The sequence below is a fragment of the Carassius carassius genome, chromosome 47 (assembly GCF_963082965.1).
Source record: "Carassius carassius chromosome 47, fCarCar2.1, whole genome shotgun sequence".
Classification (NCBI taxonomy): Eukaryota; Metazoa; Chordata; class Actinopteri; order Cypriniformes; family Cyprinidae; genus Carassius; species Carassius carassius.
Window position 1 is genome coordinate 4402881 of NC_081801.1, and position 72089 is coordinate 4474969.

General features: G+C 34.7%; 5 protein-coding genes and 1 pseudogene across 5 annotated transcripts; all 6 read right to left on the minus strand.

Moving 5' to 3' along the window:
- Positions 1-18497: 18497 nt before the first annotated feature.
- LOC132130272 (proteinase-activated receptor 3-like) lies at positions 18498-19379 on the minus strand. Its single transcript, XM_059541967.1, has one exon. The coding sequence runs from the start codon at positions 19377-19379 to the stop codon at positions 18498-18500; it is 882 nt and encodes a 293-aa protein (XP_059397950.1).
- Positions 19380-34001: 14622 nt separating this feature from the next.
- On the minus strand, positions 34002-34871 carry LOC132130273 (chemokine XC receptor 1-like). Its single transcript, XM_059541968.1, has one exon. It carries the CDS (start codon positions 34869-34871, stop codon positions 34002-34004), a length of 870 nt encoding a protein of 289 aa, XP_059397951.1.
- Positions 34872-37111: 2240 nt separating this feature from the next.
- LOC132130274 (uracil nucleotide/cysteinyl leukotriene receptor-like) lies at positions 37112-37916 on the minus strand. Its single transcript, XM_059541969.1, has 2 exons — positions 37213-37916; positions 37112-37127 (listed from the first exon to the last, which is right to left on the minus strand). The coding sequence occupies exons 1-2, from the start codon at positions 37914-37916 to the stop codon at positions 37112-37114; spliced, it is 720 nt and encodes a 239-aa protein (XP_059397952.1).
- A 6038-nt stretch (positions 37917-43954) lies between these two features.
- LOC132130275 (C-C chemokine receptor type 8-like) lies at positions 43955-44797 on the minus strand. Its single transcript, XM_059541970.1, has one exon. The coding sequence runs from the start codon at positions 44795-44797 to the stop codon at positions 43955-43957; it is 843 nt and encodes a 280-aa protein (XP_059397953.1).
- A 13591-nt stretch (positions 44798-58388) lies between these two features.
- On the minus strand, positions 58389-59216 carry LOC132130276 (C-C chemokine receptor type 5-like). Its single transcript, XM_059541971.1, has one exon. The coding sequence runs from the start codon at positions 59214-59216 to the stop codon at positions 58389-58391; it is 828 nt and encodes a 275-aa protein (XP_059397954.1).
- An 8421-nt stretch (positions 59217-67637) lies between these two features.
- On the minus strand, positions 67638-68484 carry LOC132130277 (hydroxycarboxylic acid receptor 2-like; annotated as a pseudogene).
- Between the last annotated feature and the right edge of the window lie 3605 nt (positions 68485-72089).

Here is a 72089-nt window from a genome sequence, read left to right on the forward strand (position 1 = left end):
TTCTGCGTGTCTGTGGAAATCAGGCGCGGACTGGACACCGGGAGAACCGGGACAATTCCCGGTGACCTGGCAGCCGATTTTGCCCCACTATTTAATATCATTATTGTATAATTGCCTGCCGAATGTACTAAAGCGATCATTTGCGAATCCGCCGTTTGATAATTAAATCTCTAATAAATCATGAATTGTTAGTCATGACTCGCGCGCTCTCCGCGCCTCCGCCAAACAGTTTGGATCAGACTCAGAGTAGGCTAATCAATGCGAGAGAGAGAGAGAGAGAGAGAGAGAGAGAGAGTAGAGAGAATGGAGAGAATAGAGAGAATAGAGTGGAGTGTGGAAGCGCACAGCTGGAGCAGAGAAGCAGAACTAGTGTTCAGGGTTTCAGGTCAGTTTCATCTGTAAAGATGCTTTTTTGTCTTTGTTTTTTTATTTATTTAATCCAGCAGCAGCACGTTGCTCATCAGTCATCACTCAAAATACTATATAAAGGACATCATTATTATCTGTTGTAATGTTACAGTAGTAATTTAGCTGAAAAACAGATCAGATTTTTTTTATAGGTTTAGGGGGAGCTACGGACAGACAACAACACAACCCTTACGAAAATTAATGTTTTAATATATTTCTATAAATCCAGAGAAAATAGTTACTATTGTTTAACTGTGATAACCAAAAATTTAAAATGATTTTACAAATTGAGTTATTTAAAAATAAACACAAATCCATTTGCAAAAAACAAAACAAAACAAGGTTATTGTATATAGGCTAAAAAAAGCATGGTCAATTTTTGTAAGGAAAACATGACTCGTGTACAGTATTAGGATTTTTCTATAAAGATATTGTAGTATTGTAGAGTATTGTATTGTAAAGTATAGTTTTGTTCAATCTTGAGTATTAAAGTCATGAGAGAGATGGATAACAGGGCAAAATAAAGAGACTGAAGAGAAAAATGGAAGTGAAGGTGCAGTTCAGGAGAGAACTTTTAATTATTTTGCATGTCCCCAAATTAAAGATTTAAACATTTGTTTTATGTCAGGTCCATACCAAAAATAGTTTTGTCCATGAATTTGTTTGTATGAGTTTGAATTTTCCAGTCTGAATTTTTTTCCCAGTCCGCCCCTCCTGTAAATTAATGGCAAAGACATGGTTTCATTTACTACACATAGGCCTACTGAAGCTCGCAGTGTTTTCAACCTCTGCCGCCTCAGTATAGGAGTACACGAGCACATAAATATAATTTCTAGAACTGCTCTGTGTCACTTCATGTGCATTTTACTTATTTTGAGAGAACTATCATCATATACAAAGAGACAGCAGTTTAAAAAAAACACCAATGTTTCAGGAGTTTAGTACACAGAATACGTCACATGCTTATTAGATAACTGTATTTCAGTTGATGTATATGCTTTTATTTATTATTCTTTAATTTTCAAATTTAGAAAAGTAATCAAAAAGTACTCAAAAGTAATTAGTTACATTACTTTAATAAAGTAATTGAAAAAGTTACACTACTATTACATTTTAAACAGGGTAACTTGTAATCTGTAATCTATTACATTTCCTCCACACATGAGACACTGAAACAGAGGACGACCAGTGAAGGCCAGTCCTGGTGAAAGCTTTGCTAATGGTGTGAATAAAATGTCCTTTATCAATAGACATAATAAAGAACTCAGAGAGAACATGACCTCACATACAGAGATATTGAGGTTGAAGATCTCAGATGCAACTCCCCTTCCTGTGAGGATGAACAGGAGAGCATGAGGAGAGCAAATATGAAATGGACACCTGACACATAGATTTCTACCATGCTTTTTAAAAAAAAAATCAAATTTTGTGAGGTTGGTGGATGATGTATGGTGCAGTTAATCATCATGTCCGGCACTTTCATCTTCTCACTCCAAAATTAATAATATTGTGATTGTGATCTAAAGACACAAACACAAATGTACAATGATTTTGGTTAACAGTCAAACTACACTGACATTAAATCAGAACCAGTTGAAATTAATTCTGCTTTTGTAACTTTCAAGTAAAGTAATAATTCTGTTCAATGGGGTAAAAAAAGTCTAATTTCATCCCATAACAAATCTAATCTCCCAATAACCCATAAAATATGATTTACACAAACAATTGTTTTGTTAAATATCACACATCACAATAAAAGCAAATGATTCAAATTAAAAGAGGAGTTTTTCACCTGACGAGTAAACGCTCCTTCTCTGAATGAATATAAATCTCATTACGGTTTTATAGTCGGCCCTCACAGCTGTCGTAAATACATGTGCATGATTTTAAACACAGTACATCAACTATGCAAAGAATAAGTTTAAACGGTCATTAGGATGTTTCTTAGCTTCAGAAGCCAAATTTAACATATTTAAGCCGCGTATGCAGAGGAACATAACTTGTTATATTTTACATAATTTATTTTAACAGTTACCATGAGCCATTTCTCAATACATAGGGAACTTTTTTAAAAACTCTTCACAGAGTGAGCATGACAGCAGATTTTTGGGGGCTTTGGTACAAAATTTCTTCTTTGAAATTACATGAATCTTTCATTTTCCTTTAACTCAATAGACTTACAGGCCAATTTGCACTTTCATATAGTTTTGAGAGAGTGTTTTGGTAGTTTTAGTGTTTGGTAGTTTTTATTATTATTATTATTATTATTATTTAAATGATCTAAGTATTGGGAAATGTTTCCTAGTGATTGTAAAAAAAAGTTAAAATGCCTTAATCCATTGGTGAGCAAGTGATGTAATTCTAAATTTCTTCATGTTCTGTTCTGATGAAGAAACAAACTAATCTACATCCTTGATAAAAATTTTGGCCAGACTATGCCTTTAATCAAAACAGCCATATCTTGGTTGGTCACTGCCCTTTTAGATTTTCATAATTTAGTCAATGTGAACTGAAGCACACAAACGCATTGAAAATTTGTTTAGTTAGCATTAGCCAGCTAGCAAGCAAAATAGCTAGTTTAGTATTTGCTTACATAAAACAAAAGCAATGTTGTGGTTAACATCATACTGACATTTCCATACATTTATTCTGTCGCTTTACAGGCAGTCATGTCTGAGGTTTGGGGTAGGATTATCATTTATATTATTACGGCTACAATGTTTGCATGATTTCATGATTGTTGTCCTGGAATTGAGTCATTTGACTCAAGCCATAAACTGCATTTTTAACCGATATGCACAGATGAGGTCATTGTCAGCCAATCAGTTATCAGTTTTTGGTGAAAAGAAACAGGAGAACTTTTCAGGTTCCAGGTTCTATTCAAGGATTTTACAAAATATTCATTTATAAAGTTTTTTTCTATTAAGTAAATATAAATATATATTTAATAACAGCCTACATGTAAAAGTTAATAAGTAAAAGTTAATACATTTTAAATGGTTATTGTAAGTAAATTAATAAATCAAAACAAACTTAACATCTTCCTCAATCTCATTTGTGTAAGAATTGTCATGTGTCAAATCTGCATTTTGGTGGATAATAGACTTTACGGTAATGCCTGGCTGTCGTGTTGTATAAAATGATGTTCTGCATTTTTAAAAATGCACACAAACTGCAGAGAGATCTGAAGAAAATGAAAAACTTTGATGAAGATATCATTGCTGTGCTTGATGATTCCAGACCCGGACAATCAGATAAAGATGATCCACTGAACAGCCATTTTAGCAGCACACTACTTTTATGCTTACCATTTACACCCAAATCTTATTTAATTTTCACAGAACGCAGCTTATAAATAGATTTTAGAAAATGAACTGTTTATCATCTATTCAGTAAGACTAAATAGAAAGTGTGCACCTCATTGTGTATGAACTTGAATCAAGCCCATCAGATGGTCCTGTGACTCAAGTGGTAGAGCATTGTGTTAGCAGCGCAAGGTTGTGGGTTTGATTCCCAGGGAACACATGTTAGGTAAAAAATGTTAGCCTGAATGCACTGTAAGTTGCTTTGAGTAAAAGCATCTGCTAAATGCATAAATATAAATGTCTGTTTTAAAAACAGTGGTTTAGAAAACTCACCCTTGATTTGTTTAATAAAAGCCTACTTTGAGATCATTTTGACAGACATGTTTATTGTGCATTTTGTGTTAATTGCTAAATTTAGTGTGGAAAAATAGAAGTGCAGCATTAATTTGCATGCCATGTATGTGGTTGCCATGACAACCTCATGTGCTTGCTGCTGCTCTATGTGAATGTGTGTGTGACTATCTAGATTTACTATAGCAAACCTAAAATGTGTTTAAAAGTACAACTGACCAACTCGACAATGCCCCCCACCCCAGATGAACCGTCAAGCTACGACTATAGATAAAACATCCTTCTTTTCATGTGGTTGATGTAAAACTTAGCAATGGGACAATTTTATGCATAGACTGAGTAAAGAATTAACAGAAAAATAAAATAAAATCCACAAACAGACAAATTGAGGTGGAAGAACTCCACTTCCTGTTCCTGTGATGATGAGCCATAGAACACAGGAGTGTTTAGGAAGACCAGACATGAAGCTGAAGATAAACATAGAAACATATCGTATTCCTATTAAGGTTGGCAAATGAATGAAGTCTGGTAAAGTTCTCCATCTCTTCCATGTCTACCTTCTCCAACCAGACGCACAAAGAACAAAGCTTGTGATCTATGGAAAGAAAAAACTCTAAATGTACAATGAAAGTCTTTTAAGAATATCTTAATTTCCTAAACAACTTAATTCTACTCATTTTAACTGTGATAATTTAAACTAGATAAAAAGTTTGTCAAGGCAAACTTTAAGTTGGCTTGAGAAAGCCTGACCAGAAAGTTTGAAAAGTTTGAAAAGTTTGAAAATGTGAAAAGTTTAAAAAGATTTAAAAGTTTAAGAAGTTTAAAAAATACAGTGATTAACATATTGCTAGCATAACAAGCAAGTGACTACCATGTCATTAGCATGATTAGCAAAGTTGCTAGCATGTTGCTAGCATGATTAGCAAGTGACTAGCATGTACTTAGCATGATTAGCAAGGTATCTAGCATGTCGCTAGCATAATTAGCAAGTGACTAGCCATGTCGCTAGCATGATTAGCATGTTGCTAGCATGTCTCTAGCATGATTAGCATGCGACTAACATGTTGCAAACATGATTTTAGCATGATTAGCATGTTGCTAGCAAGTTTCTAGCATGATTAGCATGTTGCTAGCATGTTTCTAACATGACTAGCATGCGACTAGCATGTTGTTAGCATGTTTCTAGCATGATTAGCATGCGACTAGCATGTTGCTAGCATGATTAGCATGTTGCTATCATGTTTCTAGCATGACTAGCATGCGACTAGCATGTTGCTAGCATGATTTTAGCATGATTAGCATGTTGCTAGCATGTTGCTAGCTTGTTTCTAGCATGACTAGCATGCGACTAGCAAGTTGCTAGTTTGATTAGCATGTTTTGCTAGCATTATTTTAGCATGAATAAAAATGTTGTTAGCATGTTTCTAGCATGACGAGCATGCGACTAGCATGTTGCTAGCATGATTTTAGTATGATTAGCATGTTGCTAGCATGTTTCTAGCTTGTTTCTAGCATGACTAGCATGCGACTAGCAAGTTGCTAGTTTGATTAGCATGTTTTGCTAGCATGATTTTAGCATGAATAAAAATGTTGTTAGCATGTTTCTAGCATGACTAGCATGCGACTAGCATGTTGCTAGCATGATTTTAGTATGATTAGCATGTTGCTAGCATGTTTCTAACATGATTAGCATGTTGCTAGCATGTTTCTAGCATGACTAGCATGCGACTAGCATGTTTCTAGCATGTTTCTAGCATGATTAGCATGTTGCTAGCATGTTTCTAGCATGACTAGCATGCGACTAGCATGTTGCTAGCATGATTTTAGCATTATGAGCATATTATTAGGATAGATAGATAGATAGATAGATAGATAGATAGAAATAGTCAGATAGATAGATAGATAGATAGATAGATAGATAGATAGACAGATGAGTTTGAATGAGTTTAAATTGATTAGCATCAAAGCTTGATTGAGTCTAATGGGATTTGGAGCTTGGGTCATCTGAACATCCTGTCAATGAAAGTCTATGGGATTTTTATGATTTGTAATATTAATTTTTAAGAAAACCGTAACTCAAACCAGTCTGAAAAGATATAGCACACCAAGTCAGAACAGTATGAAGGTCTGACCCGAGTTTGGAGTATGTAGCTTGAACGGTCTAGGAGGAGTTAGTGTCCAAAAATTTGAAGAAGAAGAAGAAGAAGAAGAAGAAGAAGCAGAAGAAGTTTAAATAGGATTTCAGTAAGTTGGCTTTCTCAAGCCAACTTAATAATGTTTCAAGTAGCTTTCACTTGAAGAGTGAAAGTTCAGTCTCTCTGGGTTGAAAGCATTTTTATTTCTCTCTCTCAGACTTTTTACAACAGTCAAACTCATCTCACTCATGAGAGCCGTTTCTTTACCTTTTGCAAGGGTTTGCTAACATGACGCTAACAGATAGGTCTTTGTCGATGGATTCCTGAATACTGTTTAAAATGAGCTCATCATAACCACACTATCATAATCATATCTATAACCCTGAAGTTAGGTTAAAGGCCACATCAGTGTTTAAATAGTTTGTGAATGGGTTTTCAAAAGAACTCAAATCAAACACTGATTTCACTGATTTTACATTAAAGTTTTACATTTAAAGGTTTTTTTTTTTTTTTTGCCAGACAAGACCAGCATTTTTTTTCTTTTTTTCTTTATAACTTTACAAACCTTTCATGGACCCCAGAATATTTTTTGTATGAATACTGAGCATGCAGTATGTCAAAAGAATGAACAGAGCCCCTGCTTTTAAACAAAGCAAAGCAGAACAAAAAATAAACAGAAAAAGTTTAATTTTAGCTTTGTGCATTCTTTTTTTTTTAATCAACACTTGAAATATGGGAACGTTTATATATATATATAACATTTCTAAACAAAAAGCTGAGAAAATTATATTTCTTTTTCATAGATGACATCTGGATCAGATTCAGAACGATAGCATTATTTATACATCCGTTTATTGTTTAATTTTTCAGACTTTCTGAAGCCAGGACCAGATTGGAGTATCAGTAAAGATATCATGTCATATGTTTTTTTTTTTTTTATGTAACCTGAAGACAGGCTCAGTAAACATTTCTTGTAGTGTATATTTTCAAAACAAATGCATCACTGAGATAAATCATATATTAGCTTTATTCTAAACAAAGATTGTGATGAAAAAGAATACAAAAATCTATTAATTATTCAAGGCATATTTGCTATATTAAAGGAACATATATAAAAGGAACATTTTATAGTTTCATTTAGTTTTGACACTTCTGGTTGAGTCCAGCAGAAACAGATCATATCTTTGTTGCACGCCCCCTTTAAAACATTTGTTTTAAAATGTCCATAAATCTAAAGCCTTGATCTAAATCTAGATCACATTTTTACCACCTGAATTCTTAAAATAGTCATAAGTGCTGGCCAGTCTTCAAAAGGTCCTTTTCTATTTTTCATAATGTACGTAGTCAGTGTCTTACACACAAATGCATTTTTAAAATTGTTAACCAATAAAGAAACGAGAGGTTGCTATTTTCCTACACTATTAAACAAATTTACCTACATGTTGTGGCTACTGACATAAGAGCCCGGATGGTGGGTCCTGGTTTTCATCAGTCACATTCATTAACCATGAACTGGATGATGATGATGCAAGAAAATATCATGATAACACTTTATTTTATGGTTACATCTATTAGTTGCTTATTACTAATAACTATGACTTTTCTCTCAATAAATTCTTAATTTTCTGCTAATTAATAATGAATTAGGTAGTTTAGGTATTATGGATGCAGAATAATGTCATGTAGAATAAGGCATTAATATGTGCTTAATTAGCACCAATACATGGCTAATATTCTGGTAATATACATGCTAATAAGCAACTAATAGATGTAACTTTAAAATAAAGTGTTACCAAAATTATTTCATCAGATGTGGAGAAAGGACAGTTTTCCAATTCGCTGCAGAGAAATAATTGGTTGTATAAAATTAGACAGAGTAAAACAAATGAAACTTAATGACCATAGAATATTAAAAGTATGTTCTTTCACATCAGTTAGCAAAATGTAACATATGTGTAATAAAGTTGTTACTTGAATGAGATAAAACATTCTTTTCTTCATGTGGTTTTCCTCCTCTCTGTCTCTCCCTCTCTCTCCTGGTCCTGACTGCTTCAGAGCTCTGAGAACAGCCCCATAGCAGAACAACTGAATAGAGAGCAAGAGTAGAAATTGCAAAAGCACTTTTACATATTTAAATTAGAACATGCAACTTGTAACATGCAGAAAAAGTGTGGCAGAATACAAGTGGGACACTTTGCTTAACAACTTTATTCAAATTAAAATTCTAGTTATTTAAAATAATGTTGCATGATGGTTGGTTTTAAAATGAGCAAAAAACTACAGCTTTGATTTGTCCCACATTTTCACTGATTAATAAAAACAGCCATAACTGCTGGTCAGTCTTCAAAACACCCTTTTTGATTTTCATAATGTAGTGTGAACTGAAGCACATAAATGCATTAACAATTTTAACTTCATGTTGTGGTTAATGACATTTTCATACATTTATTTTGTTGCTTGATCATCATGCTTGATGTTTGGGGTAGGATAATTTTTTTTAATATTATAATGACTATTATGCTCAATATTTACATGATTCTAAGGTCATTGCCCTGGAATTGAATCATTTGACTGAAGTCATTAGTTCCAGCTGCTGCAAATGTAGTTTACAGGGTTGTTGTTCTCCATATCACTCCTTTATTACAGGAAATGACACAATATGGGTAACACTTTAGTTAACTACATGGATATTACTGTAACTAACAATGAACAATACTTACTGCAATGTTAATTTCAACAGCAGCAATTGTATTTTTAATGCAAATGTTGTATATGCTAACAATAGTTGTGAAATGTGCTGTAAACAAAGGTGATTAATTTTAATGCTGTAAAAATATACTGCTAATTGTTAATTCATGTTAGCTAATGCATTAACTAGTGTTATTACATGGCTCTGTGGAGTACTTGGTTCTGATTGGTCAGTTGCGACATTCTGAAGTATGGTATTCCTTGATAACAACCGATAAAAGCTAATAACACAGGCTCATCCGGGTAACAGCAGTTGGCACTGTACTCTTGCTTGAACTATTTTTTTCTTGGTGGAAGCGTTGCGTTTGTTTAGCTAATAATAGTACCAAAATAATATTGTTATAAAAAACAATAAGTGAGCGAACCATTTATTCAACAGAGAAATTGAAGGCAATAGGCATGAAATATAAATTTAAACACCAGTGCAGTGACAAAACAAATTCAACTTATATACTCGTGAGCAACATGAGTAGTTGTCAAATACATGCCATTACACCCCAAACATGCTGCATACAAAACACTGAAAACAGATACACTTCTGACACACTGGTTTAGCTCAAAAACAACATCACCAGATGTGCACGATTTACCTTGCAGCACTTTCCACTTGCATGCTAAACTTTAGTAACCACATGGAAATATTACAGGCAAACATCCCATTAAAGAACTATACTCATGTTTGATGAACAATTACAAAAACTTTAACTTAGCATGAAAAGTACCTAGTTTCAGATGCCTATTCCTTGCATAACAATGGTGATTTTATTTTGTCCCAAGACAGAGGTCTTGTCCTTCCTGAGTACTTTTTGAATGTCAAACCATCCAACAAAGTTATCCCTTTGAAATAATATTCAGTTCATTTTGTCATTCGTGTTACTTGTAAATGTTATGTATGAATAGATACGTATAAACAGGCTGACAATGTTTTGTGTTTTATTAACAAAGTTCAGTAGTACGATCAGATAAGTAACATGTTAACACATTAACATGTGAATTAAGTTACTTATAAAAGCATTGAGAGTCCGCAGATATTGAGTTTTTAAATGACACAGCATACCATGTTTTATTAATTTTATATTATGAAAAATAATAGTTACACATTACACCTTTATATGGATATTTTTAAATCCCTAGATACCAAAAAAAGAAAAAAAAAAAGAAAAATGGCATTGTACAGTTTTCCACAAGATGACGGAACATAGTTGCATTCTAACCCTCTTGATAGTATTTGTACAGTTTCTTCTTGATGATCATTTTGCATATGTCTTACAGAATATGCTATCCTGTCACCAATAATGTGCCCATGCTCTATGTTTTTTATTATTTTTTTATTATTATTATCATTACTGTCTAATGCCAGAACAATGATGATATATACCACTCAGAACATTGAAAACACAATTTCCACCTCTGTGCCTTTATAGAAGAAGTAAGCAGAAGTGTTTGACCCATCAGTGTTGATGATCTCACTGCAGATGTTCATCTCTTCACTGTCTGCAGTAAAAAGAAGAGAACCGTAATCTATGAATGAGGTACAAGTGTAGGAAACCAGTATAATTCATGAGGCTCTGGTCAAGAAAACACTTTAAATAACACATTTGTAAAATAGTTATGTAGGAAAAGAACTAGAAGTTATAAAAGAGACAGATAGAGAGACAGAGAGAGAGAGAGTGAGAGAGAGAGAGAGAAACTTTCTGTATTAATTATTTGGTTATTTTACCTCAGTCTTGTGCTGAAGATGGAATGATGAGAAAAAATGGAATAAGATGGACTTATGCAATGCTCTTCTCTTCATCTGGTTTAATGAATAAGATACAACTGTTAGTAAACACTTATCAAACAATCATTCTGGCACTGTACAGAGTAAACCTAATCAAAATTACTTTAAATTTGACATAATTTTACTTGTGTCCTGTGCAGCTGACAACAAACACAGAGTTATTCAGAAATACTTTAAATAATTTAAATTACAAACATAGATCTAAAAGAATAGAAAAATACTTATCATAGAATCCCTTTTATTAAACTCTTGTCTTCCTTGTGTTGATAATACATTAAGATGCTTTACAAGTTCATTATATCTCACAAATCCTTCAGATTGGTCAGATGAGAAACTCACTCATATTCAGCAACCTCCCTTGATTGTTCTTTACTGATAAGGTGAAACTTCTTACTGGTGGACATGAGGAAATAATACTTTAACATTATCTTTGCAAAATACTGCTTTTTATGCAATTTTATCAATTGGTATTGCTATCAATGGACACGTATATCTGCATTTCCCACTTGTATACTGGAACAATCATCTCGGGTGTGCTGTCATTATATATATATTTAAATCAAAACAGCTGGCCAGTTTTCAGAACATGCTTCTCAAAATGTAGTCAGTGGATGTCAATCTTGCACATTCATAGGTTTTTGTTCCTAGTTTGTTTTGTTTATTAAACCACTTGCAATTTAGATCTTCATCTCCAATTGCCTTTGTTGCTCTGCATATTATAAACGGAAAGATGTAAATGTCTCATTTGTTAACAAAATTAACCAACTTCTCTTTTTTTGTTTCCCTGATCAACTCTTAAATTCTAAGAACCAGACTTCTATTAGGTGCTGTTTTGAGTTGACTACACATCATTTGTAGAATGCCTCCCGCATGTGAACTGATGCTCTCTTTTGCTTTGCTGTGTTAACATTTGTTTTGTGTACTACAATGAACACCAGTATTTTTTTTATCTCAAATTAACAAAGATAAATAAATGCAATAAAAATATATAGCTCATTGTTGGTTCATGTTATGTTGGTAACACTTTATAATAACTGCACACTATTAATAATTAATTAAGCATTAGTAAACAGATAAATGATAATTTAAAAAGCATTAATAGACATTAATAAGCAGTTTATAAATACAGATATAAATGCTTTATTCTTGATTTAAAAGCATATCTATAATGTGTTTAATAATTTTATTGTCATACTTTATTCAAGATCAATTTATCTTTTTCAGTGAAGTATAGCATTATTTACAAACCAGTTATTAAGGAGTTGCCAGTGATTCATAAGATCACAAGAAACTGTAAGTAAATGTAGTAAATTCAGGTAGTTATAAATCATTTAGTAGTGGTCAGTTAACTATTTATGTGAAGCTTTACAAGGCATAAATAGTCCTCACTTTAGATCAGCTCACAAAAATAGTTGACTAACAACTACATATGTTTTATAACTACCTGAATTAACCCTGAATTACAGTAGAAATACATGTTAATAAACCATTTATTAACACTTAGTAACTAATACTATATGTCTGAATAATAAGATATATGAATGCACATTTAAATAGTTTATTAATAATTTACTTACATTTTCTAAGTGATCTTATGAACCACTGACAACTCCTTAATAACTGGTGTGTAAATAATGTTATACTTCATTTAGAAATGATAAATTGATCATTAATAAAGTATGAAAAAACAATTATTAAATACATTATAGATATGCTTTTAAATCAGGTATAAAGCATTTATATCTGTATTTATAAACTGCTTATAAATGTCTATTAATGCTTTATAAATGATTAATTAACTGTTTACTGATGCTTAACTAATGATTAATAGCGTGCAGTTATTATAAAGGGTTACTGTTACATTAACTGTTATAAAGAAACAAGACATAATTGTACAAGGTTAGAAATATGACATTGTCACAAAACTATTTAGTAATGAGCTGTCACTGTTTATATATTATTATATGCAAATTATAATGCTAAAATGATTAACATACCTAAAACATAACCTAAAAATATATAATCTTAAATGAAAACCAGTCATTTTTTATATTTTTTAGATTACTCGAGACAAAACTGATTGAAGAAGTGCTGAAATTGCTTTGAGTAGAACCATACATATATAAACAATAAATTAGGTCAAACTGAATATGAAGAACAAACAAGAGCCAAAAATAAATATCCAGAACACAGTGCAGCAGATCAGTCTGTATCTGAGAGGTTTGCACTTCAGAAAGGTTACAGGATGAACCACTGCCAGGTAATACTCAACACACATCAGACACTGAAGCAGAGGACGACCAGTGACAATAAATGCTGTAAGACTTGGAAATGGAAACCATTTTGTCACTTGAGTGAACAAGTTGTTCAAAGAGTCAACAGAGAAAAAATACAAATAGAAATCCACAAGGATTGAGGTTGAAAAATTCCAATGCAATTCCTATCATGTTTCTGCAATGATAAGCCATATAACATAAGAGTCTGTAGGAAGACTGTATATGAAGCTCAGGTCAGAATGAAAATTTCTAATATACCTGTTTGCCAACGTGGAGATAATGTGATGTTGGCAGAGGAATAAAGTTCAGTGTAGTTCTTCATTACTTTTATGTTTATCTTCTCAAACAAGAACAATAAGAATATATATCTAAAGGCAAAATTACATATACATTTTAATGATTTTAGGAAATACCTAATTTTATCATTTACATTTACATTTATGCATTTGGCAGAAACTTTTATCCAAAGTGACCAAACATTACATTCAAGGTGCACATTTACATTTTGATGAAAGTTTAATGATACATTGATTAATTAACTTAAAATGTTACAGAAACTGAGACGGGAGAGTTTTCCGATTCTACGCAGATAAAGAACCGGTGGTAAAAATCCAGCCAGCATAAAAAAAACACAACCAACTGACCAGAGAAGAAGAAATAAGTGCTCTGTCACAATAAATATCAATGCAGTTATAGTTAATGGAGCATATGTGATAACCGTGTTCACAGTAATCATTAGAATGAGATAAAACGCTCTTCTCTTCATATGGTTTTCTTTAACTTTCTCTCTCCCTCTTCCTCTCTCTCCTGGTCCTGCCTGCTTAAGAGCTCTGAGAACAGCTAAACAGCAGAACATCTGAATGGAGAGGAAGAACAGAAATTGCGTAGAGAGGAGCAACATATATATATATTGAGTAAATATAAGAAAACGATGCATGTAGATTAAACAAGAACCAAGAGTGATTATCCAGGTCACAGAGCAGCAGATCAATCTGTATCTGAGAGGCTTGTACTTCAGAAAGGTTACAGGATGAACCACTGCTACAAAACGCTCAACACAGATCAGACACTGAAACAGAGGATATCCAGTGATGACGACTCCTAACATAAAGTTAGATAATGATACTAGACTTGGAAACCAAACTTTTGTGCAGATGCTTAGCAAAGAGTTCAAAGAGAAAATAAGCCCACAAACAGCGAGATTGAGAGTGAAGAACTCTGAAGCAACTCTACTTTCTGCTCCTGTGATGATAAGCCATATCACATAGGCATTTGTAAGAAGACCAAACAAGAAACTGAAGCCTAAAATATTAAAATCTAGGATGTCAATTGCATTAAATATAAATGTTGTGAGGTTGGAGGATGCTTCATCTACAGTGAAGTTCACTGCAGAGTTATTCATGTCTTCCTCTTCTATCTTCTCACTACAAAATAAATATTGCAATTGTAATCTAAAGAGAGAAGTGCAAATACCAAGGTTAATGTTAGTCAGAGTGTATGCACAGCAGTTAAATCACAACCACTTGTGAAGGTAAAATCATGCAGACTCAAACAGAATTGAAATTGCATTTCAAGATAAAATCCCTCAAAATTCTTAATTACGACACTACATTAGGTTTCAAGTAAATAAATTCAAGTAAGACACCTTCAATTAACATAACTGAGCTTAGTCACTTATTATACAATAACCAATTCATCTAACCTCCCCATATCTCCCAAAATATGACTTATAACAGCAATGTGATTGTTATATATCACACAGCACAACTTTGATCTGAATTGGAGTTTGTCACCTGAAGAGTGAATGCTCAGTCTCAATGCTCAAATTTCAAAGCTGTAACAAGTACTTGTGCATTATTATATATTCCCACCATCACACAGTACATCAGCTATGCAAACAATAAGTGAAAAAATGCATATTTTATTTTGTGGTACCATTTAATGGTAAATTTGAATGGAAACTCTAACCATCACACAGTACATCAGCCATGCAAACAATAAGTAGAAATAATTTATTTTTATAATACTCAATTTTGTGGTATCATTTAATGGTAACTTGTAAAGTAATGCATTCAAGCCACAGATGCAAAAGTACATCTTTCATCATGCACAGCTTATTTAATGTACAGGCCATTACCTTTGTGCAAACACTTAAAACACACAAAGAAATGTACTTATATGAAAATACATTCAAATCAATCATAAAACATTACACATTTAACATGCACAGAAAGTGCAACATGTCACATTACACAGATAATCAAATAACTTTTAGAAACTTCTAGGTTAAAAAAAAAATGGTGCAGTGATTGTTTTCACCAATAGCGCTGCAAGCTACACTGACTCTACTTAGTCGCTCATTACTACTTCATGAAGAATTTAACCTACATGGGAGAGCATAGTGTTATTAACATCAATGATTAAAAGATATGTTGCTTTCAAGGTTGTAACATCCAAACTATTTGTTAAATAATTGTACACAATTTTAAATGTCCCCAAAAGTTCAGCAGTCACAATGAAGTTCTAAAAAATTACAACTGCAACAATTACATTTAAAGAAAATGCATACTCTGTGTTTAAAATGAGTCAAAAATACTAAATATTAAGCCTAATCGTATAGTATAGTAAGAGTCATTTGCAAACATAAACATAAAACATTTAAAAAGTAAAAAATATCCCCTAGTCATTTCATTTCAGAAATCTGGTCAACTTATTCCATGTTTATCTTCTCAAATCAGAAGAACAAAGGAATGATTGCTGTTGTGATTTACGGTTAAAAGAGCCCACAAACAGAGAGATCGAAGATAAAGTCTGATGGAACTCAGTTCCTCTTCCTGTGATGATGAGCCACATCACATAGTAGTCTGTAGGAAAACCATAATGCAGTTATAGAATGCCAGTTTCATTAAATATAGATATTTTGAGGTTGGCGGATACTCCATGTATGGAGAAACTCACTGCAGCGTTAATCATGTCTTCCTCATCTAACAAGTAAACAAAAAAAGTAAACGAATATTGCCATCATGATCAGATGAGAAGTGCAAATAATTTTAAGGTTAATCACAACCAATTGTGAAGATAATATTTTAGGGTAAAATAAATACAAACTGCAACTGTAATAATTAAAACAATATATTAGGTTTAAAGTAAATTACTGTACAACAAATAAATCACCTTCAATGACAAAAACAGAACTCAGACCCTTTTTATACAATGACCAATCCATCCAATCTTCCCATAACTCATATGACTGATAACAACAAATACATAGTTATATAACCAGAGGTGTAAAAAGTACAAAAAACTTTTACTCAAGTGAAAGTATAAGTACTCAGTGAAAATCATATTTGAGTAAAAGTAAAAAATACAACTTTAAATTGTACTCAAGTATTAAAAAAGTAAAAGTGGGTCCAGTGGGTCCAGTAAACAACTGTGGGTCAGTCGACGGTGAATGATATTCAACAGGGCAAGACAAAGAGAGATAATCCAGGTACACAACAATAATCCAGGAAGGGGAAAACAGAGTCCAAAACAGCAAGACAAAAGGGTCATCTGAAAAGGCTCCCCCCCCCCCTTCCATTTTCCCTTCCCCCCACCCCCAACACAAACACATAAATACTCAGTACATATAAGATGATCTGTATTAACAAATTACACATAATAAAAACGTATTACTCATGTGGTGCAACATTATAGTTGCACAGCATTGTGTTTAAGTTTCAATCTTTCTGAAAATCCTGCATCGAATTGAGAGGTGTTCCTCTAACAAGTTCTCCGGTGAGAATGTATTCCTGTCTCTGGCCAGACCCTTTGGTCATTGGATCCTGACGAACCAAAAGTCTTCTGTGTTTTTACAACTTCAGAGTTGGTCTGGGCATTTAAGGGTAAGTGGCAAAATAATCTTTGGGATTCTGTAACCAGAAACTGCCCGCACAGTGTGTGTGAGTCTCTGTGCTCTGCATCCAGAACATAGAACACATGCAGCTGTGTGTCTCTCTGCTGTCAGGATTCATGTATGCATCTCTGACTTAAATTCATCTTTGAGCAATTTATGTTATGCATTTATCATTTCCAAATCGGATACTTATTGTTTGCAAAATTGGCATGATACATCTCATCTGACAAATAAAATTTTATATTTGATTTATTCTGAATTCTCCTGAAATAATTTAGCAGATGTGAAGAATTTGTTACCTCAAATCTGAGTCCAGGATAGGTCAAACTGAAGCTCCAATGAATGGAGCATGTGGCACATCATGTGGGACCTTTTGATTTGCTTACCGACATGGTCGGCAGCTGTTAATGCACAATCACTGTTTTATATCAACTAACTATAAGATTTCCATGTGTTGCCGGTTTCAGAGCAAATGCAAAACTGACATTTCATTCACTGACACTGTAACACATTTGTTTACTTGCTGGCAACCCACCAAAATAAAAGCTTGCTGATTTTAGGTTTTAAAATTTTTAAAATTAATTATTCATTATTTTTAAAAGTACCATAAAATTACTATTTTTATTTTATACTTATTTTTTTATATATAATAGTATTATCACACTGATTATTTTGTTTATTATTGGTACTGTCACTGCACTATGCACATCTAAAACACACCGTTTCCTTTTGTGGTTTAGCTAATGGGTGGTTCTTACAAAAAAACTTGCTGACAAATGGGTAAAAACTAGTTTAACTTGTAAATGCTTGTTTTGTGCATATTTCTCTCCTGGTCCACGTGTTTTTTTTTTGTTTGTTTTTTTGTTTTGTTTTTTTGTGGAGAAAGCAATATTATAAATTATAGACTCATATTTTAACCAGAAGCAATGGTTTGACATTAAAATGTCATAATGATTATTTTGATTTGAGTAGTGTGGATTACTTGTGATGTTTTTATAAGAAGCTTGGACTCTCATTCTGATGGCAGCCATTGGTAAACAAGTGATGTAATGTAAAATTTCTCCATATTTGTTCCAATGAAGATACAAACTCATTTACATCATGGACAGCCTGGGGGTGAGTACATTTTCAGCAAATATAATTTTTTTGGTGAACTATTCCTTTAAATGTTTAATTCAAACATGAAACGTGCACAAAAGGTGTGGTAGAAAAAAAGTCATTTTACAAGGATAATCAAATTACTAATCTTGGCAAAAAAAAAAAAAACTCAATTAAAGAATATGGGTAACACTAATGAGTTAGTATGAATACTTCTACAGCACTGATTAATCTGTCAACAATTACAATAATTGACAAACAACCAACAATTATATTTATTAACTAACATGAACAAAGATTCATAATTTTAATGCTGTAAAAATGTGATTTGTTATTATTTATCAAATAGATCATGAATAGCATATGCATGAAATATATCATGAATCAACCTATATACATCAATGTGAAATTACACTTGACTCACATTAACTCAGCAGAACAAATTATTCTTACATTAATGCCATCAGGAAACAAATAAATAATAATAATAAAATAAATAAATCAGCATACATGCTCCAAAATCTGTCTTTTGAACTCTGGAGAACAAAAGGAGGACAGTTTTCCAGTCCGGTACAGATAAAGTCCAGGCTGAACAAAACCAGCCAGCATAAAACAAATATAACTGAATGACCAAGCGATCTGAATATTCTGCTGTGTCGCAACAGAGTGGAATCCAGTGATAATAAACGGAACATATGTGATAAACAAGCTAGCAGTAGTAATTCGAATGACGTAAAACGCTTTTCTCTTCATGTGGTTTTCCTCTTCTCTCTCTCTCCTTCTCTCTCCTGGTCCTAACTGCTTCAGAGCTCTGATAACAGCCACAAGACAAAACAACTGGATGGGGAAGTAGATGACAAACTGCAGTGAGATGAACCATATATATATATATAAGGTAAATGACAGAAAACTGAACATGCAGAACAAACTATAGCCAAAAATATATATCCAGGCCAGAGTGCAGCAGATCACTCTATATCTGAGAGGTTTGTACTTCAGAAAGGTTACAGGATGAACCACTGCCAGGTAACGCTCAATACAGATCAGACACTGAAAAAGAGGATGACCAGTGACAGTAAATCCAACCAAAAAATGTGTTATTGCAGCAAGACTTCGAAATGTAAACCAATTTGAGACTAGACTGAACAAAGATTCCATTGAAAAAAAGATCCCACAAACTGACATATTGAGGTTGAAGAATTCTAATGCAATTCCACTTCCTGTTCCTGTGACGATGAGCCAGATCACATAAGAGTGTGTAGGAACACCACATAAGAAGTTGAAGGTCAACATCCAAATTTCCAATTTGTCTATTTGCCAAAACGATGATACTGTGAGGTTGGCAGTTAAATGAGGTTCAGTAACGTTCTTCATTAGTTCCATGTTTATCTTCTCCAAACAGAACCAGAATAACAAGGGAAAATGTTGCAGTTGTGACCCGTGGAAAGAGAAATATCTAAGTTTTCCAAGGAAAATCAATAGAGGAAGATGATCTTGAAGACAAAATTATACAGTACATTAATACACCATTTTAATAATTTTCACAATACCCCAATTATATCCAGAAAATATGTACATTCCAGTTTTTTATATCATGATATATAACAATAGTTAGTAATGTTTTAACATTCAGAGATTAAGTTCATATTATTTTCCCAGACCTCAATACAGTTTAACTTAACACATCCACCTAGCATGTTCATAACCCTTACCCTGTGCAATACATTACATAACCACAATGATTTGTTATATGAGACAAAGCCAGTGAATCAAAGTGAAAAGAGTTTGTCACCTGAAGAGTGAATGTTCAGTCTCTCTGGTTTGACATAAAGCTCACTGCTGTTATATATGGTCACTTCACAGCTGTCACAAGCCCACGTGTGAATGATTTTGCTTTGTAAACATAACATGCAAATAATTAAGTGAAAATCAGGAGGTTAAAAAACAGACAGTCGTGAGTAAACATGAACAGTTAAAACATTTTAATTAATTTTGGAAAACTAATTTGAATACAAATGAATACATTTAACAACTGAAACACAACTTAAGTTGTAAACAAAACTATAAGTATAAAAGATTAAGTACTGGTATAGGTCAAATATACTAAGACTATTCTTTCTATTTGTCAAAATAAGTATACTTAAGTACTTAACTTGTTCCTGACTGCTTCAGAGCTCTGAGAAAACCTAGTCAGCCACAAGACAAAACAACTAGATGCAGAAGAAGAGAAGGAACTGCAGTGTAAAGAACCATGTCTGTGCTATATTATACAGTGAGATGAACACAGAGAATAAAACAGGAGCCAAGAATAATTATCCAGGCCGCAGCGTAGTAGATGACTCTATATCTGAGAGGTTGTACTTCTGAAAGGTTACAGGATGAAACACTGCCAGGTAACACTCAACACTGATCAGACTCCAGGACTGCTAGTCCTATTAAAACAATAAATAAATAAATAATAATAATATTTTTTTGAGACTTAAAAAACAGAAATACAGTATAAAGATCAAATTCTCCATGCAGATACCAATCACACAAATAGACAGATTCAGTTTGAAGAATACAGATGCAACTCCACTTTCTCTTTCTGTGACAATGAGCCATAAAATATAGGAATGTATTGGAAGACCAACCAGGAAATGTCTCAGGTTACGAATGTAACCATGGTTCCCTGAGTAGGGAACGAGACATTGCGTCCTCCAGAGGTCGCTATGGGGAAAACCTCGTCGTGAAAAACCCATGTCTGAAGGATACATTGAAAAAACAACAACAAGTTGTACCGACGCCGCCATGCTAGGGGAGTGCAGGCCAGAATCATGGTGAACACTAAGTACCAACTCTACCATTTCCATGGGAGTTGCCCCTGGGATGTTAGATGGCTGTCCGTGACATTATCCCTTACAGCCAAAGGCCTAGGCTACATACCCAACTTACCTATTAAAGCTTCCTAAGCATCTCAGAGGTGCCGAACCACACAGGAGAGGCAAGCTCAAATTTACAAACCTCTGGCGAGGGGAGTATCATGTCCGGCTGGACATAATGCCAATGAGTGTTTAGTAAACACTGTAATTGAGCACCGCAAAGAAAACTAACAGAGGATTAGTACACACATGACCACCAGTTATTTGATACATATATAAGTATATTTAGAATGGATCATACTCACCAACCCTAATTCTTGTGCTGGAGCCCTGCTCAAGGGGTGACTCCCTTCAGTCCGGACCATCAGTAAGGTGGTTAGCATGAACATAGAACCAACCAAAACATCATAGGTTGAGCATAGGAGACTGTTATGCAAGAAATTCCCACCTAATCTTGGTCACGTGGGGAGCTGGTGGTTACAGGGGAATTAGGAAGGAAAAGATAAGGACTGATGTAAAAGCCCCCAAAGGGAACAAGTAGATACTTAAGTACTGCTCTGATTTGAACAAGTACGCTGATGCCTCGTCTGGATCACATCCCTTAGGACTTGCCTACCTCCCCGTGACCCACTATTCCTCTTACCCCTACCCGCCGGTGGGCGAGGAGTGACACTAGGCTTCTGTGCCCGTCTCTGATCCTCAGATCGAGACGGACCAGGACCCCTATGTTGTTTGAGCTCAGACCTGGACCTTCGTGGAATGAAGGATTTGAAGTCAGCTGTACGTGCCTTCGCCTCCCTGAACTTCTCGACTATCGTCTCAACGGAGATACCGTAAAGTTCGGAAGGCAAAACCGGAGGCGGAAGCCCCTTTCTTTCTTCCCGATGTCTGCCAGGTTCACCCACAGATGTCTCTCCATTATCACCGTGGCTGCCATAGACCTTCCCATGGCGAAGGGCAGCCTGCTTGGTAGCACAGAGAGAGAGACCTGTGGTGTGGTGTGGCGCAGCTCAATACCTGATCAGGAGAAAGGCCCTCGCTTTTATCCAGGTCTTTTAGCAGATCAGCCTGATACACTTGTAGCACCGCCATCAAGTATCATGAACCCTCTCTAAACTCCTCAGCCAGATCCACCTGTGATGCCCACAAGCTTATTCTCCTCTGTGTCTCAGCAGTGGCGGCTCCTGAACCGCGGGAAGCAGATGGCTGCCCCTCTTTCCTCGAAAAGAGAGACAAACGAGAGCGGAGCTGTTTCATTGAAAAATGCTCACAATGCACACAGATTGCCCCCTCAAGGACATCGCATGTGTTCTCTTCACCCAAACAAGCAAAGATTGTGTGTGTCATCGGGTGTCAAATAACACAGACATGGATGCACTCACTGTCTAAACACTTTGCTAGTAGTCGCCATGAGAAAGATTGGTCTTGCACGTTCAGATGCATGCTTCAACCAGAACAATTTATGAAGGTGAAGAAGAGAATGAAGTGTTCACCCAGCACCTATTTATCCATAGTTGCACCGGTAGTGGCGTCAGAGGCTATCGCCGGCCAACTTGTTGGTGTTTTTTCAATGTATGCTTCAGACACGGGTCACAATGAGGCGTTCCCCATAGCGACCCCTAGAGAACACAGTTCGAAGTTCCCTTGAAAAGGAACTAAAACCGCATGCAAACATTTCCAGAATGTCCACGAGCCCATGAGTTGTAGATCCTTAAGGTGTGGTGAAGTTCACTGTAGAGTTGTTCATTTCCTCCTTGTTTTCTCGAAATCTCACAAAATTTGTAATTAGTTGCAACAGTTATTTACTGGAAGACAGAAGAGTATTTGTTCCAAGCAAAAAGCAGAAACAAATTAACTTTTTTAAATGTAACTTTTTTTATTAGGCTTCTTTTTCCAGTTGCTCATAGCTCATATTTTAAATCCACATTATCAATTTTTTCCAATATTAAATTACTTTCATATCTAGGAGATGTTCATTGAAAATTATATATAAATTATATATAACACATATATCAAAATCATAAATTCTACACAATACTTTAACTTTTTTTTTTTTTTTGCAATTCCCAAAATGGCAACAAAATTATTTAACTTACTCACAATATTACTGAATGGAAAACAAATCAATCAATAAGGACAAGTTGGTCACCTGAAGAGTGTCCGGTCTCAGTCTCAGTCTCAGTCTGTGGGTGTAAATGATAGTCTGTGCTGTTTTTGTAGTCTCACTTTACAGCTGTCACAAGGATATATGTGCACAGCTTCATATATAGCACATCACATGATACAAAACATATGCAAACATATGAAGCATTCATGGAATTAAAAATGATTGATAGGTGTTTATTGAAATGGATTAAAACATTTGAATACAACTGAGAAACTGTGTGCATTTGTTTCTTTGGACCAACTTAACTACAGAAATGAAATTACATATACTGTATAAAGGACATAACATTCAAAGACTTTCAGTTGTCTATAATTTATATTGTCCGTGTTACCTCTATAGAGTCTTACCTCTAGCGAACAAAATAACATTAATAATAATAATTTATGTATTTTATTTAAAACAACCACATCTAATAAACACATAAGAAAAGGCTTAATGTTTATCTTAAAACATACACAAACATAAAATGACTGTATGGACAAATGTTATTTTTAAGTGGTGGGGTCAGTGGACCCATCTAAATAAAAGTGAATAAAGGAGAGTTACACTAACATATGCAAGGATCATGAACTCAAAAAAAAAAAGGTTCAGTTCAGCTGGATAAATCAATAATAATATGTTATGCTGTTAATACAACTGTAATTCAATCAGGACCACTTCCATCAAGTATATTTATGACAATTATATTGCATACAGTTAGTGTTGGCGGTATGGTTATCTGGGCAACACTCTGCACGCCTGTCCATGCAGCCATGCTTGGACAGAGCGGGGAGAGCAGCAAGAAAACCCCCCTGGGGTACAGAACAGAACCATTATATGCATAGATAATTACAATTCACAATTACATGAGTTGTAAATGAAATGTGATAGAGACTGCTTCCGATGAAGAGACTGTAAAGAAAGAACAAAGTTAGATCGGATTACAGTTTCACTTGGTGGAGTTGGGGTTGGACGAGGGAGTTAATTGCAAGCAGCGATGCGATGGAAGAGATGATGAAGAATGGGAATTTAAATAGACCGCATGTGATAGGTGTCAAGACTGGATCAGGAACAGCTGACTGTTGGCTGATGCAAGCGTGACTAACGTGGCCTGACTATATAGTCTAAAAAAGAAAGATTAGTTATTTGATTAGGTAATACATTTATTAGTATATCTACTTAGGAACAGAGGCAGGATAGATTTCCGGTCCTGGTGCAGATAAAAAAACAGGCTGAACAAAACCAAAATAAGATTCATAAGCTTTATTGGCAGGTATGTTTACATATATAAGGAATTTATAGAAGCTTCCACGGCACAAATATTACAAGACACTGATAAAAAAAAAAATGTGTGTGTAAAAATGTGTGTAAAAAAAAAATACACAATATACAAATAGACAATAGATGGTATTGGTTGTACAGGTATGTTATATAAAAATGCAAGGAAATGTGAATATCAAGTATGGTGTTTAAAACATATAGATGTACTGTATAAATAGCATTGTGAACATTAAAACAACCAACATTAAATAAGCCAAACAAGTGAGAAAAAGTGCATGTATAGTTCAACCAATTCGATGACGACTTCGAAAACTTCCAAATTGTTTAAAATTTTGACTACCATAAGCATCAGACATTCAGCCAAAGGCGTGGGTGTGATGTCTGAGGCTGAGACTAAGATCCAGTAGTGTTCATCCAGGCCACAGTGCAGCAGATCACTCTGTATCTGAGAGGTTTGTACTTCAGAAAGGTTACAGGATGAATCACTGCCAGGTATCACTCAATACACATCAGACACTGAAGCAGAGGATGGCCAGTGAGGCCTAGACCTAATAAAAAGTCTGTTAATGTTGTGAGATGAAATTTTTTTTTTTTAACTTTTTAGTTGCTGGATAAGTGTTTTTTCTCCAATAAAAATGCATTATGTGCTTACTGACATTGACTTTGTTTTATGTTGTATTTTGTTTAGATATACACAACAACAGAAAAAGGACAGGATTGGGGCAAACACTTTTTCACACTTTTTCATACAGACCAAAAGCTTGGACACACCTTCTCATTCAAAGAGTTTTCTTTATTTTCATGTCTATGAAAATTGTAGATTCACACTGAAGGCATTAAAAACTATGAATTAACACATGTGGAATTATATATGGAATTATATACTTATATATCTGCTAAATGAATAAATCTAAATGTAAAATATACATAACAAAAATGTGTGAAAAAACTGAAAATATGTCATATTCTAGGTTCTTCAAAGTAGCCACCTTTTGCTTTGATTACTGCTTTGCACACTCTTGGCATTCTCTTGATGAGCTTCAAGAGGTAGTCACCTGAAATGGTCTTCCAACAGTCTTGAAGGAGTTCAATATATATATATACTGTATATATATTGTGGTGAGTCTGCTGCCTCCCCCCGATTATCATCAGCACCCTGTCCCTTACATTACTTTGGAGAAAAGTGTCAAATTGATTGAGAAAAACTGTAAATGTAAAATAGCACTACTGCTATATATAAGGTAAAATTATTTCACTTGTTAAGATGGAACAATTAAAAGTTTTATAGAGAGCAAAAACAGAAGAGTTTATCAGGCCGGTGCAAATAAAGAATAGGCTGAACAAAACCAGCCAGCACATAACAAATAAATCCAAAAGAAAAAAGTTCCTTTATAAACTGTTGGCTGTGAATGAAAGAGAATCCTGATATAGTAAATGGAACATAAGTAAAAATCATGGTCACAGTAGTTATTAGAATGAGACAAAATGCTCTTCTCTTCATGTGGTTTTCCTCCTTTCTCTCTCTCTCTCTTTCTCCTGGTCCTGGCTGCTTCAGAGCCCAGAGAACAGTTACAAGACAAAACAACTGGATGAAGAGCAAGAGCACAAACTGAATCGAGTAGAACCACAAAAATATAATGATTTGTAAGATTACAGTAAACATACAACACAAGCAAGAGCCAAGAGTGATCATCCAAGCCCCAGTGCAGCAGATAACTCTATATCTGAGAGGTTTGTACTTACCTGGTACTTGTGCCAGGTAACACTCAACACACATCAGACCCTGAAACAGAGGACGACCAGCAATGCCTAGACCTAATAAAAACCATGTCAATGTTTTGAGGTGAGGAATCCAAAAACAACTATCAACTTTGCACACCAAACTATTCAAAAAGTTACCAATCTCTGAAACAGAGAGATTGAGGCTGAAGAATCCTGATGCAACTCCACTTCTTGTTCCTGTGATGATGAGCCATATAACATAAGCGTATACTGGGAAACCAAACAGTAAATTGATGCTGTAAATAAAAATGTCCAGTCTGTTCACTAACCGAAATGAATGAGTCATGGAGTTTGTAGATGCTTCAGATATGAAGTTTACTATAGAGTTATTCATCTTCTCTGTGTTTGTCTTCTCAGACAAAAAAAAAAAAAAAAACTCAAGAAATATATATAGAAAATAAAGCAACTGTGATCAAGAGGATGAGAAGTGAACAGTGAATTAGAATGCATGAAAAATGTATCAATATTTTCAAACAGTCTGCAATTCCACACAATTCTATTGATTGGAACATTTTGATATTAAATATAAAGCATTTACAGGTCATTATAATACAGGTAACTTTCATACATCACAGTGAGTCATTCTGTACTACAAAATACCCAAGCAACTGAATAACACGAGACAAATGCGGTAACACTTTATTTTATGGTATCTCAACTAGTTGGTTATCGGCATGCATATTAGTAGATTATTAGTCATTCATTAGTACTAATTAAGCACAAATTAATGCCTTATTCTACATGACCTTAATCTACATCTCTAATCATACCCAATACCTAAATTTAACAACTACCTTCCTAACTATGAATAAGCAGCAAATTAGGAATTTATGAGTAAAAATCGTAGTTACTGTAATAGTGAACAAGTGTTTCCTATTCTAAAGTGTTACCAAAAATGCAAACCAATATTAAATGACATGAAAACACAAAATGATCCTTGTAATTCAAAAAGTAGTGTTACTTACATAGTACACAATTTTTTTGTATTTCCCTTAAATTGCTTGAACATTCCTTTTTGTTTGTCACATATAACAAGTAGATCTCAACAGTCACCTGAAGACTGAATGTCTGCAAATCTCTGCACTGTTTTTTACTTCAGAGCTGTCACAAGAATATGTGCATGAACCAGATATGAAAATATGTCCATATATACAAATATTAGAAGCAAATATGAACTTCAAAATGATGGAAAGCCTTATCTTGACTTAACATTTATTACCAAGCAACATTTGAACAACATTTATGAACTGAAAATTAATTTCAATAACAAGGCTGAAAAAAAAGTTATTTAACTTGAGTCTGACAAACATCAGTCTTCTTTATCAGTCAGCAATGCCAGCAAATAACCATTACATTTAACCAGAATCTGAATGTAGAATGAGACAGTTTCATATAAAGCAGTATGCTGAACACTTACAATGCTTTATTTACATTCATGAAGTAAATTACCATTTTGACAACAACATAATGTCAGATCATACACTACAATACAATCAGGGAGCATTTAAAACATGGCTTGATTAGTACATCTCTTTAGAGAAGAATACACATTTTTACTCTATAAACGTTATCATATTTCACATTGAATTAAGACTGAATTTGTTTACCAAGCTGTATGTGAATAACATTTATCAACTGTGTGTGTACATGTTGTTATTGTTATATAATTTTATTTTGATGGGCTAAAAACAGTCTGTCAATTCAAATAGTCCTAAACAGTCAAAAATCTAAAACTGCCCTGTACAGGTGCAACACATTTAACACCTGCAGTCTGACAGTAAGTAATTATGTGGTACTGCATGCTCTGTTAAGTCTTTGTTGGGTGTACTATTTGATAGCAGTCTTTCATTTAAGTTCACATCTTTAGCATTTGTAAAACCTCATTTTCCTTTTTAAAAATATATCTTAATTACAATATACTCTCAAAGTTAATTCATACATTCATGAACTCAAGGCTTGATTACTGTAATGCTTTACTGGATGGTTGTCAATATGCATGCTTAATAAACCAACTCCAGCTGGTCATCGCGAACACAAAACGATTCTTTCAATTCAAATAAAGTCGTTTTGACTTACATAGCCTGTGTTTGCATGGAAATACAGATGGCTTTCACACTCTTACAGTTTTCACAAATTTTAATATCTATCACTACAACAATATGGTAGATCTCAATAGTCACCTGTAGAATGAATATTCACAAATCTCGGCACTGTGTTTTACTTCTCAGCTATCACAATATACGGTATGTGCATGAATCAGATATGAAAATATTAGTTATGTTACAATAGTTATTTATAAGTTAATCCAAATTTAAAAAATCTAGCCTTATGTGTCTGCAACTTAGTTCTAATTGAAAATTGCATGTTAAATTATTGTATAATTTAACATGCATTATTGTATAATATATTATAATATATATTAATGATAGCAAATGCCACTTTATGGGACCATTTGTAACCATCAAATTGGTTACTGTATATTGCATAGAAAGGTTTGTGGCTTCATTATTTCGTGAATAATACTTATCACTAGTAAAGAGTACAAAATTGTGAGTTTTATATTTTATCTCCAATTGAAGACTTGAGAAAAGCCTTGGCTGACTTATCTTGATTTGACCGCCAAGCAACATTTGAACATGATTTATCATCTGGACATTAAATTCAATAATAAGACTGGAATTCTTTTTTTTATATAATCTTTGTTTGACAAGCGAAAAACATCAGTTTTATTAAACATTTATAACACTGGCTTATGCAGGTGCAACACATTCATAACCTCTGATGCAAATTTGTTAGCGTGTCAGATCCACTGTAAGCTATATACAGTCTCTCTGTGTCATTTCATTTTACCTTCAATGAAATAAAATCTGTGGCAGTCCTCTAAATTAAAAAAGGCAATGTTGCAATGGTCCAGCAAATAACAATTTCATTTACCCAGAATAGAATTTATCTGAATGCAAAATGAGACAATCAAGGGTTTTATTCATGAGTAAATAAGTGAGGTGGACGATCTCTCTAAATAAACAACAATAAATGACAGGTTAATATTCACATGTGCAATATATGTGCATGGCTACAAATCACAGAAAACATCAGACACGCAAATATTTATTAAACTAAAAATTACTTCGAAAAAGACAGTCTTATCTAAATAGTTATATATAGAAAATGATATGTTGAATGCTTAAAACACTTTATTTACATTCAAACAGTAAGTGACAATTTTGACAATCATGTAATGATATAATCAGATAATGCTTTGAATACAATCACAGAAGACAATCAAGTGACTTTATTTATCTAGTTATACAGTAGTATTTCTCTTTGTTGAAGAACACAAATGTTTGCTCTATAATCATGTTTTCATATTTTGTTTTCATATTTTGTTTATCCGACATAGCTTGTTTATATTGACATGAAATTAAAATTCTTTAAAAAGCAACATTTCAATAACATTTATCAAATGAAAATTAACTTAAACTTGACAAAAATGAGTATTGTAATAAAATCTCTAAAAATATAGACAGTCATCTTGCACAACCACCACCGGTTGCTGTTGTTTCTCTCAATGACATATGCTCACGTTAACACGTTTTGATGTCTTAGAATCAATTTCCCTGCCAAAAGATGTTTAAAAAGGTTCAGTAACTGAAATGGGAAAGACTAAATAATGTTTTATAGAGAGCAAAGACAGGAGAGTTTTCCAACACGCTGCAGATAAAGAACAGGCTGAACAAAACCAGCCAGAGAAAATCAAATAAAACTAAAAAAAAAAGTTCCTTAATATAATGTTGGCTTACAATGACAAAGAATGTTGAAATAGAAAATGGTGCATACATAATAATCATGGTCACAGTAGTTATCAGAATGAGATGAAAAGCTCTTCTCTTCATGTGGTTTTCATCCTCTCTCTCTTCAGAGCTCTGGGAACAGCCAGAAGACAAAACAACTGGATGGAGAGGAACAGAAGGAACTGCAGTGAAAAGAACCACAGATATACAATGTAGTATGAGATTATAGTAAAAATGCAACATGTGCAAGATACGAGAGTGATTATCCAGGCCGTGGTGCAGCAGATTACTATATCTGAGAGGTTTGTACTTCAGAAAGGTTACAGGATGAACCACTGCCAGGTAACACTCAACACAGATCAGACACTGAAACAGAGGACGACCAGTGATGGCGAGTCCTAATAAAAACAAAGTTAATGTCTTGAGATGTGAAAACCAAATGAAACTAGCAAGTATAGAGAGCAAGCAATTCAGACAGTTAGAAATCTCACAAATAGCGAGATTGAGGTTGAAAAACTCTTGCGCAACTTTTCTTCCTTTTCCTGTGATGATGAGCCTTAAAACATAGGAGTTCATAGGAAGACCAAACAGCAAACTAATGCTATACAGAAGAATGTTAATTTTGTCCACTATCTAAAAGTAATCACGTTACTCCTCTCCTCATTAGGTTACACTGGCTACCAGTAGCCGCTCGCATCAAATTCAAGGTACTGATGCTAGCCTACAAGACGACCACTGCCACGGCACCAACTTACCTAAACTCACTGGTTAAATCTTATGTGCCCTCCAGAAGTTTGCGCTCTGCAAGTGAACGACGCCTTGTGGTGCCATCCCAAAGAAGTTAAATAATCACTCTCACTGACCTTTTCCTGGACTGTGCCGAGCTGGTGGAATGACCTCCCAATCTCTATTCAACAGCAACAGTCTTCACTTTCAAGAAGCATCTAAAGACTCATCTTTTTCGCCAGCACTTAACCAACTAACAATAGCACTTTTCCTTTTCTTGTCTTATCATTTATTAAAAAAAAAAATAAATAAATAAATAAAAAAACTTGGCTATGCGTTCTGTACAGACTAACTGAGACTTGTCATGGCACTTGTATACTGTTGTTGTTCTCTTGTTGACCTGACTGCTTCTATTGTTCTCATTTGTAAGTCGCTTTGGTTAAAGGCGTCTGCTAAATGATTAAATGTAATGTAAATGTAATCAGTCATGGAGTTTGTAGATGCTTCAGATGTGGAGAAGTTCATTGAGTTATTCATCTCCTTTGAGTTTGTTTTCTCTGTTCAAAAATTACATAGATTTACATAAGTAAACTTAAATACAGTGAAAATGTAATTCAGATTGCATGAAACACGTTTAAAGGTTCTTAAACAGTGTATAATTCAGCAGTTGTAAACAAGAGAACGTTTTAATATTGAATACTAAAATTTACAGGTCATTATTATATGTCACTTTTACACATTAAAGTAAGTCATTCTGTACAGCACAATAGCTAAGCAACTTAATAACACAAGACAAATGCAATCCAATATTAATAGACTTATGAAAATCAACAACATATACAGTAACAAGTAGATATCAACACTCACCTGAAGATGTGTATAAATCTGTGATGTAGACTGTAGACTGACTTCACAGTCACCATAGAATATGCATGAACCAGATATGAAAATATTAGAAGCAAATATGAGTGTAGACCGGAAAACTAATGCTGTGCAAACAGATGTTCACTGTTTCCACTGGACTGAGTTGTGGAGAATGTAAATGTTTCAGGTGAGGTGAAGTTCACTGTAGAGTTGTTCATTTCTGATTTTGTCTTCCCTGCTCAAAACCTAAGAAATATATAAATAAATATAACAGCTGTGACCAGTCAGAAGCAGTAAGTGAAAATTCAGACTGTTATAAAACAGCCTTAAAAAAAAATAAATAAATAAATAAATAAATAAATAAATAAATAAATAAATAAATAAATAAATAAATAAATAAATAAATAAATAAATAAATAAATAAATATATATATATATATATATATATATATAATCCTACCCAATACCTAAATTTAACAACTACATTACTAACCAGTAATAAGTAGCAAATTAGAATTTTATTGAGGGAAAAGTCGTAGTTAATAGTGAACAAGTGTTCCCTATTCTAAAGTGTTACTGAATTGGAATACAGAAACTAAATTTGGAAATTTGGATGATTTGTTAAATGCAGCAAAATCAATAACCTGTGATTCTTTAATTAACTTTAACTTTTATTTAAACGACAGAAAGAAAAAGAAAAGATTTATAAAATTTTCACTGACCAACTTAAATGTATTTTGTAATACCCACAGTGGCAGCTGGCACACCTAAAAATAGATGCTGAATTATTTTTTATAGTCTCAATAAAAAAATGTTTACTAAACTTGGGCTATTGTTGTTTACTTAGAATATATATATATTTTTAAATCAACCCTTTCACTCGTAAGTTACAAATATTTTAACTGACCCCTTGTTTCCAATGGCAACGCGTCATGATTGTCACGTGACACACCGCAGCCACTAACAGATGTATCGGTATTTGTTTTATTTAGTTTTTCATTTTTTATTAAAATATATACACAAACTTGCTTACCATGCCAACTATCTGCTATTCCGATTCTTCGTTTAAAAACCTTTATAAATTATCTTGATCTATAACGAGATGAGCGCTGCAGTTCAGAGTCCTGTCAGCCGGATTTTACGTAGGCCTACAGCACTTGAATTCCCCAGTTTCTCCCGAAATACATGAAAGTAAGTGGCTGTTGCACTGGACGAAGAATAGAGTAAACTTTATTGTTCTGCTATGTGTTTCTGGTATATGAATAAAACACATCGCCAAATTACATTTGATTAGATAGTTTTTGCTGCTTCCATAGACATCAGTGTGTATTTTACAAACTACCAATGTATTTTTTTACTAGTGATTATGTATATTTAAATGTATGAAACCTAAAATAAACATTATGTGGTTGAAAACACTGCATATTAATTGTGATATATGACAAGCGCTGAGCGCGTCCGTCTCCATCTCTGGCTCAGTGCCAGCCAACGCACGAAAGCTGTTTGAATCTGGCAGATCTGTGATGCCACTGAACATTCTAAATCATACTCTCAGGGGCACAAAAATAAGAATCCAATATATGGTGCAATAATGCTAAAAATGTTAAAATGTAATTTACATTTTAGATTATTTTTGTTAAAACATATCTACCGACATTCGGACTGCCAACCAATCAGCAAACAGCTAGCAATATGTCGCAGAGCTCCTTTCTTAATTTTTTTTTAGCAAAAAAACTCGGCTTGATGGACAGCCGGACACAAGGCCTAATGTTACACCTGATGAGGATGTTTCTCCCTCCCTGGGCCCAACATCAACAGACAGTGTTGCCAGATTGGAAATGTCCAAGTATCGTACCAGAAGTTCAAAATTATCGTATTTGGAAGAAAATTATTACATTTAACAATTAACTATAACTACATTTTGACACAGCCTGCAAATTACCACTAGAAGTAGGGTTGGATGGAAGCAGTGCGACAAAAATACTATCCCATAATTTTGCACAGTAATCTGACAATAAATGTGGCACACCCAGATTTCCATATGCACACCCAGAGTCTCTTTTCTGGCTACACTACTGCTGTAACACTCCAGAATGTTGGGAAAGAGGCAAAATAAAAGTTTTGAAAATTATATACATCTAGAATCCAACAAAAATAATATTCTGATACTCTATTAGTAAAAACAATGTAGTGTTGGCTTATATAGCCTACGTTCATACAGAAAATATCAAGTCGTTTGTTACCTGAATACTGAGTCTCTCTGGATTTATATAAATCTCTGTGCTGTCTTTTGTTTGTGACTGAATTCACAGCTGTCACCTAAATATATGTGCATGACTTCATCTGATACACATCACATAAAACATCAGATATGCAAATATCTAATTAGTAAATATTTAATTAGAAAAAACATCTGAATGAACTCATGTAGAAAATGATATGTTGAAAATTTGCAATACTTTATTTACCTTCACACACGACCATTTTGACAATCATAATGTGACAAAATGCAGAAAATAAAAACAGGGAGGGGCAAGAAAAATTACTTGATTGTCTAATGAATCATGTTTATTCTGTTTAGAAGAACTTCCAACCAGGAAAATTTTCCAACCCGGTTCAGATAAAGAACAGGCTGAACAAAACATGCCAGCACGTTACAAAAAAGGCCAAAAGAAAAAAGTTCCTGAATATAATGTTGTGTCAGAATTAAAGAGAATCCTGAGATAGTAAACGGAGCATAAATAATAATAATGCTCACAATAGTTATTGAAATAAGACGAAATGCTCTTCTCTTCATGGGGTTTTCCTCCCCTCTCTCTCTCCCTCTCTCTCCTGGTCCTGTCTGCTTCAGAGCTCTGAGAACAGCCACAAGGCAAAACAACTGGATGGAGAGGAAGAGAAGGAACTGCAGTGAGAAGAACACTTCAGAAATATAATCTGAGACTTTAGGACACATGCAGTAGAAACAGGAGCCAAGAGTGATTATCCAGACCACAGTGCAGCAGATCACTCTTTTTCTTAGAGTTTTGAATTTCAGAAAGGTTACAGGATGAACCACTGCCAGGTAACGCTCAACACAGATCAGACACTGAAACAGAGGACGACCAGTGACGACAAGTCCTATCAAAAACTCTGTTAATATTGTGAGGTATGAAAACCAAATAAATTTAACAAGTATACAAGACAAACTATTCAGACAGTTGACAATCTCACAAACAGAGAGATTGAGGATGAAGAACTCTGATGCAACTCCACTTCCTGTTCCTGTGATGATGAGCCATGCAATGTAGGAGTGTGTAGGAAGACCAACCAGGAAATTGATGCAGTGCATACAGATTTCCAGACTTTCTCCTAGCCCGATGAACTGAGTTGTGGAGTTTGTGGAAGATTCAGGCGAGGTGAAGTTCACTGAAGAATTGTTCATCTCCTCTGTTTTTGTCATCTCAGCTCAAAACCTCAAGAGATATTTAAATAAACATAGCTGTTGTGATCAATAGAAAACAAGAAGAGAACATTCAGAATATTAAACAAACCAATGTTACTTTTCAAACGGTGTGCAATTCTACAATATTCCAATATTAAATATTTAACATTTACAGCCAAGTCATTTTAATGCAAGTCGCTTCACATCCAAATAACATCAAATAAATGCAATCCAATCAACTCATTCAATAAGTTCTATATCAGTCGTGTTTTATTTAAAAATAGAACCATCACTTACATTCTCATAGACTTCTTCCAGTAAACACAACTAAAATATTTAAAATTAGTAAGCTGAAAGCACGAAGTTTAATAAAAAGTTGATCACCTGAAGAGTGAATGTCCAGCTTCTATGGCTTATATATAAATCTCAGTGCTGTGTTTTGTAGACTGAATTCACAGCTGCCACAAGAAAATATGTGAATGACTTCATCTGCTACACTATACATCACATAAAACATGCTTAAACTTATCTGCTCATAAACCTTATACAATACATAATATTCACAGCAAAATTGAATATAAATGCGCTGAAAGCAAGGAATTATTAGCATTTGTCACCTGAAGAGTGAATGCCCAGTCTTTCTGGATGTACTGTACATGCATTTCTGCGCTGTGTTTTGTAGACTGCCTTTGAAGCTGTCATAAGAATGTCATATGTGGATGACTTCATCTGCTACACGTTAAATAAAACATTAGATATGCAAATATTTATGACATTATTTATATACACAAGAATTTAAAAAAGAATAATAATTTTTAATTTGATTTCGAATCTGCAGCCTGTTAACACTGTACAAACTGAAACTAATTACTATTGTTATAATTCTTGTTTAAAAAAAATGGTTGATTGGGAAAACAGTAATGAATTAATTTATGAATCAGTCACATTTCTGAACTGGGATAAAACCTCACCACAGTCCTGTTCATGTTTCAGAAAATATTGAACTTTCTTTTAGTTCCACACAGTAGACACCTCACACTTAAACATCTGCAAAATATGTAAGCAACATGACCGTCATAAAATGTGAACTTATACAACAGTTAATTTACAATAAAACTACAATTTCTCAGCCTCTTACGTGATGTAATGAAAGGAGTAAAGACTAAGAAAAAGTTGATTTCATTGTGTAATGAAGAAGCTCTGCTTCTCTTTAGAAGAATATAAAAGTGTGTTAAAACAATGTGTTTAAATTAGATGTATTTATAATTTCATCTGATTGCCTACGATTAAATTTGATCTTGACAAGCAATATTTAAATATTTATCAACTGACCCTTATTAAACTTTAATAGGCTCAAATAAAAAATAAATAAATAAATAAATAAATAAAAACAGAGAGATTGAGGATGAAGAACTCTAATGCAACTCTGAATTAATATCAAATATAGACATTTGATATTAAAGGGACAAGAGCAACTTGAAAAGGATGGACAGTCTTGAACAGTGGGACAGTCAATGATTTTATGAAAATTCAATGAATTTTCCCAGTCTCTCTGGATGTATATATATTTCTGTGCTGTTTTTTATATTGACTTTTAAGCTGTCATAAGAATATACAGTATGTGCATTACCTCAAACACTTCACATAAAACATCAGACTTGCAAATATTTATGAAAATATGTTATTTGTATGAACAGGATTAAAAGACAAAGCATTCCCATTCATTGTGGAAACTGCAACCTGGTACACTGGACTAAACACTGAAAACTAGATCAATGAAAACCACTGATAACTATAATTTTAAAATGTAATCTAAAATCTTAAAATGGGTCCTATAATGCACCGATAACCAGTGAAGAGATGCTAGGACCAGGGAAATGATTTCCTTTCATACAATTTTATTTAACTGTTAAAATTGATAAAACAAGATTTAGTAATTTAGGATTTAATTTAATTTACATTTATAATAACCATATCTGATAAACACACTCAAAACAAATTTAATCTTTATGGAAATAAAAAAGAACAAACAAATGTACAGCTATTAGTCAGTTTGTGTTTGTGTTGCTCTAAACAAACAGTGAATGACAGAGAGACGCATTATGATCTGAGCCACTTTACACTGAAAATACAGCACAGTAGCCACATGTGAAGCTTCATTAAATATATATTAACATTTTCGGGTATCATTAACACTAACGCAATTAAATTCATTTAAAAAGAGAGTTTTCCAACCCGGTTCAGATAAAGTACAGGCTGAACAAAACCAGCCAGTGCATAACAAAAAAAAGCAACAGTGAAAGGTTCCTGAAAATAAACTCGAGTCAGAATAAAATGTAACCCTGAGACAATATACGGCACATATGTGATAAACATGCTCGCAGTAGTTATCAGAATCAGATAAAATGCTCTTCTCTTCATGTGGTTTTTCTCCTCTCTCTCTCTCCCTCTCTCTCCTGGTCCTGACTGCTTCAGAGCTCTGAGAACAGCCACAAGACAAAACAACTGGATGCAGAAGGAGAGGAGGAACTGCAGTGAGAAGCAGCATACATAAATATACGAGTTACATGAGACCATAGTAAACCAGCAGCACAAACAGGAGCCAAGAGTGATTATCCAGACCACAGTGCAGCAGATCACTCTGTATCTGAGAGGTTTGTACTTCAGAAAGGTTACAGGATGAACCACTGCCAGGTAACGCTCAACACACATCAGACACTGAAACAGAGGATGACCAGTGATGCCTAGTCCTAATAAAAAATATTGTAAAGTTTTGAGACTTGAAAACCAGCGATCAAGTACATGAAGAAAAATGTTTAGAGTATTGGGCAGCTCACAAACAGAGAGATTGAGGATGAAGAATTCTGATGCAACTCCACTTCCTGTTCCTGTGATGATGAGCCAGATGATATAGAAGTGTGTAGGAAAACCGAACAGGAAATTGAAGCTGTGCAGACAAAGATCCAAAATTTTTAGCAGCCCAAGGTGTTGAGTTGTAGAGAATGTAGATGATTCAGGTATGAAGTTATCTGTACAGTTAATCATCTCGTTTCTGATCGTCTCTCGGCTCAAAATCTCACAGAAAATGTAGGCTTTCTATCAAGAAAAAAAAAGGTTACCACTACATGAACCTAAATTTGCATGCACTTTCAAAGCTATTATGAAAGATTTTACACCATGATTTGTATATCACCAAAAATTGGTGTTCCCAAATTAGCACACAAAAAGTTTATTCATGTATTGTTGTTTTTTGGAAAAACGTGTTATACTGTACAAAATATATTTATTTATTTTTTATTTTTTTAAGTCTCTGGGAATATACCTAGAGTGCATAAATAAAATGTCACTTCACTTTTGTACCTTATTTACTCCCATAAATGAGATGTTTTAGTACCTAATATATATATATATCAGTACATTTTGAAAGATTACCACCCCATTGGCAGCTTTCGTATCTTCATGGTCTGCATATAAAATGCTGGCATTAATTATCTGATTTCAGAAAAAAATCAAAGCTGCTCTCCCATTTCAACAGAACAGAATAGTTTTTCAAACCAATTTTAGAACTGCTTATGATGAATACAACATAAAATGCTCAATATGATACTCACCTCAAGCACAAACAGTCTCAGAATAAGTTGCATGAAGTTAAATATAGTATAGTTTAGTAAACCGGTCAATCAGGAACAATTCCCAATTTTTACTTTTATATATTCTTGTTTTATCATAATTCAGACTGTGTGAAAAGAAGTCAAAGATACAAGATTTAAAGATATTCTAAATGATATTCTATGATACACTTCAAAAGGTCCCAATTCTAGTATCCAATGTCTACATTCATATAAATCTCATAATCTATTGAATTAGCGAATAAGTGGAATTTTATCACCTGAAAAGTGAATATCCAGTCGCTCTGAATGTGTATGTATAAACCTGTGCCATGTTTGGTAGACTTCACAACTGTCACAAGCATATACTGTATGTGTATGACTTCATCTGCCTTACAGCATAAATCATCATATATTCAAATATATTAGTTAAACACAATGTTCAAAAAGACAGTCATATATCTTACTAAACATTTGAATGGAGTAATACTGACTCAATTGAATTTAAAATTGTTAACCAATGCACATGTCTACACAATATTTAACTGACTCACATATTCAATATCAAGGGCAACAACAACAACAGTAAATGAAAAAGCTAACGGCAGGCCAGTGCTGATTTATTTTTATTTTTTTTACTAAATAAAAAATGACAGACTTGCTTCAGCAGACTGGCAGCAAACTAGATCCAAGTTTATGTAGAACAATCAAATGTACAACTATAAGTTCGTTTTTGATGGTGGATCATTTTTAATAAACATGCAGACAGTCACTCAAATCGATCAGATATTTAATGATCGATTTGAAAAGGGAAGGTTTGGTTTTCCAATACATGATGAAATTATGTTGTGATTAAATTTTAGTTCCAATGAAATAATCTCCGGGCAAGCATCAAAATTTCAAAAAATATGTATATTGATAAAGCAATTTAATGCTAAAATAAAAATACAAATAAATAAATCACTGTTATGGTTCCAAATAGTCTAGGGGAGGATCGCAACAGAAATATATGGCTGGTGGTGAATGAATGTACAATAGCAGAGAAAACCCCATCTCCAAACCCAGAATGACTACAATAACCCAAACAATCATGATAAAATGCTACAAAAGTGAGACAAAAAGTACAACAACAAAAAGTAGAATGTCTGTTGAGCGGCCATCAAAAAAGAATGTTAGTTATATTATAATATTAAGCAAACAGTCTACTTATTCTCAAATGAGTGCTAGTTAACATGTAGTTGCAAAGTTATTTATAGGTAGCTGAATGTCTAAAGTGGACTATCAAAATAAAGTGTTACCCAAAACCTTATGGCTCTGGATGTAACAACCACAAACAAATAAAATCTATGAGCAATAACCATATCTAATGAGCACACAGAATGGAGTTAAAGTGGCTGTAAGAAGTCTCTGAGGTGGTTTAGTAAGATCTAAAAATGTCATGATTTATGGAAAATGAAGACAGGAGAGTTTTCCAGCCTGGTTCAGATAAAGAACAGGCTGAACAAAACCACCCAAAAGAAAACAAAATAATCCAACTGTAAAAAGTTCCGGAATATACAATTTGCTTAGAATGAAAATCAATCCTGAGACAATCAATGGCACATAGAGAACAAACATGTTCACAGTAGTTATCAGAATGAGATAAAATGCTCTTCTCTTCATGTGGTTTTCCTCCTCTCTCCCTCTCCCTCTCCCTCTCTCTCCTGGTCCTGGCTGCTTCAGAGCTCTGAGAACAGCCACACAGCAGAACAACTGGATAGAGAACAAGAGGAGAAACTGCAGAGAGAAGAAATATGAATAAAAATAAAACAAGACTAAAGTAAACATGCTGAACAAACAGGATCCAAGAGTGATTATCCAGGCCACAGTGCAGCAGATCACTCTGTATCTGAGAGGTTTGTACTTCAGAAAGGTTACAGGATGAACCACTGCCAGGTAATACTCAACACAGATCAGACACTGAAACAGAGGACGACCAGTGATGCCTAGTCCTAATAAACAATCAGTTATTGTCCTGAGAACTGACCAATAATCCATTAGAGAGAGTAAAGAATTAAGAGAGTTACCAATCTCACAAACCGAGAGATTGAGGATGAAGAACTCTGATGTAGCTCCACTTCCTGTTCCTGTGACAATGAGCCATAAAACATAAGAGTGTGTAGGAAAGCCAAACAGAACAATTAAAATGTCCAGAATCTTCATTAGCACCAAGTTAAGAGTTGTGGAGTTTGTAGATGCTCCAAATGTGGTGTAGTTCACTGTAGAGTTATCCATCTCCTTATCTTATCTCCTTATCCTTATTCCACAGCTCAAAAGCTCACAGATAATGTAAAACTTCTATGAAATAAAATGGACAGGATAAGGTTAGAGATTCACAAAGAAAAAGAAAAAAAAATCATAATTTGCTAGTAATGTCATTCCAAAAATGTATTACTGCCTTTTTTCTGTGGAACTGTCATTTTTCATATAATGAAAGACAAACAGGTCATTGTTGTTCGGACTCCAACCTTCTTCAAAATGTCTATATTTTGTGTTTCACAGAAGAATATGATGACATAATTTTAATTTTTTACCTTTAAACATAATGATCATCTTTTCCCAAATCAGTTTTCAATATATAGAAACTGATTTGATTTCAGCAATTATTTGACTATATTAATGCTGGCAGGGCAAGCTGATGATGATGATTATGATGAATGCAATATAAAATGTTCACTTTGATCCCATTTATGACTATCAAGCAGTATCAGACTTCACAAACAGATTGAGTGATACAAAGTTAAAACAAGTAAACAAAAACAGTAAGATCTGCAGTAATAAATAATACACTCTAGAGTTACTTTTAGAGTATGCATTCATATAGAAAATGTGTTACCTTAAGAGTGAATGTCCAGTCTCTGTGCATGATCCTGTAAATCTCTGTACTGTGGTTTGTAGACTGACTTCACTGCTGTCACAAGAACATTTGTTCATGATTTCACTTAATCTACACGTCAAATAAATCATAACATATGCAAATATTTAAAGTGAACAAAAATAATTTTGATAAATATTGAGTAAACACTGGAACCAAATGATTTTGGATTTGAAATGGTTAAACAAGGCATATTTTATACAATATTTGACTAATATGAGAGGTACACGATTTGCTTTGTATTATTACTACATCTGTAGTATGTACAAATGATATGAAATATGTACAAATTTAAATTATCACCAGTGGTGAATTACTCAATTAACTAATATATACCCAGCAACTTAAGCAACTTAAAACTGAGTCTCAAAAAAAAAAAAAGTAAGATAATATAAAACAATCGGGGGATATGTGGGTAAAATATTGAAATTGTCATATGGCTAAAGTAAAGTTTAATACAAGAATTTCTACATTTAAGGTAACAATTTCATTTATGTAGAGTTTTATTAGATAAACAAATGACAGACTGGCAGCAACCACATCTTATAAACATATGGAATGCAGTTAATTTGAATATGAGAAAGTCAAGTACTGATTTGTATAAGTAAGTGGGTGGATCACTCTGAATACTCAGAAAACTGAATGACAGAGAAACATTCTGGTAGCATAAATGCAAATATACAGGAAAGAGACAATTTGTTGTAAATTTGTTAAAAAAAAATCCAAAAATACATGCTAAATACATAACATGGTTTGATTCTGGTAATGTAAACAATTTAATGTTTTATGGAAAGCAGGGGCAAGAGAGTTTTCCAGTCCGGTGCAGATAAAGAACAGGCTGAACAAAACCAACCAGAACAAAACAAAAAAATACAGCAGTAAAAAGTTGGCTACAATATTGTTGTGTCAGTATAAAAGAGAATCCTGCAAAAATCAATGGCACATATGTAATACTCATGCTCAAAATAGTTATGAGAATGAGATAAAACGCTCTTCTTTTCATGTGGTTTTCCTCATTTCTCTCTTTCCCTCTCTCTCCTGGTCCTGACTGCTTCAGAACCCAGATAACAGCTAAACAGCAGAGAGAGAGTAAGAGAGAGAACTGAATCGAGAAGAAGCATACATAAATATAGAAATTAAATGAGAATAAATGGAACATGAAACACAAACAGGGGCAAGAAGTGATTATCCAGACTGCAGTGCAGCAGATGACTCTGTATCTGAGAGGTTTGCACTTCAGAAAGGTTACAGGATGAACCACTGCCAGGTAACACTCAACACAGATCAGACACTGAAACAGAGGACGACCAGTGATGCCTAGGCCAAATAAAAACCAAGTTAATTCCAAGAGTCTTGAAAGCCAAGGATGACCGGTACAGACTAAACAGAACAAGGAATTCAGGCAATAAACAATCTCACAAACACACTGATTGATCCTGAAAAAATCCGATGCAACTCCACTTCCTGCTATTTGACGATGAGCCATAAAACACAAGAGTTTATCAGGAGACCAAACAAGAAATGAATGCTGTACACACACTTGTCCAGAATGGTCACTGCTTCAAAGGATTGAGTTGTGCAATTTGTAGACGTTCCATATTTGGTGAAGTTCACTGTAGAGATGTTCATTTCTAGTGGGGGAGAGAAGAACTTTGGCAAAGAAATCTCAACTTTCTTTGAACATATTCATGTATCAAACTTTGCATGATAACCATTAAAACACTTATTATATCACCCATCTCCGACTCTCAAGTGCAATGAAGTTGAATTAAGTGTAGTGCTGTTGTAATTTAATAAAATGATCCAATTCAGGAAAGGATCACATTATTTGTGTTTTTAATATTTTTAAATGAACAAACTTGAGACAACAATTATTTATCAAAATTCTATATGACTCTATTCATAATAATAATAATAAGATGATAGATTATAATAACTATATAGTTATCTTATTTATATTGATTGTAAAAGTTTATCACCTGAAAATGTCCAGAATGTCCAGGCTCTCTGGATGTGTATAAATGTGTGCTGTGTTTTCTAGACTGACTTCACAGCAAAATATATCTGTGCATGATTGCTGTGCTACATATCATAAATAGCATCAGATGTGTAGAAGCAAATAAAGCTCAGATTAATATCTAATTTATTATAATAATTCATATAATAATTAGTAATTTAAATTATGTTTATGACCATAATCTTCATAAATCCAAAACTGACTTCAGAGTTAACCACCTGGTATGCAAATGATGAGTCTGGTAATCAAAACATTGACACGGGTGTAGATATAGACAATTATTATTAGTAGTAGTATTTATTATTATTATTTACCTGAATGTAAATACAATGGATTTGTATTTTTAGTGTTAAAAGAAAAAGGCACTGAAACACTTCAAGTTTGGTCTGTCAAAAAGGTGTAATTCATTAAGGATCTCTCAAAATACACAGTGCTCAATGAACACACTAACATGTTCTGGCACATTCCCATCCCATTAAACTAAAGTTATCAAACAGAAAATTATTAAGCAGTCTGATTTAGTAAAATATGACAATTGCAGGTTTTATGGGGAACAGAGACATGAGGGTTTCCCACCCCGGTGCAGAGAAAGAACCGGCTGAACAAAACCACCCAGAATAAAACAAATAATACCAATAGACAAAGTTTCATCAAAACTGTTTTGTGTCAGCATGTAAACGAATCCTGAAACAGTAAAGGGCATATATATCATCATCATGTTTATGGTAATTATTAAAATAAGATAAAATGCTTTTCTTTTTATGGGATTTTCCTCCTCTCCCTCTCTCCCTCTCTCTCCTGGTCCTGACTGCTTCAGAGCTCTGAGAACAGCCACAAGACAAAACAACTGGATGGAGAAGAGGAGAAGGAACTGAACCGAGTTTATGCATGCATAAATGTAGAAGTTAAGTAAGACTAAAGTAAATATGCTACACAAACAGGAGCAAAAACTAAAAAACCAGACCACAGTGCAGCAGATCACTCTGTATCTGAGAGGTTTGTACTTCAGAAAGGTTACAGGATGAACCACTGCCACATAACGCTCAACACACATCAGACACTGAAACAGAGGACGACCAGTGATGGAGAATCCTGCTAAAAAATATGTTAATAATGTGACACTTGAAAACCAAGAAATATTATCAAGCACAGTGAACAAAGAGTTCAGACAGTTTGCAATCTCACAAACAGAGAGATTGAGAATGATGAACTCTGATGCAACTCCACTTCCTGTTCCTGTGATGATGAGCCATATCACATAGGAGTGTGCAGGAAGGCCAAACAGAAAATTGATGCAGTGTACACTCAACTTTACACTATCCAATATCCCAATGGATTGAGCTGTGGAGTTTGTAGAAACAGCAGATGTGGTGAAATGTAATATCATTTAGATTTTTTTACATTTATACAACACTGAATTTACACAAAAATAATTACTAGGTACTAGTTTTTAAGTTATTGACTTAAAAACTACTAACACTCTTGTGGGATATTATGCAAGAATTTAATTCAGGCAAGACTACCTCTCTTTGGAAAAGGGAACATCTTCGATGATAATGCTGTCATATTTTATGTTGTTTTGTAATTATATATCATCTTATTTTAAGACATTATCACTGATAAACATGTATTTTTAATCTTCAGTAAAACTACGGTCACACTACGCTTCACACTAGCATGCAAAATTTCAGTGGACACTGACTGTAAAAGTGTAAAGGTGAAATTATTTGTGTTATAAAATGCAGCGGATCATAAAAGCACTAAAATTCTATTTAGCTGCTCACACACTTTAAAGAATAGCAGATAATGTTCATCCATTCAACTATTTTCAAAACATTCCTGAATTATTTAAAACATTTACATTCATATAGAAAATCTAATGAGAAGTCACCTGAGGAGTGAATATCCAGTCTCTTTGTATGTGCACAAATCTCTGTGCTGTTTTGTAGACTGACTTCACAGTCACAAGAATATATGTGTATGACTTCAAATGACGTCAGAACTTACACCAAATGCGCAAAAAGTAATATACAGTAATGTAATTTTGTAAAAATGACACCGCAGTCACATTTTTGAACACTTTATTTACATAAAAATACTTATACTAGTTTTACCTAACTTTTAAGTTACCAACTTAAAAACTTACTAACCATCTTTTTTGATAATGTGCAAGGATTAAATGCAGGCAAGACTTATAAAAAGGTGATTTGATTGAACAGACCCTACCTGTCTTTGGAAAAGAAAAGAAATTATCCTCGATGACAATGTTGTCATATTTTATGTTGTTTTCATCTGACAGCCAATGATTAAACTTATCTTGGGGTGACACTGAAATTGTTCAACAAAGCCACATTTATCAGCTGACCATTAACTATAACTAATACTAACAAAATGATAATTATAATCATTATTTGACATGTAGCCTATAAACGTCGATCTTCTTTCAACAGCTTTCATAAATCTGAATCTGGCCTGCACAGGTGCAACACTTATCACCTGTCATGCAAATGTATTTATCATTTGCCGATGATCCTCCATTTGGTAAGCACACACACACATATATATATATATATATATATATAATCTTATCTAATAAACCCCATCAATACCAAAATACCCCACAAATAATTTTTATAGCTTCTTGAAATTGCTACTTTTAAGGTATGAGCCAAAATGCTCTGTTTATATGCATGTCCCCTTTAAATGAAAATGAGCTGGTGGTGCCACTTCCCTTCCACTGTTGCCAATCTGTGGTATTCCTGCGGAATTCGGATACTTTAACACTTTTGCCGAGGATTGCATTTCATGTCCACGGGAGGGTTTTGTTGTGAAAACCTGGCAACCCTGCTCCCTTTTCAAAAGAGTGCAGAGCTTCAAGAACTCATGCTCACGTGCATAAGGGTGTTACGGTGATCATGTTACTGACAGGCATTGACAATTGTAACTTTAGCAACATTAGCCTTACAGAGAGCCAGTAATCTCTTTTGGAAAACAAAATATGATGCGTGTAGCTTACTTTGTCTGGAGTCTGGACATTTGCGCACAAAGCATTGGTATCGATCCCTCTTTCAGAAGCAATCTTTGCACAACTCCAGCACTGAACTGGTCCCTCATTTGTGAGGCAGTCGAGTCCAATGTAAAATGTTAGCACAAACTATAGGACTTTTCTGTTTTTTTCCGGAACATTTCATTCAAAAATGAAAGTTATCCACTGTGTCCTCAGTGGTCTATGGAGACTTCTATGTTTGTTGGTGCATCCCAACACATGACACTTTTAATGGCTCTTTGGTGCTGACATTGTACCTCCAGCAGCTACAGCAAGAGAACAGTAATGGCAGACCGCAGCTTCTCACTCAGGGCTGTGTATATGCTAATAGGGCAGAGAGCGTCACAAATGGGCGGAACTTTCACCAATTTGTCAAAACATTCAAATAAAAAATACTTTACATTTAGACTTCGTTTTCAGTAGATCAATTATTAATCAACTATTTTATTTCGGTCCTGACAGACTTTTCAAAAAATTCATAAATAAACAAAATTTCTGAAAAAGGTGTAGGCCGAAGCCTAGCTTATTATGCTACCCTTAACTGAGGAGCGAAACTTTTTACTAAGTTAGATAATACAAGATAAACAACGTTATATAAACATTTCCCAAAATCTACACACATAATTCAAAATAAACACATCAAAAATACAAATTCCAGCTATTACTTCAATATTTTAACAATGCATTCACAATTATTGATACTAAATCATATAATTATTTATCAGCTTATTTTTATAAATTTTCTTAAATTAGCAAAATGAATTACACAATTCTAATTCCTTATCATATTTATTCCATAGATTTACCCCTTTGACAGATAAAAAACTACTTTTTACATTAGTTATTTTTACTTATATATACAGTCAGGGACGTGCACAGACATTTTGAGGGGCAGGGGCTCAAATTAGGTTTTTTCTTTTTTTTTTCTTTTTTTTCAACAAAAAAGTATATATATATATATATATATATATATATATATATATATATATATATATATATATATTAACGCAACTCTGACTTCCTTTTTAAAAAAAATAATTTAAAAAGTTAATTAATTTTATCTTCCTCAAACTCACACAATTGTTTCATTTTCAAAAGATGTCTACAAAATAATCAGTTCACAGAAACCATGGTCTCCTTAGTATTCACTAGGTTTATAGAGCAGCAAAGGAAACCATTCCACAATGTGCATGTTTTGAAAACATTTTCTATGCTACTAGTTTCAAGTATATATGAAGAGTTCAGATGCAAAAGCCTCTAAGTGCCATCTGAAATTTTCTTATGAGCTTTTTTTTTCAAGCTCGTATTTAAGTTCAGTAATTTAACTTAAATGACAATTAATAGGTAATTTTCATTGCCAGTAATGTGAAATAAGTGAACATAAACATACAAGCTTGATAAAAAATGATCATTATTGAAGGAAATTTCAGATGGAACTTAGAGGATTTTTCATCTGAACTCTTCATATTTAGAATAACCTAAATAACTGCATCAAACAGAGGGGCGTGTTTTACTAATAATTTGTTTCTTTTTGCACAAGGCACTACATCGTTTTAATTATTTTGGTTTTATCAGAATACATAACACTTTAAAATTAAACTTACCAAAATAACTGAGTAAAAATTCAATAAAAGCCAATGTCATGTATTTGTGGTGGTATGGAATACTATTTTATAAAGATTTCGAGGAAATAAAAAAAGTTAAATTACTTAAATAGTTAATTTATAAATATTGTTATTTTTAAAGTTTAATGTTAACTTATTTCTACTCAGTTTTATTTATTAATGTACCAGATGCAGTTACTCAGATTTACTACATTTTTTAGAGTGTTTTCTCCATCTGTTTGCATCTGTAGATTTCTTCTAAATTCACCAATTTAGAATTCTAAATTTCAGGGTCAGAGACTCTTGATGTAAGTCAATAACTGGGGACGTTCTGTATGCAAATTAGGTGTCAACTAGTTAAAATGCGCACATTTGCATCTAATTGACAGGGAAATGCAGGTAAATAGGATAAACAAAATAACTAAAGCATATCACCTGGTGGTGATATATGCTTATTTTATTAACTTATTTTATTACATGGCTTGGTTGAATTCCAATGTAGAATGCGGTCTGTTATAACCAACAGACCGCTGTGCGGAGTATAACAGACCGTTGCCATGAAAAACAGAGCGTTGCTATTGACTCACAGGATTCTAACCGTAGAGACGGAGCGGACTATTTTCTTTAGCGGAAGCAATACAATCGGGTTTAACAATCGGGGGAGAGGGAGAGGGAGAGGGAGCGCTTCAGAACTCCTGACCTGATATTTAGATACTATATTTCAATAAATATATTTGTTTGACAGGGAAGCTGTGTGCAAACAGAAATATATATTATTTTAAAAAAATTAAAAAAAAGCATCCCAGAAAAAAGGGCACTTTCTCTCCAGGAATAAAAAGGGCAGGTGCTCAAGCCCCCTTTCATGTCTATGTGTGCACGTGCCTGTATGCAGTCCTCTTAGATCATACTGACTTTCTCTTATTTTGAACAGCCTCTGAATACAAATGAAACAAATTATTATAAACATTGTACATTTTCTGTGATTTTTATAAATCAACTAATCAAAAAATTTTAAAGCATGTAAATTAATGAAAAAAAAATCATTTGTTGCTTCATAATAATCAACCCCTTTAACAATCCTAATAGCTTTCTTTTGTAACATATATATTGAATTAATATTGGTTTTATATCTATGAACCCACACCTCCACACAATCAGTAATGTGAGGAACTATGAGCGCACAATAGAATATATATAAAATGTGTGGTTTCCAACATAATTTATGATCAATTATAACACCCACAAATTAATTTTCATACACTCTTTCTATTTTCTCATTGTTAATACTTAATTTAACTTTATTGTTACTCGATTACTAAATATTATAAGCTTTGTTTTACTTAAATTCAGTGAAAGTCTGTTAGCACCAAACCATTTTTAGAAAACCATCAGTTCCATTTCCACTGTATTCAGAAGCTGTTCTAAAAATTTCCCAGAACGATATAGATTTGTATCATCGGCAAACAAAACCATTTTTTATATTTTAGACACTTTACAAATATCATTTATGTACAGTACAAACAATATGGGGCCTAGCACCGAACCTTGCGGAACACCACAAGTAACTAAATCTGATTTTACATTATTCCTCTGCACAAATTGATATCTGTCATCAAGGTTATTTTTTATCCAAGCAAAGACTTTGCCTCTTATACCATATTGGTTTTTGATAGTGGATCTCTTGAAATAAACAGGGAATGTTTGGTTTTCCCAACATTTCCAAAAACAGAAAGCATCTGAAATTGGCATACAGTTGAACTGAACACCTGGCATTTAAATTTGAAGTGTCAAATACAGAGTAAATGTATTATGATGAAATTTCAAGTACAGTACAATGAAATAATCTCCCAGCAAATCATCAAAATGGAAAATAACAATGGGTGTCGATAAAGAAAAAACACACAAACATAAGAAAACTATTTGCAACATATACATCTAATTAACAAACACAATAGAGTCAATGTGTCTGTAAGAAAGTCTTTGAGGCAGTTGTTTAATTTAAATCAAAAGAAAACTGAATGAAAGCAAAAAATACAGTACAGGTTCTGATGTCATAAACACTAAGAAACAGGAAAGAAAATTCAAATGAAAATGGAGGAAAAGAAAACAAAGTTTATTATTGTCAGATCTTTAAACAACTTCAGGGTCACACTTATTAAAACCCTGTTTTTGGTGCTAAAAAAAATCTACTGTAAGGATTTACTGAATACACATGGCCCTTAAAATTTTAATTAAAAACAAAGACAGCAGAGTTTTCCAGCCCTTTTTAGATAAAGAACAGGCTGAACATAACCAGCCAAAACAAAACAATATAACCCAACAGTTATAATATCCTGAAAGTAGCTTTGAGTCAGAATGAAAAACAATCCTAATATAATAAATGGCACATAAATGACACCCATGTTCATAGTAGTAATAAGAATTAGGTGAAACGCTCTTCTCTTCATCTGGTTTTCCTCCTCTCTCTCTATCCCTCTCTCTCCTGGTCCTGATTGCTTCAGAGCACTGAGAACAGCCCCACAGCAGAACAACTGGATGGAGAAGAAGAGCAGGTACTGCAGTGAGAAGAACCATATATATATAATAGGAAACAAGTCTAATATAAAGATGAGGCACAGGCAGGACCCAAGAGTTATTATCCAGGTCACAGAGCAGCAGATCACTCTGTATCTGAGAGGTTTGAGCTTCAGAAAGGTTACAGGATGAACCACTGCCAGGTAACGCTCAACACAGATCAGACACTGAAACAGAGGACGACCAGTGATGCCTAGTCCTATTAAAAAATGCATTAATGGCATGAGACTTGGATCCCAAACCTGACTGTAAAGTGTAGAGATCAAAGAGCTCAGACAGTTAACAATCTCACGAAAAGTGAGATTCAGGATGAAGAACTCTGATGCAACTCCACTTCCTGTTCCTGTGATGATGAGCCATAAAACATAGGAGTACAAAGGAAAACCAAACACAAGATTGAAAATGTCCAGAATGTTCAGTGGCCCAAATAAAAATATTGTGGAGTTTGTAGATGCTTCAATTGTGGTAAAGTACACTGTAGAGTTATCCATCTTCTTAACTGTACCACAGTTCAAATGCTCACACAACATGTATTATTTCTATGGGGGGAAAAATGGACAAAATAAGGCTTATTACATAATCATTGTTTATACAATAATTTAAATGGATAGTTTATCCAAAAGTTTATCCAAACCTCTGTCATTTACTCACCCTCATGTCAGTTTTAAGTTCATACAATAAAAGTCAGATGGGTCAATGTAATTTGGACCCCTATTCTTCAAAATATCTTCATTTTGTATTCCACAGAAGTAACATAATTATCATTATATAATTATCAACTAAACTAAATCTATATAGCAACATATAGCATCTGCTTGATTTGTCTGAGAGTTTAACAAGGCTGACAGAACAATTCCTTTAACAGACTGTATTAAATAAATGCCCTGACATGCCCTAATTGCTTTCTTCCTGACCTACTGTAGAATCACATTTACAATGTGGTTTCAGGATAATTGTCCTTTCTTAACACAGACATAATACAATTGAGAAATATGTCTGCATTTAAAACATATTAAAAGCACAGAAATCATACACACCAATATTTGCGTGTAGTTTCAAAGCTACAGTCTTTGAAATTTTTTACAGCTTGGTTTATTTACTTTATTTACTGACACAAGATGTCTAAGTGAACAAAGCCAAAACAAGTAAACAAAAAAATAAGATCTGAAGTTACATTTTCAACACTTCCCAGTATACATAACCAGAACACTTGAAATTGAAATTCCTTTATTATTAAGAAGGTAGTATTTATTTTTTACAGTCTACAGTCATACAAAGTTTATAAGAGGAATGTGTCACCTGAATAGTGAATGTCCAGTCTTTCTGGGTGTGATAAATCTCTGTGCTGTGTTTAGTAGACTGAATTTACAGCTGTCACAAGAACATGTGTGTGACTTCATGACTTCATCTACACATGACATAACACAAAACATATGCAAATATTTCAAGTAAACCAAAAATGGTTTATTTGCTCATTTTTGAGCAAACTTTGGAGCCTACTTGACATGGTTCAGGAAGGCACATTTTAGAAAACATTCAACTAACTTAAAGAAATAGTGTGCTGATTTTCATCCAGCTTTGTATTGTTACTTTGTTGATTATATATGTAAATCACCAATGTGTATTTAACTGCACCCATATCTTCTTATTTATTTTTCAGCAAAAATGTAACTTTTTAATGCATGGACAAGTTGTATTAAAAGCTCTTCTTGACAATGGTAAATGGCAATTTAGTTATCATGTATCCGCACTTTTTTATGAATCTCCTTCACCTCAATGATGTCATGAACTGAATAGTGATGTCCGATTCGTGAACGAATCGTTCAATTTAACTGGCTCTTCTTAGTGAACCGGTTGAACCAGTTCACCAAATCGAACTGAATCGTTTGAAACGGTTCACGTCTCCAATAAGCATTAATCCTCAAATTACTTAAGATGTTAACTTTTTTAACGTGACTGACACTCCCTCTGAGTCAGAATAAACCAATATCCCGGAGTAATTCATTTACTCAAACAGTACACTGACTGAACTGCTGTGTAGACCGAACTGAAGATGAACACTGAGCCGAGCCAGATGACGAACGAACACGCCCACTGCTGGAGCAGTTCTCGTTCTCGAGTCAAGAGCCGGTTGCATCGGTGTTCGGATCACCAGTACACTGAACTGAGAATCGTTTCTGTCGGACGCGTCCGATTTGAGAACCGATGCGCTGATTCTCGTTCTCGAGTCAAGAACCGGTTGCATCGGTTTTCGGATCACCAGTACACTGAACCGAAAACCGTTTCTTTCGGACGCGTCCGATTTGAAAACCGATGAACTGATGCTACTGCGCATGCGTGTAAAGTATTTCGGAAAGTGTGATAAAAGATCTATATACATTTTTAATATTATTATTATATTTTTAAAGATGAATGTTTCTAATCTGTATATTGTAGATTATGTATAGGCCAGAGGGGGTTTCAGGGAAGTTGGACAATAATTAAGAACTCTAAAGACTCTATGTTTAATAGGAATAAGGGATGATTTATGAAATATGTGTACTGTATTTATAGTTAATGATGACACATTCACAAATTGAGTTTGTAGTAAACAGAACATGAACACGAGTAGAGCAGCTGATCTACTGATATACTGATATGAGCTGCAGCACGTGCCGGTTAGAGTGAATCTCGTTCTCGAGTCAAGAACCGGTTGCATCGGTTTTCGGATCATCAGTACACTGAACCAAAACCGTTTCTTTCGGACGTGTCCGTTTTGAGAACAGAGGAGCTGATGATACTGCGCATGCGTGATTCAGCGTGAAGCCGACTGACTCACAGCGTCTGAACCGAACTGATTCTTTTGGTATTTGATTCTGAACTGATTCTGTGCTAATGTAATGAGCGCGGGTAAACCGAGGGCTTTAATGAAGAGGCAATCTGGCGAAACGTAAGTTCATTTAATAACAAATACAACGCAATGGTTTATGTATAGTGGTTTCTGCGCTGATGACACCTAATTTATTTACTTTATATCTTCAAGACTTAAATCCTCATATGCACATTATTGCTGTTACTGTATTTGGGTGCGTTGTTGCAAAACTTAATTGTAAACTTTTCATGATTATGAGGTTTTTAACTGACTAAAGTTATGATTACTGACTTTATATATTTGAATGTTTGATAGACATGACGGCATTACGTCATCGCCAATGACGTCATTACGTCGAGCGTAAAAGAACCGGTGAACCGGTTTTTTTAACCGGTTTATTGAATCGAACCGTCCGAAAGAACCGGTTCGCGGAAAAGAATCGAACTTCCCATCACTAGAACTGAACAGAGACATGAAGGTTGAGGATCCAAATGCAGTATTTATTGAAGGGGTAATCCACAAATGTAGTCCATAAAAAAGACAAAGGTCACACAGTATTAGTGATGTTCGATTCTTCTTGAGCGAATCGTTCTTTTGAGCCAGTTCTCAGGAAGTAACCGGTTGAGCCGATGTCATGAGAAGTCAAGAAATCCCATTGGCTCAACGAACCTACAGTGGTTATTATTTTTAGCGCCTGATTACAATTTCTGCAAAATCATGCTTTGATTTATGTTGTTTTAACTTTTTTATAATGACCATTAATGTCTTTTAAATTACATGTTTCATACGCTAGTATATAACCGAAGCTATATGTTGTGAAATAAAAAAAAATATCCTTTTTTTCTTCTTTTTTTTCTTGGTTACTCACATACTAGCATAGCATACAGCTACCTGATTAGCCTCCTAGGTTAGCTTATACACAACTCATTTGTTACAACAAGCACTTACAACAAGCTATTGCGATAAAAACTTGATCAGGCATTTAAAACAGCTAACGCCTTGGTCCTAAGTGGACCCGATTTCGAGGGGAGACTCAATTTCTCATGACACTTGTCTACATAAGCTAACTGAATCAAACTTTAGTTCCGGGTTGATGACACAGGACGCAGAGCCGAAGTAGCATGATCGACTTAAAAAGAACAGAATGAGCCGGTTTAACCAACTGTCGAAGTTTGCCATGGATTGCCAAGTATTCTGACGTGTAAATTGCACTGCTTGTGTACCACTGAGGACTTGAACGATCGTGATATGTAATGTTGCTTTATAACAAACAAAACATGGGCTACCAGAGATGAATCAGCATTAATGAGGCACAGGTGAAATCAATGAGTGCTGATGAGTCTGTGCAAAGGATTGTGGGGAATGAAGTCCATAGTGGCAATGGTATGTGCTGGAGTGTCCTCTGGTGGAAAAGCAGGGCACTCATGCTGAAGATTGTGACAGATGGTTAAGTATAAATATAAATCAAGCCTAAAGGAAACATGCAGCCTAAATTTGAGCCAAGAGTGATTATCCAGACCACAGTGCAGCAGATCACTCTAAACCACTGCAAACAAGTTCATAAATAAAATAAAAAATGCAAAATTAATTCTAAAGTGAATGGTAACCCACTAGTGATTCAAGTATGGCCAAATTCCTTATTAGGAATTACTTATTATTTGGATCAGAATTCTAAAGTGAAAAACACAATAACTCTCTAGTAATTACTGAAATCATTGTAAGCATTCATTTTTAAATTCATTTTGAAGAATTTGGTAATACTTGAGTGACTAGTGGGTTACCATGGCCTTCACTTAAGAATAATGATCCAAATACAGTAATTAATAATTCCTTTAGAAGGATGTGGTAACACTTGAATCATTACTATCAAAAACCATACAGTACATATACAGTATCTCAGAAGTTTACAATGTAAGTACAATGCAAAGTAAATCAGCATAATATTTCCTAAAAACATGCTCAAATGATTTGTACATGTTTGTAGCCTACATAACTTGAATGCATTTTAGATTCTGTCAATAGCCTATCATTCCAACCATGCAAACGTGTAATGAACACAACATATAACAAAACAAAATCACATAAATGTAATTTAAAGTGAATGCGAGAGAGTTGTAACTAAAAGAGACACTTTTACCCCTAATATGTACATTTACACAGACTGTTGTGTATATTTACACAGGATTCACAATTCAAAATAAGTAAAATTATTTATTACTTATTGATTTATTCATTTATCACCATTGCATGTGTAAGGCTCAAAGGCATGCCAGTTTTCCAACCTGATGGTAAAGAACAGGCTGCACAAATCCAGCTAGTATATAACAAATCAAACAAGTGATCCAAAATGCATAAATATACTGGTTTGTTGGAATGGTAACTAATCCTGAAATCTACAAGGTTAAAAAAAATAAATGGTCGATTCCATCTGTAAAGCAGAAATTATTAGTGGAAAAGTGAATGTTTAGTCTTCCCAAACACTCTTTTTTTAAAATCTGGCCAGCACAGGTGCCACTCATTCAACACATGATATGGAAATTTTATGGCCATGCATGTCAAAATGGAATAGAAAAATCCTCTACACATCTTTGTTATGATGGGATAGTATGCAAGGTGGAACTCGGCCATATCAATCATGAACAATCTGATAAACACACTTAAAATAAAAATGATGACAGGGAGCCACACTAACATGTTCCGAGCCACTTTAAAAAAGCCTCAAGTAGTATAAATACCACAAAATTATATGATACATAGATGGCTTAAAATATTTACCCAGAAACAGTTGAAAGAAGCAATGAATCACATTTAAAAAAAATCAGAAATCACAATTTCCCCATACTATGATAAGTTAACCTTATGTAAAATAAGTTAAAATAGAACACTAAATGTAGTGTTAAATTATGAATCAATTGATAATTAAATTAATGTTTAGAAGGCACAGAATTATCTGTGAAACTATCACAATAACAAGTTTTACAGAGAACAGACACAGGAGAGTTTTCCAACCCGGTGTAGATAAAGAACAGGCTGAACAAAACCATCCAGCACATAGCAAACCATAGAAATGAACCAAAGTGTTTGAATATTCTGCTTTAGAACACGAAAGAATCCAGTGAAAATATATGAGACATGTGTGATAAACGGGCTAACAGAAGTTATAAGAATGAGATAAAAATGCTCTTCTCTTCATGTGGTTTTCCTCCTCTCTCTCTCTCCCTCTCTCTCCTGGTCCTGACTGCTTCAGAGCTCTTTAGAACAGCCACAAGACAAAACAACTGGATGGAGAAGAGGAAAAGGAACTGCAGTGAGAAGAACAATGTAAATATATAATGGATATTTGAGAAAAAACTAAATATGCTACACAAACAGGATCCAACATTGATTATACAGGCCACAGTGCAGCAGATCACTCTGTATCTGAGAGGTTTGTACTTTAGAAAGGTTACAGGATGAATCACTGCCAGGTAACACTCAACACACATCAGACACTGAAACAGAGGACAGGCAGTAAAGGCTAGTCTTAGTAAAAATTGTGGCAATAATGTGTTACTTGAAATAAAAAAATGTATACCATAAAACAAACAGTTCAGACAGTTACCAATCTCATAGACAGATTGATTGAGAATGAAAAACTCTGATGTAACTCCACTTCCTATTCCTGTGATGATGAGCCAGATCACATAGGAGTGTGTGGGAAGACCAACCATGAAATTGATGTAGAATACACAGATTTCCAGACAGTCTATTTGCCCAAGAGATTGAGTTGTGGAGTTTGTAGATGTGTTAGGTGTGAAGTTCACTGTAGAGGAATTCATCTCTTCTGTGCTTGTCTTCCCAATTCAGCAGCTCACAAAACATATAATATTGAAACTAATTATGAAAAAAGAGAAGCGTAAACGAATGAGGTTGAATCAAGTTGAGGCTGAATTGAGATCGATTCAACAGAACACAAGCAACACAATCTACACAGTTTTCAAATAAATCCAAATAACCATAGAAAACTATTAAATGAATTCAAATATGGTTCAGTATTGAATATGTTAACTTGTAAAATACCATTTACATTAATGAAGAAAATTGTGTTACTTCAGTAACAATATTGATAGTATGATGTGGATAGATCAAATTAGTAAAGATTCAGTATTTATCCATCTGACACCAGTCAGCAGGTGCCACTCATTCAACACCTGATATTCAAATATTTGTGTTATGACAGGATGTCAAGTTTTATATAATAATCTCTGTGGCAGCAGCCCTCATTAAAATTAACGTCCAGCCTTATAAGTGAACTGAAGTGGGTCAAGTGATAATTTGACCTCCTCTTTAAGAACATTTACTACTAGTCTTTCAAAACATTTCATAACATTTGAAGGTCAAAGCCACAGGTCTAAAGACACGATTCTCAACTGGGCAATTTTTCTTGGGAACCGGCGTAATTATAGGAATGCTATGCAAATCTAAAGGTCTCTGAAAGAAAGGACAGAATGCTGGGGTAAGTTCACTGGCACAATTTATTCAATAACATAATTTCCCAGAATTTTTTATTTTTTTTTGGAAAAACAAACCACAAACTAAAAGCAACCACTCAATCATCTGTTAAACACACTCAAAATAAACAGACCAAATCTGCGTAATGACAACAATCAGAAATACAGCTGCATCTCTCCTGATAAACAGTAAATGACAAGAGTCCTAAAACCACAAAGGCACACAAAAGATATATCTGATATAGCATATACAGTATGCCAAAAAAAACTGTCTAAGTTTATGGAGGTGTGTGATTTTATTTTGAGCTATATTACATAAAAACAAAACCTTAATTTAGAGGAGAGAAATAGCTACAAGGAAACAAGGGATTTTTTTTTTCATTTTTTTACCATTCATATAACAATAGCAGGTCTTATAAGAGGCAAGAGAGTTTTCTAGCACGGTGCAGATAAAGAACAGGCTGAACAAAACCAGCCAGAACATAACAAAACAAACCAGGGACCCATTGTGCCTCAAAAATCTTTCCTGTGACAATGGTTAAAAACCCTGAAATACAATATGGGGCATATGTGATGACCATTGTCACTGTTGTTATGAGAATGAGATAAAACGCTCTTCTCTTCATGTGGTTTTCCTCCTCTGTCTCTCTCCTTCTCTCACTTGGTCCTGACTGCTTCAGAGCTCTGAGAACAGCCACAAGACAAAACAACTGGATAAGGAAGAAGAAAAGGAACTGAACTGACAAGAACCACATATGTACAATGTAGTGTCTGAGTATAGTAAACATGCAGCACAAACAGGAGCCAAGAATAATTATCCAGGTCACAGAGCCGCAGATCACTTTGTATCTGAGAGGTTTGTACTTCAGAAAGGTTACAGGATGAACCACAGCCAGGTAATACTCAACACAGATCAGACACTGAAACAGAGGACGGCCACTAATGATTAGTCCTATTAAATATAGTTTAAAATCCACTATAAATGAAAACCATTGTGACAGTACAAAGGTCAAACAATTCACACAGAAACCAATCTCAGAAACAGAGAGATTGAGGACGAAGAACTCTGATGCAACTCCATTTCCTGCTCTGCTGATGATGAGCCATGCAACATAGCAGTGTGTAGGAAGACCAACCAGGAAACTAAAGCTATGCATACAAATGTTCACAGTTTCCACAATCCCAATGGCCTTAGTTGTTGATGGTTCAGGTACGGTGAAGTTCAATGTAGAGTTATTCATTTCCTCTGTGCTTGTCTTGTCGTGTCAACAGCTCTCAAAACCTCATCTAGCTGTGATCCATGGGAAATAAGAAGTGCACATGAGTCGGGTAATTCATCAATACCAAAATAAACAGAGCAAACCAATATTAAATAATAAAATAAAAAATATGGTTCAATAAATTCAGTAATTTTTAATTTATCTGATTCTATGTTATTCACAATGAATTGATATCTTCTCTCCAGTAAAAATAAAAAGAGCTTTCTATTTACTCAATGAACGTTTTCTAAAAACCAAATCAACACAGTAGCAACGTTGAACGTTACACAGTAGACCTTGAACCAAATAGAGGAGTTTATCACCTGAGAAGTGAACGTCCAGTCTCTCTGGATGTAAATACATCAGTGTGCTGTGTTTAGTCGAATGGATTCACAGCTGTAACATGAATATCTGCAAGACTTTGTATGCTACACCTCACAAACAACACCAGATATGCAAATAAAGTAAATAAATTTAAAGGTTAAAATATATATGACTGACTGTGTTTGCATTATCCCTTATATCTGCAGTGTAGATGACAAGGCTTATCTTATCTATGAAAAGGCAAAAATGGTATTATAACAACACATTAGCGTATGAAAGTTTTAAATATTCAGTTAGAATTAGACATTAGAGTGGAATTTTTAAAGAAAACAATTTTTGTGAAATGGGGGGACTTTATCACTGTGGTGTGTCTCAGCTCCATTATTCATAGTCAATGACCAGCAGGTTGGCCATTTCTAGGCCATTTAATTTCTAATCGTTCCACTGTACTAAACATTTATTCTTATTATAGAGGACTAAACAAGAGATTGATGCTGTGCAGAGGTTTCCAGAATGTCGATTAGCCTAATGGACTGAATTGTGTAATTTGTAGATGATTCACTGTAGAGTTGTTTATCTCCTATGTGTCTTTTTAGTTCAGCAGCTCACAAACATAACATTTACACATCTCCTATTTAGAAACTACGGTAGAATGTGTCGATCAAAAACATATGCAAGGACGATGCAGAAACATGCAATCTAGTATGCATGCATATGCATATGCATATGAAAAATAATGAGATCATCAACAATAAACAGCATATAAAGGAAAACAGTTAAAGAGTGAAATGTCTGTGCAAAAAAGGACTGTGCAAGTTTTGGGGGAGTTGATTGAAGCGATCTGCTGCATCTTTGCTTTTATCATCCTACTGAATATGATCCACATGTATTTGATTTAAAAATGTATTTTTCTGCATTTTTCTCAAAATATAGTTTTTTTGTATGTATAAAACTAACATTCAAGTGTTGATAGAAAAAGAATGCTTTAAGATAAAATAAAATAAAAAATTGTTTAAAAGTAGGGTCTCTGTTCTTTATTTTGAGGTATTACATGTTCAGACATTCATAAAACAAAATATTAGATTAGATTAGATTAGATTAGATTAGATTAGATTAGATTAGATTATTTCATTATTTTTCATATGCATATGCATACATAATATTCTGGGGACCCTGAAATTTTTGTGAAAATCATCAAAATCTTGGAGGTGCCTAGCAACTTTTTTCAAAAACACTAGCAGGAAAATTGAGCTGATCTTAAAGATAAAAATTGATCAGCTGACCTTAACATAAAAACTGAGACTTGTACCTGTGGAGTATTGGGTTTTATTATGAAAAGGGGGTTTTATTATGAAGCGCCTTAACAGGAATTACCGGAACTACTAGGTGCTCAGGGTCATGTGATTGAATGTGAGTTGAAAAGAAAATGACGCAATAATAAATGCTGTTCAGTTGCTCTACAATGTGTCGCTTGAATCTATGCCCAAAAACACGACATGGTGTCAGAAGTCGGGCGGCAGTAAGAGCTTAATCGCCGGGGAGTGAAAGTAAGCTGTTCTGGGTGTGAAAAAGAAAGTTTTATCGGGAGAAAATAATGTCGGATACAGAGGAAGCGGGAGCAAGCGCACCGCATACGCTGCCTCGCAGGCTACCGCCCCAGCTACAGATAAACAGCGGCAACAATGCTAACGCAAATCCACCCCCGAACGCAACATTCACCATACAGCCTCCCGAAGCGTTTGATTTTTCTAAGCCTCAGCAATGGGAAAAGTGGATACGGAGATTCGAAAGATTCCGTCTAGCCAGCAATCTGCATCTTAGCTCAGAGGCTAACCAGGTAAACACGCTCATCTACTGCATGGGGGATGAAGCGGATGACATTCTTCAAGGTCAAGCTTTATCGGAAGTGCAGAGACAACAGTACCAAGCGGTAAGAGACACTTTGGACATATATTTCGTGCCCAGGAAAAACATTATCTACGAAAGAGCCCGGTTTAACCAAAGAGTGCAGCTAGCTAATGAGACTGTTGACTTGTTTGTCACCGCACTTTATGCTTTGGCGGAAAACTGCAACTACGGTGCACTACACGATGAGTTAATAAGAGATCGCCTCGTCGTGGGACTCAGAGACACTAGCTTAGCTGAGAGATTACAAATGGACAAGGATTTGACGCTGGAGAAGGCAGTAAATCAAGCCCGGGAGTCTGAAGTCATAAAAAGGCAACAGACAGACATTAGAGGAGAGAACAACATGGAATTAGACGCTGTGTCTGTGAAATATAGAAAACAACAGCATCCAAAACAACAGTATCCAAAATACAACTCCCCAACTCAGCCAAAATTCACAACGAAGTCCAAAACACCAAATGAGAAATCCTGCTACAGATGTGGTAAAACACCTGCACATGCTAAAGTTCAATGTCCAGCAAAAGATGTGACCAGTCATACTTGTGGTAAAAGAGGACATTTCAGTAAGGTGTGTAAGTCTGTTAAATCCGTGCATGTTATAGAAACAGAGAAATATAATGACACACCCATGTTCCTTGGTTCTGTGGACGCAGGTACAGACCCTTGGTATGCAGATCTTACCATCAGAAACCACAAAGTCAGATTTAAGATAGACACTGGAGCAGATGTGTCAGTTATCCCAGCCCAGATGTACTACAGCATAAATCAAAATGTGACAGAGTTACGTAAACCAGACAGACCATTGTTTGGACCTGGCGGCACTCCTCTCAATGTATTGGGTATGTGCAGAGAAACATTGTGCAAAGGTGAAGAAGAAATTGAAGAAAACGTATATGTTATCAAAGATTTGCACATAGGGCTGTTGAGCAGGCCGGCAAGTGTCAAGCTAAACCTTGTGTCTAGAACAGATAGCATAGACATGAAAGAGTTAAATGAGAAATATCCGAAGCTGTGTCAGGGTTTGGGGTTAATGCAGCAACCTTATACTACTAAGCTGAAACCTGATACTGTTCCTTTTTCCCTGGCCACACCAAGACGTGTCCCCATTCCTTTGTTGGGAAAAGTGAAACAGGAACTGGAAAAAATGGAGTCCATGGGAGTAATCAGCAGAGTTGAAGAGCCAACTGAATGGTGCTCAGGTATGGTCCCTGTGCCAACCAAAATTGACTCAGTGCGCATTTTCGTGGACCTCACTCACCTCAATGACGCAGTGTGCAGAGAGAAGTACATCTTACCTTCAGTGGAACAGACACTGGGATCCCTGGCTGGAGCAATCGTCTTCAGTAAGTTAGATGCAAACAGAGGGTTTTGGCAGGTCCATCAGTCAGCACATTATACAACATTCATTACCCTTTCGGACGCTACTATTTTAACAGACTTCCTTTTGGTATAGCCTCAGCCCCAGAACATTTTCAGCGGAGAATGTCAGTGATTCTGAATGGGCTACCAGGCGTGGTTTGTCACATGGACGACATACTCATTTGGGGTAAGGACCAGCAGGAACATAATGTCAGACTTCACACAGTGCTTCACAAACTGCAAGAGGCTGGTGTCACAATAAATATGGAAAAATGTGACTTAAGCAAACAGGAGGTAAAGTTCCTTGGACATATTTTGTCTGCGGAGGGAGTCCAACCTGACCCGGACAAAATCAGAGCAGTCAAAGCAATGAAAGAGCCGTCAAATGTCAGCGAAGTGCGCAGCTTTCTTGGGATGGTCAACCAGTTAGGTAAATTTATTCCAGGACTGGCTGAAAAAGATAAGCCCCTAAGAGATCTCCTTTCAAAGAAAAAACAGTGGGTTTGGGGCTATTCACAACAAAAAGCATTTGATCAGCTGAAAAGTGAACTGACATCAACTCCTGTTCTCACACTCTATGATCCAAACAAAGATCTTAAGCTGTCTGCTGATGCCTCATCCTACGGGCTCGGTGCAGTCCTCTTTCAAAAAGAAGGTGAGCAGTGGAGACCGGTAGCATACGCCTCACGCTCCTTAACTGAGACAGAGCAGAGGTATGCACAGGTGGAGAAGGAGGCGCTTGGATTAACGTGGGGATGTGAAAAATTAAAAAATTTCCTCATCGGGAGACACTTCTCCATGGAAACTGATCACAAGCCACTTGTTAGTCTGCTGGGACTACAAGCCCTAACCGAGCTTCCGCCAAGGATTCAGCGGTTCCGACACAGGCTCATGAGGTACAGTTACTCCATCACACACACTCCAGGCAAAGCACTATTCACAGCGGACACCCTTTCACGTGCACCTGTCGAACAGGATTCAGTTACTAAAGCTGCAGCAGATCTAATGGCTGACACAAACATCTACGTCGATGAAATAAGTAGAAGCCTACCTGCTAGCTCAACGTACATCACACAACTGAAAGAACAACTAAAGACAGACAGCACATGTTCGGAAGTCATGTCATTGTGTCTGAGAGGCTGGCCAGATTACAGCCATCTCACAGGTCCAATCAAAGCCTATTGGCCTCACAGAGACACTTTAACGGTACATGATGAACTGCTACTAAAAGGCACCAGACTCGTGATTCCTACCACTTTGCGCAACTCTGTTCTCAAAGCCTTACATGAGGGACATCAGGGAATGTCTAGGTGCAGAGACAGAGCTAGAGAGACAGTGTGGTGGCCTGGTCTAAATGGCCAAATCAACGAGCTTGTAAAAACCTGCACCACATGCGTTAAGGAACGTGCCAATTCAGTGGAGCCTTTAATGCCCAGTGTGCTCCCTGAAAGACCATGGCAAAAGGTTGGAGCTGATCTTTTTACGCTTAACAACAGTAACTATGTTCTGGTGGTGGACTACTATTCCAGATTTGTGGAGATAGCAAAACTGACGCCCACGAGATCTGAAGATGTGGTAGTACACCTAAAGTCAATCTTCTCCAGACATGGCATTCCAGAGCTTTTTCTACAGTGACAATGGACCTCAGTTTTCTTGCCAGCTGTTCAAAGACTTTGCAGCAGCATACGGTTTCAGTCATGTAAACCGACTTTGCAGCAGCATACGGTTTCAGTCATGTAAACCATGGGGAAGTCGTGGCCTAATGGTTAGAGAGTCGGACTCCCAATCACAAAGGTTGTGAGTTCGAGTCCCGGGCTGGCAGGAATTGTGGGTGGGGGGAGTGCATGTACAGTTCTCTCTCCACCCTCAATACCACGACTTAGGTGCCCTTGAGCAAGGCACTGAACCCCCAACTGCTCCCCGGGCGCCGCAGCATAAATGGCTGCCCACTGCTCCGGGTGTGTGCTCACAGTGTGTGTGTGTGTGTGTGTGTGTTCACTGCTCTGTGTGTGTGCATTTCGGATGGGTTAAATGCAGAGCACAAATTCTGAGTATGGGTCACCATACTTGGCTGAATGTCACTTCACTTTTTTTTTTTTTTTTTTTTTTTTTTACTAGCAGTCCGAAATTTGCTCAAAGCAATGGTGAGGCTGAACGTCACATCCAGACGGTGAAAAGACTTCTAAAGAAGGCAAAAGACCCATATCTTGCACTTTTAGCCTACAGAGCGACCCCATTGGCTAATGGATACAGCCCAGCGCAACTACTAATGGGACGGAGACTTCATACGCCAGTTCCTCAGCTTCCCTCATTGCTCACTCCCAGCCTGCCAAATGAGGCTACAGTGGTGAAGAAAGAGAGAGAGAGGAGACTAAAGGACAGTTCAGTGTTCAACAAAAGACATCGTGTGAGAGATCTTCCTCAGATTTCTCCTGGACAACAGGTGTGGATCACAGACACCAAGAGTGAAGGGACTGTCATCTCACCTCATTCTACACCCCGCTCATACATCGTGGAGAGCCCTTCAGGAGTCATCAGGAGAAATAAGCATCATCTATTGCCATTACCTGAAATCACACCAAAGGTTCAAATTCCAAGTACACCAGTCTGTCCAACTGAGGACGCCAGGCTCACACCGAACTGTTCAGAGTCTGCAGTTAAGACTCCAAAGGCAGTTTCCCCGGGTCCTGTCAGAACCAGGTCAGGTAGAAGTGTCATAAAGCCTCAAAGACTGGACTTTGTGAATACAAAAGAGTTACCGTAAAAGGAAAGTGTTCAATAAGTTGTAAAAAGTAAAAGAAAAAAAAATGTTTTCATTCATGCAGTAAATGTTCATTTCAGTCTGCATTCATCTCCTAGAAAGGGGGATGTGGAGTATTGGGTTTTATTATGAAAAGGGGGTTTTATTATGAAGCGCCTTAACAGGAAGTTCCGGAACTACTAGGTGCTCGGGGTCATGTGATTGAATGTGAGTTGAAAAGAAAATGACGCAATAATAAATGCTGTTCAGTTGCTCTACAATGTGTCGCTTGAATCTATGTCCAAAAACACGACAGTACCGGCTAAATTAATATGCAAAATTATTATACCAAGCATTTAAAAAATAAAAAAGAACAAAAACGATTCAATGATCTGTGTTATGACAGGATGTCAAGTTTAATACAGCAATCTCGATAGAAAGCTTACACTAAGGAAAGGTGACTAAAAGGTCACAGACCAAACTTTAAAATGGGTTTTTAAAATGGATAACTGCCTGAAATAAGGTCAAGCTCAAGATATTTTCACATTTTATTCTACAACTTAAAAATACATCAAAAGGCAGTTGCTATCAAGTGGCTAAGTGGGACTACAGAGGAACTTTTTTTTTTTCAATAAAGGTTGAATGAGTTGTTGAAGTTGTGCAAAAATAGTGTTGTTAATTTCTAATTTAAGGAGAAAGATTACCTTAATGAACAAAATGTGTAATCAATCAATGGAAAAAATCTACCTAAAAGCTACCATTCATATTAGCCACATCTGATAAACACACTCTGAACAAACTCGGCAACTATCTGTAATTGTGGGACTTTGGAGCTCCCCACAGTTAAGTGAGTGAAATTCACAGTTGTAATGGATAGCTGTACATGTGCATTTGTAACCAGAGTTAGGTTAACTAAAATCTACTAATTTATCCACTACAAATAACTAATTTCTGCTTTAAAATTGCAATTCGATTACATTACTGTTACTGCATGTAAAATGTAATCAGATACTGATTACTTTCAAGTTACTTTTTTGTAAAAAAAAAAAAAAAAAACTAAAAATACACCATAATGTGAAACTCATACAGCAGTTTTTTCAGGAATTTAATAGTGACTGAAAAATATTACATTAGTAATTTGACTTGAAGATTTAATTTCTGAACTTAAGCTTAACATATATAACATCTATTAACTTCTTAATATTAACCTGCCTTACAATGAAACTCACATTGTTTCTCATACAATTAATAGTCATGCTTTTGATACAGAGTTGCATCTGTGTTCATTTTAGAGGACAGTTAAAGAAACGTTTTCCAGCACGGTGTAGACAAAGAAGAGGCTGTACAAAACCAGCCAAAATAAAACAAGTCAAACCAGTGAACCAAACTGATGGAGACTGTCTGCTGTAAAAATGATAGAGAATCCTGTTACTGCAAATGGAAAATATAGAATAATCATAGTCACAGTAGTTATTAGAATAAGATAAAGTGCTTTTCTTTCAGGGGATTTTCCTTGTGCATGTGCATGATTGTTGTTTGAGGCTACATTGTGCATGCAGACCAAACAGGACCCTAGATTAATGATCCAGACCACAATGCAGATGGCTCTATATCTGAGAGGTTTGCCCTGCAGAAAGGTTACAGGATGAACCATTACCAGGTAATAGTTCAATAGAGTTCAGCAGCTCATAAAACATAATAATGCAACCACAACCTAGGAAATCAAAATTGGAATGAACCAGGTATGATCTGAATGCAGACTGTAAATATTAATTGAAAAAAACAACAAATCTTCATATTTAAACCCAAATAATTAAATGATTGCAAAATAAGGTTCTTTATATTCAGTAGCATACACATGCAAAATATCATTTTCCATCATATTTCCAGTGACAACACTGGAAGTTCTGCACTTCAAGCCACACATGTCTCAATATAATCATCAGTACCACCTTCTGACACATCAGAGTGATTTAACATTGCAGTAAAAGCAACACAAAAGGTAAAAAAAAAGTCTCGTTTAATAATAAAAAATTATTAAAAAGTAAAATTTAGTAAAATACCACAATGTTTTATTGGGAACAGAAGAAGGAAAGTTTTCCATTCCGATGCAGATAAAGAATAGGTTGCACAAAACCAGCCAGTATATAACAAATCAAACTAGGAGCCCAAGCTCCCTGAATATTTTGTTTTGTCAGATTGGTAAATATTGCTGAAATGATAATCGGCACATACAGCATAATCATGGTCCCAGTAGTTATTAGAATGAGATTAAAGGCTCTTCTCTTCATGTGGTTTTCCTGCTTTCTCTCTCTCCCTCTCTCTCCTGGTCCTGACTGCTTCAGAGCTCTGAGAACAGCCACAAGACAAAACAACTGGATGTAGAGATAGAGTAGAAACTGCAGGATGGAGAACCATGCATGTCCAGTACTGTTGAATGAAACTAAAATATATATGCTGCCCATACAAGAACCAAGAGTGATTGTCCAGACCACAATGGAGCAGATGACTCTATATCTGAGAGGTTTGTACTTCAGAAAGGTTACAGGATGAACCACTGCCAGGTAACGCTCAACACAGATCAGACACTGAAACAGAGGACGACCAGTGATGGAGAATCCTGTGAAAAACATTCGTAATATCAAGAAATTTGAAAACCAAATTGAAAGTACGAAAAAAAGCTGTTCAGAGCGTTAGCAATCTCACAAACAGAGAGATTGAGCATGAAGAACTCTGATGCAATTCCACTTCCTGTTCCTGTGATGATGAGCCATATATAATATAGGAGTGTGTAGGAAGACCAACCAGGAAATTGATGCTGTACATACATATTTCCAGATGGTTCAGTGGCCCGATTGAATAAGTTGTGGAGTTTGTGGATGACTCAGGTGTCGTAAATTTGAATGTGGAGTTGTTCATCTCTGGATGTGTCTTCTAAATTCAGCAGCTCTTAAACTAATAATTAGCAAATTGTTATCTACAAAAAAAGAGGTGATTAAAAATTAACCAAATCTGCTAAAATGACAGGATATCCAGTTTATACAGTTCAGTCCATAATTCTTCAACATTCAGGTTAAATCTGAATGACCAGAGTAACAAACTTTGATGTAAAAATATATGGGTCCATAAATTTAATTCAGACTGGATTTATTTAAACTGTTCTGTTCAATTAAACAGAAGTTTTTAATTGTGTCATTTTAATCAGAAGCTAAATCGTTAACTTCCCCCCAAATCTTTAGACGTTATCAGATGAACACACCAGGTGAAAAAGAAGAACTCTAAAATGTATTAAAAATGCACTTGAAATTCCTAACATGCATACTTGAAGTCTATTCAAATTGTACTGAATTGCATTTTAATATATTTTATATATTATAAAAGTATACTAGAAGTATGTTGGTAATAAATACCTATGCTTAGACTTTTAAGAAATATGCTTAAACACAATTATACTTATTTTATTCTTACTTAAATATTTACTTTATTTGCATAAGAATGGTACAGCTTCCAGTGGGTTTCAAGTATATGTATCGTATTTATAACCATATTTATACCTACTGCAATATATTTTAAATATTTATGTAATGAATGAACTTCAGCCTACTTTTCAAAAGGAAGCTATCTTGAAAAACCTATTTTAACATTTCAATATATTATATAAATTATATTAATTCACTCATACATATATTATATAGGTCTATAAAATATGCGTACCAACTTGTATTATACCAATGTATTATAAATATAATTTTGTCGACTTTTGTATGGTATTACTTGTTTTTTTGTTTAGAGCTTGATGAGGATGTAGTCCAAGATTTGAAAGGAAAACTTAGAACAGTCAAAGAAAATTCTATTGCACATCTATGCAAATTAAAATGAATATAATATTCAAAAACACCATTAAAAACACTGAATAATTATTTTTCCTTTCACAGACCCTGCGATGAAGAACCCAATCCCAACTCCAATCCTTCAGATGCAAGTCAAACTTTGGTTCAGCCATTTGCAACTTTACCTTGACTTTGTAAGAAATGCACTTTACTCACTTCTGTGCTTTATTGTTTTTTTAAGTAACTTCTTTATATTTGAGTGCAGAAATTGAATTGTGATTAATTTCTGTTCAGTGAAGGAATATTCATAGTGTATTTTCCAGTAATATAACAGAAATATTCTTCAGACTGAATGAATTGGCTGTATTTTAATTTATTATAATTATTTTGGTCAAGCGTTTATATATGTGTCTGTAATTTTTAAAGAGATTACAACAATATATACTCAATGACTATACTGTTGTAATATGAAAGTTTTCCAGATTTGAAAGTGTGTACATTTTAATTGAATATATTATATACCATATTAGACAGATGAAAATAGCTTTATTACTAATAGTGTACAAGTAATTTCTAATGAGCTGATATGCTACTGAAAATGTTCTTGAAGAATATTAAAATGAAACTTAAAATGTATTCGAACTGTTTTTCAAGAAGTATAAAAGTATATTTAAATATGATAAAGAAGTACAATTTAATTAATTAATTAAGTTAACTAAACATATTAAAATGCACTGCATTTGAGCATATCTTGACATATCTTAACACATATCATAAACAAATCATTATACTTAAATTTGCTCCAAAATAACACATTTATTATGCACTTAGTATTGTATAATAAATATATAATAAGCTCATCGAAATTAGTACAAATTTAAGTCTATCTACTTTTTTACCCAGGAAGTAATGCTGTTGATTATTAATAAGTCTATAGACAAGAAGAATTTAAAAGGGGGGTTTATTACCTGGAGAGTGAACGTCCTGACTTTCTGGATGTGATTAAATCTTTGTGCTGTTTTGTAGACTGACTTTGCAGCTCACGCATTCAAATTTGTGCATGACTTCATCTAATACACATCACATTAAACATCTGATATGCAAAGAGTAAAAGTATCATTTACACATTTATCAAGTGACCCTGAACGTCATAACATTATTTTTCATGTTATACAAAATAACATTTTCAGTGTTTAATCTGCCCAAACAATCTTTCTACATCAGGCACTCACTGGCCAGCACAGGTGCACTCACTGAGCACCTAATATGCCCGTTTTTAGATAATATTTAAAAATAATGAGATGGATAATTAGGCTTGGTCTTTAAGTGATTTATTGAGAAAACAAACTAATAGCAAACATTCAGATTATTGTAGGACAGTGAAGGCTTTCATGAACTCATGCTGTCACTCTCTAAAATTAGTTCATGTATCATTGGCTTCATGCTAGACATTTTATAGTTATCACAGAGTACAAGAAGTAAGGTACCAGTCTGATAAGTACTTCTGAGAACAAACGAATACCTGGTTTTGAATATTATAATAATAGCAGTAGCAGGCTTTATAAGGAACAGAGACAGGAGAGTTTTCCAGTCCGGTTCAGATAAATAACAGTCTGCACAAAACCAGCCAGAATATAACAAATTACAGCAGGAAACCAAACATCCTGAATCATTACTTTTGTCACTATATTGTATACAACACTGTGAGAGCAAGTAGCACATATATGATAACTATGGTTGCAGTTGTTATTAGAATGAGATAAATCACTCTTCTAATCTTGTCGTATTCCTCCTTTCTTTCTCTCCCTCTCTCTCCTGGTCCTGACTGCTTCAGAGCTCTGAGAATAGCCACAAGACAAAACAACTGAATGGAAAGGAAGACCAGGAACTGTAGCAAAAAGAACCACAGAAGTATAATGTTGTGTGAGACTACAGTAAACATGCAACACACACAGGATCCAAGAATAAGTATCCAAGCCACAGTGCAGCCGATCACTCTGTATCTGAGAGGTTTGTACTTCAGAAAGGTTACAGGATGAACAACTGCCAGGTAACGCTCAAAACAGATCAGACACTGAAACAGAGGACGACCAGTGATAATTAGTCCTACTAAAATGTATTAAATATTAAGATGCATGAAAACCAAAATGACAGTATAGTGATCACAGAATTCAGGCAGATACCAATTTCAGAAACAGAGAGATTGAGGATAACAAACATGAAGCATGAAGAACTCTGATGCAATTCCATTTCCTGTTCCTGTGATGATGAGCCATATAACATAGGAGTGTGTAGGAAGACCAAACAGAAAATTGATGCTGTGCAGACACATGTTCAAAATATAGAGCAGCTCGTAGGGATTTGTTGTGGGATTTTTAGATTCAACCGGTGTGGTAAAGTTCACTGTACAGTTATTCATCTCTTCTGTGTCCATCTTCTCCGCAACATGCAGCGCAATGTAATGTAGAACTCTTATCTATGGAAAGAGAAACGTGTTAATTTTCAACAAATTAAGTATCAAGTCCTAATTTTAAAGCTGCTTCATGAAGCTTTGAAAGCATTTTTTTTTCTTTAGTTTTGAACCAATCATTCATAATGCATCAAATATGATTGTGATTTCAGAAAGTGCTACCTGGTTTCATGACAAAAACACAGGGCACTTTTTTCACAAAATGCGAAATTCGTACCAATAAG

What these genes read in the sequence shown, in the direction of transcription:
- LOC132130276 (XM_059541971.1), bottom strand. Translation starts at nt 59,216, where the DNA reads ATGAATAACTCTACATTGAACTTCACCGTACCTGAACCATCAACAACT.
- LOC132130272 (XM_059541967.1), bottom strand. Translation starts at nt 19,379, where the DNA reads ATGGAACTAATGAAGAACGTTACTGAACCTCATTTAACTGCCAACCTC.
- LOC132130274 (XM_059541969.1), bottom strand. Translation starts at nt 37,916, where the DNA reads ATGATTAACTGTACAGATAACTTCATACCTGAATCATCTACATTCTCT.
- LOC132130273 (XM_059541968.1), bottom strand. Translation starts at nt 34,871, where the DNA reads ATGAACAATTCTTCAGTGAACTTCACCTCGCCTGAATCTTCCACAAAC.
- LOC132130275 (XM_059541970.1), bottom strand. Translation starts at nt 44,797, where the DNA reads ATGATATTACATTTCACCACATCTGCTGTTTCTACAAACTCCACAGCT.